The sequence below is a fragment of the Nycticebus coucang genome, chromosome X (genome assembly GCF_027406575.1).
Source record: "Nycticebus coucang isolate mNycCou1 chromosome X, mNycCou1.pri, whole genome shotgun sequence".
Lineage (NCBI taxonomy): Eukaryota > Metazoa > Chordata > Mammalia > Primates > Lorisidae > Nycticebus > Nycticebus coucang.
In genome coordinates this window covers 30,332,945-30,405,033 of record NC_069804.1, presented here as the reverse complement: position 1 = coordinate 30,405,033, position 72,089 = coordinate 30,332,945, and the positions used below count along the sequence as shown (strand labels likewise).

At 39.5% G+C, this 72,089-nt stretch overlaps 1 protein-coding gene and 1 pseudogene across 1 annotated transcript; one reads left to right on the top strand and one right to left on the bottom strand.

The window, feature by feature from the left end:
• Positions 1–40,388: 40,388 nt before the first annotated feature.
• Positions 40,389–40,854, bottom strand: LOC128578060 (ubiquitin-40S ribosomal protein S27a-like; annotated as a pseudogene).
• Positions 40,855–47,435: 6,581 nt separating this feature from the next.
• On the top strand, positions 47,436–53,057 carry NR0B1 (nuclear receptor subfamily 0 group B member 1). Its single transcript, XM_053580479.1, has 2 exons — positions 47,436–48,609; positions 52,735–53,057. Exons 1-2 carry the CDS (start codon positions 47,436–47,438, stop codon positions 52,980–52,982), a joined length of 1,422 nt encoding a protein of 473 aa, XP_053436454.1. The 3' UTR covers positions 52,983–53,057.
• Positions 53,058–72,089: the final 19,032 nt, after the last annotated feature.

Sequence of the window (72,089 nt, the reverse complement as noted above, 5' to 3'; positions counted from 1 at the left end):
AAGTCAAATACTGTATGAGCTCACTTATAACTGGAACTAAAAAATGTGTACATGGAGATAGAGAGTGGAATGATAGACATTGGAGTACTGGAAAGATGGGAAGATGGGAGAGGGTGAGGAATGAGAAATTATTGAATGGGTAACAATGTGTATTAGGTGATGGTTACACTAAAAACTCAAACTTCACCACTGTACACTATATCCATGTAGCAAAACTGCACTTATACCCCCTAAATCTAGAAAAAAATTAAATTTATATTACAGCAATGGGCACAGCCCTTGTAAAACATTTTTTTAGACTTCTTAGTTAATACATCAGCAAATCCGGCTAAACTCACTTAAGAATATATTGTGAAGAAAAAGTACCCAATGTACTCAGCCCTACTGTGAAACTAATTTAGGGTTTTCACATGAAAGCTATAACCCAGTTACAACCTAAGAATAGGGGGAAGGGGGAAAGGGAGGGGAGGGAGGGGCGAGGTGGGTAGAAGGAAGGGGATTGGTGGGATTACATCAGCGGTGCATCTTACACGAGTATATGTGAAACTTGGTAAACGGTCTGTGAAGCTAGTGAATGATGCCCCATGATTATATCAATGTACACAGCTATGATTTAAAAAAAAAAAAAAAGAATATATCGTGAATCTCATTGCTTCTCATAACTCAGTGGTTCTCAACCTTCATAATGCCTCCTAATGCCGCAACCCGTTAACACAGTTCCTCGTGTTGTGGCGACCCCCAACCATAAAATTATTTTCATTGCTACTTCATAACTGTAATTTTGCTATTCTTATAAATCGTAATGTAAATAGCTGATATGCAGGATGTATTTTCACTGTTACAATGAGGTTGCAACCCACAGGTTGAGAACCATTGTACTGCTGTAGCTACCACCCTGGCTTAAGTCAATGTTATTTCCAGCCTGGAATATGGCTATAACTTCCTAACTCCTCCCTACCCCCAACTTTCATGCTTGCCCCCACTGTGCTGCAGAGTGATATTTCGAATCATGAATCAGATGAATATCTTCCCTATTTAGAATTCTCACTGGTCTTCCGATCTATTTAAAATAAAATCTTAACTCCTTGGTCCAACTAGCACTGTTTGACATAATCTAGGCACTGCCTATCTCTCTGAGGATTTATCCTGCGACTCTCCCTTTTTCACTCTCAGCCACACGGGGCTTCTTGCCATTCTGAATACATGAATCTGATCTTGCCCAGATGCTGCACTTGGTGTTTCCTATACTTGTAAAGCACCTTTTCACATAAAGTCACACCATTCCCTTCCTTCTTTCAGTTAGGCCTGAAATGTTAACTTCTTAGAGAGGCCCTCTCTGTCCAACCTATCTCAGACTCCATTGATAAGTTTTACCCCGAAAGAGGCAGCTGATTTGATCAATCTCCATAAGATGGAAGGCTGGACAGCCTTATAGCAAAGCCGAAGCCTTGCATTCAGACATCATAGGTTCAGCCTTTAGCATAATCATATGGTAGTTCTATTTTCAGTTGTTTGAGAAACCTCCATACTATTTTCCATAGTGGTTATACTAACTTAAGTTCCCACCGACAGTGTACAAGGAATCCTTTACCTCCATATCTTCACCGGTATTCATTATTTTCTGTCTTTTTGGAGAAAGCTATTTTTAACTCGGGTGAGATTATATCTCACTGTAGCTTTAATTTTTGTTTCTATGATAATTAGTGATGTTGAGCATTTTTTTCATATACCTGCTAGCCATTTATATCACTTCTTCTGTTATTTTTACATTTGTTTCTCTTCTTTTGAGAAATGTCTATTCAGATCTTTTGTTCATTTTAAGTGGATTATTTGACATTTTTTAAACTACTGGGTTGTTTGAGCTTTTTATAAATTCCCTTTATTAATGCCTTGTCAGACGAGTAGTTTGTAAATATTCCCTCTCATTTTGTGGGTTGTCTCTTCATCTTGTTGACTGTTTCCTTTGTTATTCAGAAACTTTTTAGCTTGATATGATCCTATTTATCTAGTTTTGCTTTGGTTGCCTATGCTTTTGATGTCTTACTGAAGAATCTTCACCCAGTTTAATGTCTTGGAGCATTTTCTAATATTTTCTTCTAGGTTTTTAATCCACTTTAATTTTATTTTTATATATGCTGAAAATTAGGGATCTAGTTTCATTCTTTTGTTTATGGATATCCACTTTCCCCGGCATCATTCATTAAAGAGACCATCCTTTCTCCAGTGTATGCTCTTGGTGACTTGGTTGAAAATGAGTTGACTTAAAATGAATGAATTTATTTGTGTTTTTATGTTTTAAGGCTTGATTTATGACCCAAGAGCTAATCTATGTTAAATGTTCCATGTACATTTTTAAAGAATGCATATTCTGCTGGATTTGGGGTTAGTGCTTGATAAAGGCCAAAGAAATCTTTATAGATTTGTTCAGTTCTTTCATATTTTTGCTGATTTTCTGTCTCCTAGTTCAATCTATTACTGAGTTATGAGTGTCACGGTCTCTGACTATAATGGTGAATTTTCTTTTTTTTGTATTTATTTATTTATTATTTTTTATTTTCTCAAATTAATATGAGGATACAACTTTTAGGTTACATCGTTCTCACTTCCAGAATGGAGTTCCATTTGTAGAAGAGCCCCTCACTCAGGAGGTGTGTTATATACCCTCACAATGTGCACATTAGGTGAGATCCCACCTCATGCCCTCCCTCCTTCTGCCAAACATTCCCCCCTCTCCTGCTTCTCTCTACCCCCAAACTGGATTATACTAATGTTTTGTTGTTCTTATGAGCATATAATTTTTTATATATTGATTTCATATTAGTATGGAGTACACTGGATATTTATTTTTCCATTCTTGTGATACTTTACTAAGAAGAATGTATATTAGCTCCTTCCAAGTAAATGTAAAAGATGTAAAGTCTCCATTTTTTATGGCTGAATAATATTCCATGGTATACATATATCACAATTTGTTGATACATTCGTGGGTTGATGGGCACTTAGGTTGCTTCCATGACTTGGCAATTATGAATTGAGCCACAATAAACATTCTAGTGCAAATGTCTTTGTGGTAAAATGATTTTTATTCTTCTGGCTAGATACCTAGTAATGGGATTACAGGTTCAAATGGAAGGTCTACTTGTAGATCTTTGAGGATTCTCCAAACTTCTCTCCAAAAAGGCTGTATTAGTTTGCTATAATGGTGAATTTTCTTATTTTTCTTTCCTGTTCTGACAGCTGTTGCTTTGTTTGTTTAAATCATTGATATTGTTTATAAACATTTGGAATAATCACATCTTCTTGATAAGTTGACCCTTTTACTAGTATTCAATGTTCATCTTTATCACTGGGAAGTTTCTTTGCTCTGAAATCTATTTCATCCTGATATTAATGTAATCTCTACTGCTTTATTTTGCCTCATGTTTGTATATCATCAAATTTTCTATCCTTTTAGTTTTAACCTATTATATCATTATATTTGAAATGAATTTCTTACAGACAACATAGAGTTAAGATAAGCTCTTTTTGATCTATTCTGACAATCACTTGCTTTTAATGGGTATGTTTAGAACATTTAAATGTAATATAATTACTGATATACATCTACTACTTTCTTATTTTTTTTATTCCTTTGTTGTTGTTTTTTTTTTTTTTTTGGTCTCTTCATTTCTTCTTTCCTCATTTCTTTTGGGTTCTCCGAAACATTTTTAGTATTCTATTTTAATTTATATAGTACAGTTTTAACTGTGTCTCTATGTATCTTTATGTCTAGAGATTACAAAATATACTCTTTGCACAATCTATTTAGAGTGCATATTTACTTCACTTTAATTGGAACATATAAGGTCACACAATTAAGTTCACGAACTCATCCCAGAAAAAGTGCCACATACCTCATTGCTGGATATCACTATGGTCACCTTCAAAGTACTCCCATGGGGAATCTATGCACCAAAGCCAGCACCTAGGCCAACCTTCAAAGTACCTTTTCTAGGATAAGCTCACAAACCACATTGTTCAACCTCACATGATGACAGCTCTGATGGCCATTCCAAATAAAGAGTTCCAAAACTGCTTTGAAGGGTGAACTAGGCACTGGTATCAGTGCATAGCTTCCCAAGGGGAGTACTTTGGAATTGATATTTGTGATGATTCAGCAGTGAGCTGTGTAGGACTTTTTCTAGGATGAGTTCCCAAACTAAATTGTCCAGCCTCATATAGTACCTTATCCCCACCCTCACCTGCATTTTATAATTGCCTTATATACTACCTCCATGTACATTGAAATCCCCTCAGACTTTTTTTTTTTTTTTTGCTTTCAACCAACAAACATATTTTAAAGAATTCAAGAGGAGAGGAAAGGTATATTTCCCAGATATTACAACTTCCTATTCTCTTCCTTTATTCCTGACGTTCTAGGTTTCCTTCTGATATCACATGTCTGTCTTCTGCCTGAGGAACTTCTTTTAGCAATTTTTTCAGAGCAGGTCTTTTGACTTCAAACTCTCTAGTTTTTCTTCATCTGAGGATGTCTTGCCTTTGCTTTTATTCCTGAAGGATATTTTCTGTGGATAAAGAATTGGATTGACAGTTCTTTTCTTACAGCACTTTAAAAATGTTCTACTTCTTTTTTTCTGGCCACTATGGTTTCTGATGAGAAGTCCATTGTCATTTAAATCATTTTTCTCCTATAGGCAATGCATTATTTTTCTCTGGCTGCTTTCACAATATTTCTTTGCCTTCAGTTTTAAGCAGTTTGATTATATGTCAGCGCTTGAATATTTTTGGCTGCTCTTATTTGGGGTTCCTTCAGTTTTTTTGAATTTGTATTTTTTTTTATAGAACTTGGGAAGGTTTCAGCTGTATTTCTTTGAATGTTTTTTCAGCACCACACTTTTTCCATTTTTCTTCTAGCATTACAATGATATGAATGTTAGACATTCTATTGTAGTTTCACAGGTAAAGTTTGGCACTATTCATAGATTTTTTTTCAATCTTTTTTCTTGTCTCTTTCTCAGGTTTGATAATTCCTATTGACATATATTCATATTTACTAATTTGTCACTTTTATTCTACTATTGAGTACGTCCAGTGAGGTTTGTTATTTCAGTTATTATATTTTTAAGTTTTGAGATAGTCATTAGCTCTTCTTTATATTTAAAGAAGATCTATTTCTGTGATGATACTATTTATTTATTATTTATTTATTTTATTTTTTGAGACATACTCTTACTCTGTTGCTCTGGGTAGAGTGCCATGGCGTCATAACTCCCAGCAACCTCAAACTCTTGGGCTCAGGCAATCCTCTTGCCTCAGCCTCCCAAGTAGCTGGGACTATAGGAGTGGGCCACTACTCCCGGCTAGTTTTTTTTTTTTTTTTTTTCTGTTTTATTAGAGACACAGTTTGGCTCTTGCTCAGGCTGGTCCCAGACTCCTCACCTCAGCCTTCCAGAGTGCTGGGATTATAGGTGTGAGCCACCGAGCCCAGCAGATACTGTTTAACTTGTGTTTCAAGAGTGTTCATAATGGCCCTTTTTTGCATTTTCATTATATTTGCTGGAAAGTCTGTGTCAGAAAATTTCAATATTCATGTCATCTTACTGTTGGTATCTACTGATTGTCTTTTTCCACGTGAATTGAGATTTTTTTTGGTTCTTAATATGCTAGGTAATTTTGGATTGCTTCTTGAACATTTTGAATGTTATGAGATTCTGTTTAAATTCTGTAAAGGATTCTAATATTTTTGTTTTAGCAGGTACTTGAATTTGTTAAGACATTTTTGGGATAGCATGTGCTTTAGTTGATTAGAATCAGGTTGCAAGTTTTCAGTTGCAATCTGCCTTTTGTGGCCCCTGGTACTTCAGCTGTTGAAGGCTTCACAGGCTGTTCCTGGCTGTCCTTCGTGTGCACCACCCAGTGGTCAGTTTGGGACCTGAATGGGAGTCTATCTACTCTCCTCTACTTTGAGGTTCAGTCCTCAAAGTTTCTGTTAACACATTAACTGTCAAATGAGTTATAAACTATTTTTCAAGTTTTCACATTACTCTTTACATTACTAACTTTTAAGTTTTATATTACTTTTTATCCATGTAAAAAGATCATTTTGTTTTCAAAGTTTTTATTCTATTTTCATAATAAAACACAAGGAAAATTTTTCTTTTTGTGTGTGTGTGTGTGGGGGGCAATCAATGTGTTAAGATCAGATTTATGTACACACAAGTTGAAGGTGAACCCAGGAGTTTATAAATAGCTTTATTTGGTCTCTTTCCTAATCTCCGTTTTTTCCACTATTACCCTGGTACTTTCTGGCTCCCTCTCTTTAGAAAGGAGGCAGTTCTAATAATTATACTAGGACAACAGGCATAAACTGGGACCATCCCAGTAAATTTGTCTTATAGTTGCTATCTTAATAAAGACCATGGACTGGGAATGAGAAGCAGCAATGCTAATCTATAACTATCAGAGAGAAAAGACATCCAGATGATAAACAGCCAAATTTGGCTTTCCTTCTAAAATACTAGCCCTTGTCTTCAGGGGGCAAAAACATTTGTGCTTTCTCTGGTGAGAGAAGCTTTCTTCTTAGGTAAGTTGTGAGATTCTCACTGGTGGGATGCTGAGCTGAGAGGATGAGTATGGAGCCACCTGCCTCTGTCACTCATCTCAGAGAACCAGCAACACATCTCTTCCCTAAAGTATGAGGTACTGGAGAAGGTAGGAGACAAGAAAGGACTGAGACACATAACCATTTTCCTTGTGTAAGAAAGCGTTACGTTTCCTGGGGATTCTGGAATAATTATAGAAAGATGGAGGTGGAATTCATAGAAATCCCCATCAGGCTCTTTCCTTTTTTTTAAATTAATTAATTCATTTTTCATTGTTAAATCATAGCTGTGTACATTTGTACAATCAAGGGGTACAATGTGCTGGTTTCATATACAATCTGAAATATTCTCATCAAACTGTTCAACGTAGCCTTCATGGCATTTTCTTAGTTATTGTATGCAGACATTTGTATTTTGCATTTAGTAGGTTTCGCCTGTACCCATTCTAAGATGCATCGTAGGTGTGGCCCCACCCATCACCCTCCCTCCACCCTGACTTCCCCCCTCCTTTCCCCTCCCTTGGCCCTTTCCCCATATTCTTGTGCTATAGTTGGGTTATACCCTTCATATGAAAGCTATAAATTAGCTTCATAGTAGGGCTGAGTACATTGGATACTTTTTCTTCCATTCTTGAGATATTTTGCTAAGAAAAATATGTTCCAGCTCCATCCATGTAAGAATGAAAAAGGTAAAGTCTCTATCTTTGTTTAAGGCTGCATAATATTCCATGGTATACGTGTACCACAATTTGCTAGTCCATTCGTGGGTCGATGGGCACTTGGGCTTCTTCCATGACTTAGCAATTATGAATTGGGCTACAATAAACATTCTGGTACAGATGTCTTTGTTATATTGTGATTTTTGGTCTTCTGGGTATATACCTAGTAAAGGAATTATAGGATTGAATGGCAGGTCTATTTTTAGATCTCTAAGTATTCTCCAAATATCCTTCCAGAAGGAACGTATTAGTGTGCATTCCCACCAGCAGTGTAGAAGTGTGCCCTTTTCTCCACATCCATGCCATCATCTCTGGTTTTGGGATTTTGTTATGTGGGCTACTCTTACTGGGGTTAGGTGATATCTCAAAGTAGTTTTGATTTGCATTTCTCTGATGATTAAGGATGATGAGCTTTCTTCATGTGTCTGTAGATCGTGTGTCTGTCTTCTTCAGAGAAGTTTCTCATCAAGTCCTTTGCCCACCCTGAGATGGGATCACTTGTTCTTTTCTTGCTAATACGTTTGAGTTCTCTGTGGATTCTGGTTATTAAATTTTTATCGGAGGTATAACCTGCAAATATTTTCTCCCATTCTGAGAGCTGTCTGCTTGCTTTACTTACTATGTTCTTGGCTGTGCAGAAGCTTTTTAGTTTGATCAGGTCCCAGTAGTGTATTTTTGATACTGCTTCAATTGCCTGGGGAGTCCTCCTCATAAAATATTCACCCAGGCCGATTCCTTCAAGAGTTTTCCCTGCACTTTCTTCAAGTATTTTTATAGTTTCATGTCTTAAGTTTAAATCTTTTATCCAGTGAGAGTCTATCTTAATTAATGGTGAAAGGTGTGGGTCCAGTTTCAGTCTTTTACAGATCGCCAGCTAGTTCACCCAGCACTATTTGTTAAATAGGGAATCTTTTCTCCACTGAATGTTTTTAAATTGGCTTATCAAAGATAAGTAGCTGGATTCATCTCTTGGTTCTGTATTCTGTTCCAGACATCTACTTCTCTGTTTTTGTGCCAGTACCATGCTGTTTTGATCACTATCGATTTATAGTACAGTCTCAGGTCTGGTAGCGTGATTCCTCCTGCTTTGTTTTTATTGTTGAGTAATGTTTTGGCTATTTGAGGTTTTTTTCTGATTCCATATAAAATGAAGTATTATTTTTTCAAGATCTTTAAAATATGACAATGGAGCTTTTATAGGAATTGCATTAAAATTATATATTGCTTTGGGTAGCATAGACATTTTAACGATGTTGATTCTTCCCAGCCATGAGCATGGTATGTTTTTCCATTTGTTAACATCTTCAGCTATTTCTTTTCTTAGAGTTTCTTAGCTCTCTTTATAGAGATCTTTCACGTCCTTTGTTAGGTAAGCTTCCAAATATTTCATCTTCTTTGGCACTACTGTGAAAGGAATAGAGTCCTTGACTGTTTTTTCGGCTTGGCTATTGTTGGTATATATAAAGGCTACAGATTTATGGGTGTTGATTTTGTAGCCTGAGACATTGCTGTATTCCCTGATCACTTCTAAAAGTTTTGTAGTAGAATCCCTAGTGTTTTCCAAATATATGATCACGTCATCTGTGAAGAGGGAAAGTTTGATCTCTTCTGACCCTATGTGGATACCCTTGATTCCGTTTCTTTCCTGAATTGCAATGGCTAAAACTTCCATTACAATGTTAAAGAGCAGTGGACACAATGGACAACCTTTCCTGGTTCCTGATCTAAGTGGAAATTATTTCAATTTAACTCCATTCAATATGATATTGGCTGTGGGTTTGCTGTAGATGGCCTCTATTAGTTTAAAAAATGTCCCTTCTATATCAATTTTCTTAAGTGTTCTGATCATGAAGGGATGCTGGATATTATCAAAAGCTTTTTCTGCATCAATTGAGAGAATCATATGGTCCTTATTTTTTAGTTTGTTTATGTGCTGAATTACATTTATAGATTTACGTGTATTGAACCAGCCTTGAGAGCCTGGGATAAATACCACTTGGTCATGGTGTATAATTTTTTGATGTGTTGTTGGATTCTGTTTGTTAGGATCTTATTGAGTATTTTTGCATCAATATTCATTAGTGATACTGGTCTATAATATTCTTTTCTTGTTGGGTCTGTCCCTGGTGTAGGGATCAAGGTGATGTTTGCTTTGTAGAATGTGTTGGGTAGTATTCCTTCTTTTTCTGTATTTTGGAAGAGGTTTAGTGATATAGGTACTAGTTCTTCTTTAAAGGTTTGGTAGAATTCTGACGTAAAGCCATCTGGTCCCGGGCTTTTCTTTTTAGGGAGATTTTGTATAGTTGATGCTATTTCAGAACTTGATATAGGCCTGTTCAACATTTCCACTTCATCCTGGCTAAGTCTTGGTAGGTGGTGTACTTCCAAGTATTGGTGATGTCTTTCAGATTTTCATATTTCTAAGAATAAAGTTTCTTGTAATATTCTTTAAGGATTTTTTGAACTTCTGAGGGGTCTGTTTTTATTTCATCTTTACCATTTCTGATGGATGAAATTAGAGATTTTACTCTTTTTTTCCTGGTTAGGTTGGCCAAAGGTTTATCTATTTTATTGACCTTTTCAAAAAAACAACTTTTAGATTTATTGATCTGTTGTATAGTTCTTTTGTTTTCAATTTCATTTAATTCTGCTCTGATTTTGGTTATTTCTTTTCTTCTGTTGGGTTTTGGGTTGGAATGTTCTTCCTTCTCCAGTTGCTTGAGATGTCCCATTAAGTTATTAACTTCTTCTCTTTCCGTTTTCTTGAGGAAGGCTTGCAGTGCTATAAATTTCCCTCTTAGGACTGACTTCATAGTATCCCAGAGGTTCTGATAAATCATGTCTTCATTGTTGTTTTGTTCCAAAAATTTGGTGATTTCCTTCTTAATCTTATCTATAACCCATCTATCCTTCAGCATAAGCTTATTTAGCTTCCATCTTTTTGTATGGGTATGCAGATTCCTGCTGTTATTGAGTTCAACTTTTATTCCATGACGGTCTGAGAAGATTCAAGGAATAATTTCTATTTTTTTAAATTTGCTGAGGTTAGATTTGTGGCCTAGGATGTGGTTGATTTTGGAATATGTTCCGTGGGCTGATGAGAGGAATGTGTATTCAGTTTTGTTGGGATTAAATGTTCTGTAGATGTATGTTATGTCCAGATGTTGAATGGTTAAGTTTAAATCTAAAATTTATTTGCTTAGCTTCTTTTTGGAGGATCTATTCAGCACTGCTAAAGGGGTGTTAAAATCTCCAACTACTATGGAACTGGAGGAAATCAAGTTGCTCATGTCTGTTAGAGTTTCTCTTATAAATTGAGGTGCATTCTGGTTGGGTGCATAAATATTAAGTATTGAAATCTCGAAATATTGAGTATTACCTTTAACAAATATGAAGTGTCCATCCTTATCCTTCATTGTTTTGGTTGGTTTAAAGCCTATTGCATTTGTGAATAGGATTGCAATGCCTGCTTTTTTCTGCTTTCCATTTGCCTGTAGTATAGATGACCATCCCTTCACCTTAAGTCTATATTTGTCTTTTAATGTAAGATGAGATTCGTGTATGCAGCAGATATCTGGCTTGAGTTTTTGTATCCAGTCAGCCAACCTGTGCCTCTTTAGAGGACAATTTAAACCATTCACATTGGAGGGCGGAGCAAGATGGCAGCCGAGTAACAGCTTCCTTGCATCTGGGCACCGTGAGTCTGGGGAGATAGGACTCCAGGCATCTCTGGCTGGTGGGATCTGCCTATCATCACACCTTTGAGGATACAGGGAGTCAGCGAGAGACTTCTGGACCCCAAGAGGAGGACTAAAACAGTGGAAAAAAGGCAAGTGGTCGCGTGTATTCAATCCGTCTAAACCCGCCTGCAACTGTAAGTTCAGTAGCAGCGAGACTGCAAACCAGAAAGGCCTTACCTGTGAACTGTTTTGGTGTCTTTGGACTTGGCACTCAGTTGAACTGCCTTGCGGATAGCCTGAGCGGGAGTGCGGAGAACTTTGGCCGTTGTCTAGGGCCCCAGTCTGAGCCACTGAGCCAGACGGAGCTAATAGTGTTTGGCTGTGGGTCGCAGGGAGCCATTGTGAGCGATCTGCCCCGGCAAGTTCCACCCTCAGGGTCGGAGAGCTAGAATCGGGTGGGAGCTGGTAACCCAGTGACCAAGCAGCCTAAGGGTGGGGTCTGAGTCGCCTTGCAGCCCTAACCCTCAGGGGCAGAGTGAGACCAGATTTGGCACACTGGGTAAGTGGATAGCTACTTCAGCAGTGATTCCAGCGACAAGCACTTTCCTGAGAAAGCTTCTGCTCAGCAAGTTTACAAGTTCAAAGTGCCTTTGAAGTGGGCTAAAGAGAGATTTAGGGTGTCTACCTGCTGGGGTTTGAGAAATCAGCAGCCTCCAGTCGTATCAGAACTGTGATTAACATCTCATACCCCAGAAGACCATGTGTTGCCCAGACAATATTCAATAACATATACATACTGCTTGGTTTTTGGTTATGTTTTTTTTTTGTTTTTTTTTTGGTTTGGTTGTTTTTTTTTTGTTTATTTTGATGTTGTTGATGTTGTCTTGTTTTTCAATTTCAACCTTTTCCATACCAACCTCGTACTTTCAAGATTTGGTGAAAATGATTCTGCGTTTTGTATGGATTCTGCGTTTTGTATGGTTTTTTGAAAAAACCCCGTATAGCTAAGGCAGTTCTTAGTAATAAAAATAAAGCTGGGGGCATCAGCATACCAGATCTTAGTCTGTACTACAAAGCAATAGTGGTCAAGACAGCATGGTACTGGCACAAAAACAGAGACATAGACACTTGGAATCGAATTGAAAACCAAGAAATGAAACCAACATCTTACAACCACCTAATCTTCAATAAACCAAACAAGAACATACCTTGGGGGAAAGACTCCCTATTCAAGGTGGTGCCTGTGGCTCAAGGAGTAGGGCGCCAGTCCCACATGCCAGAGGTGGTGGGTTCAAACCCAGCCCCGGCCAAAAAAAACACACACACACACAAAAAAAGACTCCCTATTCAATAAATGGTGTTGGGAGAACTGGATGTCTACATGTAAAAGACTAAAACTGGACCCACACCTTTCCCCACTCACAAAAATTTATTCAAAATGGATAAAGGACTTAAATTTAAGGCATGGAACAATAAAAACCCTCAAAGAAAGCATAGGAAAAACACTGGAAGATATTGGCCTGGGGAAAGACTTCATGAAGAAGACTGCCATGGCAATTGCAACAACAAAAATAAACAAAGGGGACTTCATTAAACTGAAAAGCTTCTGTACAGCTAAGGAGACAATAACCAAAGCAAAGAGACAACCTACACAATGGGAAAGGATATTTGCATATTTTCAATCAGACAAAAGCTTGATAACTAGGATCTATAGAGAACTCAAATTAATCCACATGAAAAAAGCCAACAATCCCTTATATCAATGGGCAAGAGACGTGAATAGAACTTTCTCTAAAGATGACAGACGAATGGCTAACGAACACATGAAAAAATGTTCATCATCTCTATATATTAGAGAAATGCAAATCAAAACAACCCTGAGATATCATCTAACCGCAGTGAGAATGGCCCACATCACAAAATCTCAAAACTGCAGATGCTGGCGTGGATGTGGAGAGAAGGGAACACTTTTACACTGCTGGTGGGACTGCAAACTAGTACAACCTTTCTGGAAGGAAGTATGGAGAAACCTCAAAGCACTCAAGCTAGACCTCCCATTTGATCCTGCAATCCCATTACTGGGCATCTACCCAGAAGGAAAAAATTCCTTTTATCATAAGGACACTTGTACTAGACTGTTTATTGCAGCTCAATTTACAATCGCCAAAATGTGGAAACAGCCTAAATGCCCACCAACCCAGGAATGGATTAACAAGCTGTGGTATATGTATACCATGGAATACTATTCAGCCATTAAAAAAAATGGAGACTTTACATCCTTCGTATTAACCTGGATGGAAGTGGAAGACATTATTCTTAGTAAAGCATCACAAGAATGGAGAAGCATGAATGCTATGTACTCCATTTTGATATTAGGACAATTAATGACAATTAAGGTTACTGGGGGGGGAAGCAGAAAGAGGGACGGAGGGAGGGGGGTTGGGCCTTGGTGTGTGTCACACTTTATGGTGGCAAGACATGATTGCAAGAGGGACTTTACCTAACAATTGCAATCAGTGTAACCTGGCTTATTGTACCCTCAATGAATCCCCAACAATAAAAAAAAAAAAATTCACATTAATTGAGAATATTGATAAGCCTTTTGAGAGACTGGTGGACATTTTTAATCCTTTTGTGACTGTGGAAGTTGGAATTTGTTCAAAATTTTCTGGGTGTGTTTACTTTTGTGGTGGAGGATTATGCTGGTCTTTATGGAGGATGGGTCTGAGAATATCCTGGAGAGCTGGTTTAGTTGTGACAAATTTCTTCAACATGTGAATGTCATTAAAGTATTTAATTTCTCCATCATAAATGAAATTCAGTTTAGCTGGGTACAGCATCCTGGGTTAAAAGTTGTTTTGTTTTAGGAGATTAAAAGTCAATGACCATCCTCTTCTAGCTTGAAAGATTTCAGCAGAGAGATCTGCAGTTATTCTCATATTCTTGCCCTTGTAGGTGATGGTTTTCTTTCTTCTGGCTGCTTTGAGAATTTTCTCCTTCATATTAACTTTAGTGAAATTGATTATGATGTGTCTGGGGGATGTCTTATTCGGGTTGAGTCATGCTGGAGTTCTGAAACTGTCAGCTATCTGAAATTCAGTATCTCTTGGCATGTCTGGAAAGTTCTCTTTCATAATCTCCTGGGGAAGAGACTCTGTGCCTTGTGAAGTCACTTCATCACTTTTGGGGATCCCTATAAGATGAATATTGGTTTTCTTAGAGTTATCCCAGAGCTCTCTGAGAGAGTGATTTGTTTTTGCCCTCCATTTCTCTTCCTCTCTGAGAGTTTGTGAGCGTTCAAAAGCTTTGTCTTCAATGTCAGCAATCCTTTCTTCTGCTTGCTGCATTCTATTATTGAGGGATTCTACTGTGTTTCTCAGATCTTTGAGGGCTGAAACTTCTTGTCTCAATGTGTCAAAATCTTTGGTCATTTGGTCTTTGAATTTGTTGAATTCTTAAGACATCTTTTGGGTTACTGCTTGGAATTCTATTCCGATCTTCTTTGCTATCCAGATTCTGAATTAGATTTCTGACATCTCAGCTATTTGTTTGTGCATGGGATCTTGTGCTGTGTCTGCCCCATTGTTCCTTGGGGCAGTTGATCTACCCTGATTATTCATATTGCCAGAGTTTTTCTTTGATTTTGTCTCATGATTGTTTTTCACCGTTGCCTCTGGCAGTCCTCAGAGTTGGGGTGGTGTCTGTCCGAGATTAGACCCCGGGGGGATCATTCAATTGTTGCTGGATCTTTGTAGGGAGTGACCCTGTGTATCTCTTCTGGGGCTGCTTCAGCCAGGGAGTTCTGGTTGTGGTAGCAGCTCTGGAGTGTGACACCCCCTGATCCTGTAACAGAGCGTGGGGTGGTGCACACAGTTCTTGGAGTGCCTGGCGCCCACTGACTTTGGCACAGAGGGCTCAAGGCTCCAGCAGTTTCTGGCCAGGTGAAGGTCTCCATGCAGAGGCAGGGGGGGCACCGGAGGGCACATGGCTACCAGAGTCCCTGGCCAGACAAGCGGGTGGTGTGGAGGCAGGGAGGGTATAGGATTGAGGACATGGGGTTGCGTGGCTCCTGGAGCTCCTGGTCAGGGTGTGGGGAGGCCCGGCGCAGCTCTTCCGGAGGTCTGGGAGAGTCCCTGCACAGCTCTTCCAAGGTCCGGGAGGATGCCAATGAGGGTCCTGGTGCAGCTCTTCCGGAGGTCCGGGAGGGTGCCGATCATTGGTTGTGGGCGCAGCTCTTCCGGAGCTCTGGGAGGATGTTGATCACGGGTTACCGCGCAGCTCTTCCAGAGGTCTGGGAGGGTCCCCGCACAGGTCTTCCAGATGGCTCTTTTCTTTTTATGTGCTCTTAGGGAAGGTCAATCAGATGAAGGCACAAACTCTTTTCCCCCTGCACTGTAGTGATCTGTAAGGTTATTCAACTCTTCAGTAATATTTTTATTTCTGTGTTCACCTTAATTCTGTGTAAGGAACACCGGAGTGGGGCAAAGGGCTTCTTCCCCTTGGGGAATATGTAGGGTGAATGTTCTTGCATAAATGACATTTAAATACTTCCCAGACCCATCATAATGACAAAAAAGGTCTGTCAAGCTATTGTTTTCCTGTGATGAAAAGCCCAAAAAATATTGAAGATGCTTAATTTAAACATTTATTGCATATATCTAAGGCTGGTGATGTTTGAATTAGTAATAAAATAAATATATATCTTTCATAGGTTATTATATATTTATTCCAAGATCAAATTGTTTGCTTTTATTTTAGTAAACTTACTAAGTAATTAGTATTATAATCTTGTTATTATAATCAAGATTTTCACATAAAGTGTGTCTATTGACAGAATTTTCCAAGAGAAATATAACATGAGCAGCATGTAGGAGTTCAAATGTCCTAGCAGCTATATTTAGAAAAGTAAACAGAAATAGGAGAGATTAATTTTAAAATATATTTTTTAAAAACCCATATGTCAAAATACTATAATTTTAACATGTAACCAAAACAAGTATCAATGAGCTATTTAACATTCTTTTTTCACATTAATTGTTCAAAACCCAATGCGTATTTTACATGTATAGTACATCTCAATTTGAACTGACAACTTATCAAATACTCAATAGCAATTGTGTGGCTGGTGGGCAACGTATTGAGCAGCAAAGTTCTCAAAGATTAACAAATTTATTTTCAAAGTGTACACATTTTAATCAAAATATAAATTTAAATGAATATAAAATCAAAAGTGTAAATTATGTTTCATATATATTTTAAAAGTTTTTTTCAAAATGTTCAAATTCATATATTTTTTGTTTCCATAGATTTAGGGGATACACATATTTATTATTACATAGATGCATGATAGTGGTGAAGTCAGGGCTTTTTGTGTACCCTCTACCCAAATAGAATACATTGTACCTGATAGGTAATTTTTGATTCCTCACCCATGCCTATTCCTCCCTTTTCTTAGTTTCCAATGTCAATTATACCACTTTATATGGTCATATATACTTGTTTTTAGCTCCTACTTACAAGTGAGAACATGCAGTATTTATTTTTATGTTTCTGAGACACTTCATTTTGGATAATGGTCTCCACTTCCATCCAAGTTCTTGCAAAAGACAGTATTTCATTCCTTTTTGTGACTGAGTAGTATTCCATGGGCTATATATATATATATATATATATGTATACCACATTTCTTTATTTGAATTTCCCCAATGATTAGTAATGTTGAACATTTTTCATAAGTTTGGTGGTCACAAATCAGTAGCATTTCCATATACTAAGAATAGCTGAACTTAAAGTCAAATCTAGAACTCAATACCATTTACAATAGCTGAGAATAAAAAATATCTAGGGATATAATTAACCAAGGAGGAGAGAGATCTCTTCAAGAACTACAAAATATTGATGACAGAAGTCATAGATGAAACAAACAAGTGGAAAAACATCCCACACTCTTGGATTGGAAGAATCGACATTGATAGTCCATATTATGTAAGGTGATTTACAGATTCAATACAGTTCCCATCAAAATACTTAAGTCATTTTTCACATAATTAGAAAAAATAATCCTAAATTTTACATGACATAAAAATAGAACCCAAATAGCCAAAGCAATCTTAAGGAAAAAGAACAAATCTGGAGACATCACATTACCTAACTTCAAAGTATAGCACGAGGCTGTAGTAATCAAAACTGCATGGCATTGGTCTGTCTAAAAGCAGACACATAGACCAATGAAACATAATAGAGAACCTAGAAATAAAGCCACATACCGACACCAACTGATCTTTAACAAAGCCAACAAAATCACTGAAAAAGAATGCCCTATTCAAAAACTGGTGCAGGGAAAATTGTGTAGCCACACATAGAAGAATGAAACTGGAGCCCTACCTCTCACTATGTATAAAAATTACCTTAAGATGGACTAATGACTTAAATGTATGACCTGAAATCATAAAAATCTAGAAGAAGTCACAGGAAAATATCTTCCAGACATTGGCCTAGGCAAAGAATTTATGGCTGAGACTCAAAAAGCAAATAAGCAGCAATAAAAGCAAATAAATAGGACTAAATTAAACCAAAAATTTCTGCACAGCAAAGGAAATAATCAACCTTGTAAATAGGTAACCTTCAGAATGGGAGAAAATATTCATGGACTGTATATCTGAAAAAGGACTAATATCCAGAATTTACAAAGAACTCAAGTAAATCAGTAAGAAAAAAGCAAATAACCCCATTAAAAAAGCAAGCAAAAGACATGAACAGATTTTTTTCCAAAGGAAGACATACAAATGGCTTAAATCATATTTTAAGATTAAAAGACAAATATACATTTTAATTAGTGTGAAAATATCAAGTCACACTTGTTCAAGTAAAACTGACATTTATGTAACTTTTTGAAATTTTAATAAAATCCTATGAAATATTATGGTCAAAGTAAAAATTTTTGTATTTCTAACATTCAATGTTCATCTAGTTGTCATTCCCAAAAAATGATGTTATACTTTATGCTAAATCTACATAAATAAAAACTTAAGAATAAAGTGACTTGATTAATATTGAAAAATATTCCCCTGAGGCCATGTGGTAATTTGTGAGTAATTGTAGATTCACAAGTGTAATAAAAATAAAAGGAAGAATAGTGTAATAGGCACTATTGGGAAAAGATATTTTTGCAATGCAAGAATCTATATCATTCAGGCTGAAAGGATAAGTGACTTTAGGTAGGTTACTTTAGTTTTTCTCTTGCCTAAGTGCTTCTGCCACTGAAATATTCCCTGCAGTCTGAAGCAGACAGAATTTCATCCCTAATGATGGCAGTGGTACAATCCATGATGGCATTTAGAGAGCATAAGGCAAGATACGTTGAGAGACATTCTGCAACCTAGATAGTGTTACTCATGAAAACAGAAGTTTACAACACAGGCTGTGGCTGTGCCAGAATTACTGATTGCTATCTCTTCAGTGATAGAGGCACTCATGCATTCTTTAGTGTTGTGGGGGGCGTGTGTAGGCATGGTCGAGGCAAACATTTCCTGTTACTTGGGTCTAAGGGCAGTACTGCTCCCAAGCCACCTGGTAAAATAAAATAGTTAGCTTATGAAGCTACAGCCGACTAGGAAACGTTTCTTTGTACTTGTTTTCACTCCCTGCCTCACCACCCCTTTTCTCTCATTGTTGATTCTTGAGATTGCATGCCTCAATAAAGGATTAGAATAAGCATTCGCCTGAGGATTTATCTTCTGTGGAGCCCCGGGTGAATTAAGTTATTCCTCTAGGATTACTAGAAATAATTTCTTTCTTTTTTTTTTTTTGTAGAGATAGAGTCTCACTTTATGGCCCTCGGTAGAGTGCCGTGGCCTCACACAGCTCACAGCAACCTCCAACTCCTGGGCTTAGGTGATTCTCTTGCCTCAGCCTCCCGAGTAGCTGGGACTACAGGCGCCCGCCACAACGCCCGGCTATTTTTTGGTTGCAGTTTGGCCGGGGCCGGGTTTGAACCCGCCACCCTCGGTATATGGGGCCGGCGCCTTACCGACTGAGCCACAGGCGCCGCCCACTAGAAATAATTTCATGATCACATTGGTAGATTTTTTTTTCAGCACCCTGAAAAGAACTTACTTGTACTCAATGACTAAAATGAATTTAAATAGCTACTCTCACATCTCATTCTCACATTGTCATTGGCCAGTCCCCATTGCCAATGTCTAAATTTTTCAGTTAACATTTACTGAGGGCTTATTATGAGACAGTCATCACGTGCTAAGGATTTTGCTTGCATTATATCATTTAATCCAGACAGCAACCTTATGAGACAGACACTATTATCTCTGCCTTATAGAAGATAGCATTTAAGCTTGCCTAGGTCAAGTATTCTAATTTGCCAAGGTCGCTTGTTTAAGGTCCCACAGCTGATAAACAAGAGAAATGTGAATCAAATTCCACTTGGGAATACAGTGTCTGCACTCTTAATCACTGTGCCATACATACTATCTCTCTGGGATAGAAACTTTTGTCCCTATGTTTAACACTTGGATCACAGTAATCACCCCCACCTCTGTCATCAGTCTTTCACTAACCACTTGATATCATAGATCCTTGTTCTGTGTTGTCTCTGCATAGCTTGAATTGACTGTGAAATAGTCACAAATTGAGGCTTATCACTCAAAACAACTTCCCATCCATGATGGGAAATTCTGAATTTTCCATTTTGACTATAGTCCACTCTCTTTTTACCTTTATCCCACCAGTGCTCCTATCAAATGTATGTTTTCAATCACTGGACCACAATCCATCTTATTAAGAAACATTCCTTTTAGTTCTACTTGGTTTATCTTTAATTGGGCCCATCTTGCAAATTACCAACCATTGGATGTCCCCACCCTATTTCTTTGCTGTTGATTCTGAGCCTATAATCTGTATAAGAGGAAAGGCACAAATACCTCATTAACTGGGCCCTGAAGGCTGTTGAATCATTCGTTTTCAAAACATTTTTAAAGTTTTTGCAATGATCAAATACTCTGCTAGATATTAGAAATTTAGAGATGAAAGAGTAAGTTATGTTTTCAAGTAACTCACAAATAAATAGCAAACTATAAATTTGTTATAAATTATTTGGTTGTTGCTATAGTCTTCTTTTCATAGCTGTGACTCAGTGTGGCTCAGAAAAACCTGAGGATTGGAAACAGTGACTCTGTCATTACACTTGATTCAGAATGTGCTCCCAATTATAACTAAGCTTGAGCAGAGACACTATATTCTTTAACCATGGGTCATGCCAGCACCATTCTCTTACCTTTTAATTAATATCCTGAAATATAATTTTCTTTAAAATACACATGCCTCTCTTCCACCACCATAGGCATGAGGTTCCCCTCAGTAGGTGATATCCAAATGCTACCTGTACCAATGGAATATGGAGAAATAAGTAGACCTAGAAAGCAAGTTAGAAATGAGAAGTATGCAAAAGAGAGAAGAAATGTTAAGAGGAGAAGAACATAATATAGAACGATACAGAAACCTGGAAGTAAAAAGTATTTAATAAGGAAGAGATCTTAATTGCTTTTGCAAGTAGGAGAGCCTTGGAAGGATTTTCCCAAGCAAATTCAGTAGAGTAGTAGAGGTGGCAATAGCCTGGAAATTAATGGGTTGAATTTGAGATGTTTCTAATACATGCAGAGGGAAGTTGAATATACAGGTCTTACATTTAGACAAGAGACTTGTGTTAGATGTAAAGATGTTAGAATCAGTAATATGCAGAATTAACTGATGGAGAATAAGTAAGGTTAAGAAGAGTGTTAACATTTGGATTGTAGTGGAAAATGTCTGTGACAAGAGTTGAAGGAGTTATGACTGGAAAGGAGACTGATACAGAATGGCTAGAGAGGCTGGAGAAAATGTCACTCTATACAGTGGAGAAGAGGCTTCAAATGGAGAGCAAGGGATATTGTTAATGCTGTAGGTAGGACAAGTCAGATAAGTACCAAAGTATTTATTTAGTATTAGCAACTGGAAGTTCAGTGGGGACCACTGCAATAACAGTGATGTGGTTCAAATTTGATTCCGAGTGTTGGAGTCGAGGCCTGGTAGGAGCTATTTGGATTATAGGGGCAGATTCCTCTGGAGTGAGTTCTCCCTTCATTAGTTCACAGAGAGCTGGTTGTTTAAAAAGAGTATGCCACCTCCCCACTACCTTGCTCCTTCTCTTGCATGTGACATGTCTGTTCCACCTTCATCGTCCACCTTAATTGGAAGTTCTCTGAATGCTCTCTCTGGAAGCAGATGCTGGTACCATTCTTCTTGTCCAGCCTGCAGAACTGTGAGCCAAATAAACCTCTTCTTTTTATTTTTATTTTATTTATTTATTTATTTTGAGACAGAGTCTCACTTTGTTGCCCTCTGTAGAGTACTGTAGCATCATAGCTCACAGCAACCTCCAACTCTTGGGCTTACACTATTCTCTTGCCTCAGCCTCCCGAGCTGAGACTACAGGTGCCTGCCACAATACCCAGCTATTTTTTGTTGCAGTTGCCACTGCTGTTTTAGCTGGCTGGGGCCAGGTTCGAGCCCGCCATGCTTGGTATGTGGGGCTGGTGCCCTACCCACTGAGTCATAGGCATTGCCCAAACCTCTTTTTTTTAGAAATTACCCAGCCTCGAGAACTGGATAACCACATGTAAAAGACTGAAGTTGCCCCACACCTTTCACCACTTGCAAAAATTGATTCAAGATGGATAAAAGATTTAAATCTAAGGCATGAAATGACAAAAATCCTAGAAGAAAGTGTGGGAAAAACTCTTGAGGATGTCATCCTGGGGAAAGATTTTATGAAGAAGACTTCACTGGCAATTGCAACAACAAAAATAAACAAATGGGAGTTAATTAAACTTAAAAGCTTTTGCACAGCTAAGAACACAATGATCAAAGCAAATAGACAACCTTCAGAACTGGAAAAGATATTTGCATGTTATGAATCTGACAAAGGCTTGACAACTAGGATCTATAGAGAACTTAATCATAAAAAAAAGCTGAAACAATTCCATCTATCACGGGGCAAGAGACATGAACAGAACCCTCCCTGAGAAAGACACACAAATGGACAGTAAATGTGAAAAAATGTTTATCATCCTTAATCATCAGAGAAATGCAAATCACAACTGCCCAGAGATATCACCTAACCCCAGTAAAATCAGCACACATTACAAAGTCCCAAAATTGCAGATGCTGGTGTGGATGTGGGGAGAGTGGAACACTCTTACACTGTTGGTGGGACTGCAAACTAATACAGCTTGTTTGGAAAGAAGTATAGAGAATCCTCAAAGAACGCAAATTAGACTTCCATTTGACCTTGCAATCCCACTACTAGGCATCTCCCCCACCCCCTGCCAATTAATCATTTTATCATAAAGACATTTGCACTAGATTATTTATTGCAGCTCAATTTACAATCACCAAGATGTGGACACAACCTAAATGCCCATCAACTCAGGAATGGATTAACAAACTGTGGTATATATATATCATGGAATACTATTCAGCCATGAAAAATACGATGACTTCACATCTTTTGTATTAGCCTTGATGGAGTTGAATCACATTCTTCTTAGTAAAGTATCACAAGAACAGAAAAGCAAATATCCAATGTACTAGATACTAATATGAAGCCAGTAGATGATCTAATTCATGACAACATAGGAGAAAAACTCACTTCAATTCAAGTTGGGTGAATTTTTTTTTTTTCATTGTTGGGGATTCATTGAGGGTACAATAAGCCAGGTTACACTGATTGCAATTGTTAGGTAAAGTCCCTCTTGCAATCATGTCTTGCCCCCATAAAGTGTGACACAAACCAAGGCCCCACCCCCCCGTCCCTCTTTCTGCTTTTCCTCCCCCCCCCCATAACCTTAATTGTCATTAATTGTCCTCATATCAAGTTGGGTGAATTTTTAAATTTCTTTAAAAAAAAAAAAAAAGAAATTACCCAGCCTCAAGTATTCCACTCTAGCAGTGCAAAATAAACTAATACAAGCATTCTCAGGAAAGAAGACTTGTCATAAACCAGATTGTAATATGTTGAGAAAGTGAATTAATTTGTCACAGACTATACTCTTTTAACTATTTTTTGCAGAGAATGGAAGGAGAAAGGATAATATTGACTTGAGGGGAAAAAAAAAGAAAAGATTTTTATTTGAATGTCTTTTATTTGTTTTAAATATGGAAGACACAAATAGCCTTTTAGAGATCTAAGTAATTGAAGAGAGAAGTGAATTAATGAAACATGATCACCGAGGAAAATGTATTATGGCTTGGGCTAGATTAGGGAATGGGAGAAATATCACATATACTGAAGCTGAAGGAAAGTTTTACTTTTCAAAAAATCTAAATTAAAGCTTCACAAACTTTTGCAGGAAAGGGAAACATAATGGGTTTTATTCATGATAGAAACATACTAATTCATTAGGAGAAACAAGCCTTGTTTTCCCTGTGAACTTTGGAGGATCTTACCTGCGTTAGCCTTAATTGGAGGCCATTCTTTGCTATAGGTTAAGCATAGGACTGTGATGGAGGCATTCAGGCCAGCAGGCTATTGGCAGTGGAAAGAGCAGGCAACAAGGAATTTTCAACCTTAGGACTAAAGTTCAATTATTGGGCAAGGCTAAAGAAAGTTGGCAAAAATAGAGAGTCTGGGTACTGGGCAAGTTATCAAGGCCACAGGATGCAGTTACCAAAGTGGGTGAATAAGAAAGATAATTGTTTCCAGGAGAGAGCAAAAACCCAATTGCTAAGACAAAACCAGAATTAGAACTTGTGATTTGATGTTGAGCATTAAACTGGAACTTACTAAACACTTTATGAATATAATGCAATGGTTCTAAATCATGGCTGCACATTGGAATTACTGGGGGGAGCTTTAAAAACCACTGAAGCCTGAATGCCACTCCTAGAGTCCGATTCAGAAATTAGACCCATGACTTAAACTAGAATTTGCCCCAAAGATGGAAATGAGACTGAAGGGAATCACAGATTTAATGTCCCTATACTTCTGGATTGCCAGGGTAAAATCTGATTTCATCATTTCTTTGCCATACACTCCCACTGCATTCTCTGGCTTAGATCCAAATCATTTAATCTACTTCTAATAGAAAGTTTCTAACTTCCTGTTACTTCTCAGCCCTCTTCTTACTCCCATGACCTCACAAATTATCATTTGACATGTTTTCTTGAAACTTTTTAAAGAATATTTCTTCTCTCCATTCCCACTGTGACCTACTTATACCAAAAGTAATTCCAAACTTAATTTCACATGTACTTGCTCTGCATTCCAGTAATTATGCTCCAATATCCAGAAAGGTATATTAGAAAGATGATCCTCTATATCATTGGTTCTCAACCTTCCTAATGCTGCGAACCTTTAATACAGTCCAAAGGTGTCATGACCCATAGGTGGAGAACTGCTGCTCTCTATGCAACTTCTTAATACAACTGTCTTCATAAGACTCAGTTTCTCAGTTGGTTTCAAGAGCTCCATCATCAGCTTGACATTCAAGACCTTTGTAACAGACTGTGTTGATAACTCTTACCATGTACTCTTAATCCACCTGAGTTCTCTGAAGTGCATATGGGGACGGCTCCCAGGCTGCTGTCAGATTTTTACCTCAAGCAACCATATTTCTCCTTTTCCATCTGAGGGATTTCGCCAGCAACTTAGGAGCTTGACTAGTTGCCTGCTGTTGCAACCCAGAGGCGTGATGATAGCCCTTATTCCTCAACCCTGGAACAATGGTGAATGAGATTTGACAGATAAATATCCCCAGCTTCCCCAGCTTCCAGTGGAATAATTCTTTTTTTTTTTTTTTTTTTTGAGACAGAGTTCCACCCTATGCCCTGAGCAGAGTGCAATGGCGGCGTAGCTCACCACAACCTTAGACTCAGGCTGTGGGCATCCCGCTGCCTCAGCCTCAGGAAGCCACTAAGATTACAGGTGCTCCCTGGTAGTGCCAGCTGTTTTTTTTTAATGAGTCGGGGTCTCATTCACTCTTGCTCAGGCAAGTCTCGAACTCCTGAACTCAAGCAATTCTCCCTCCCACAGCCTCCCACAGTGCTGGGATTACAGGCGTGAGCCACTGTGCCTCGCCAGTGGAATAATTCTTTACTGTGCTTCACATGGTTTGCCAGGAAGTTCCCTAGAAGGATTGGGCCTCAGTTAGCTACAGAGGTAACTGGTTTATCAATGAATCCTTTTATTTTGCTTTTATCCTTTTACCATCTCACTTCCTCATTTACTGATACTAATTCCCAAATGAACCACCTGCATCCAAGTCTTTGTCTCAGAATCAACTTTGAGGGGAACCTAAATTAAAATTACCTTTTACCATATTTGGCCCAAATTAACCTTAAAATCCACTCCATATCAAACTGAATAACTTTTAAGTATCAGAGGATTTTCTCTTCTCCATCATTATTCATGTCATCTCCTTTATTAGAGAATCTTTTCTGCCCATTAAAAGAATATCCCTTACCTCAATACCGAGCTCACATACAGCCTCCATGAAATCATGTCCAGTGTTTTCGAGACCAAAGAGATCTTTGGATTGACCAAACTCCCATAGCTTTTTGTATATTCCTCTTACTGAACACAGCACTGAGAAAGTGTCTAAATGTACTACCTATATATATGTATGTATGTATATATATTTATACACATATTCATGTCTGTGCATATATATGTATATCATACATCTATGCATATGTATGTGTATATAAATCATAATATAAATGTGCTGTTGAAACTGTAGATATTGGCTGAATTCAAAACCAAGCTTTTTTTCACTGTCTACACAAGCAAGTTTTAAGAAAAATAGATTTTTAAAAATTATACTTAGATACAAACTAATACCTAATATTCTGCAGATCATAGACATAACTTTTCAAGGAGGGAGAAAGTAGCAATGGTTATCATTATTATGAATAGACTATTGTTTTTTAAGGCTCTAGGACAGAAATTTTTATGTTTCTATGTTTCATTACTAATGTATATGTCAGCGGTTCTCAACCTGTGGGTCGCGACCCCCTTTTAACAATGAAAATACCTTGCGGCATTAGGAAGGTTGAGAACCACTGTGTATATGTTGAATATAGTTATAGTAACTATCAGTGTTAATATGCTAAGTCATAAGGATGAATACCATTATTATAATTCTATAGTTTGGTAGATACTTCTAGATTTAATACATTTTTGATAGATTGGTGAGAAGAAACTAGACATAATTTTAAGACATTCAATAAAGGATAGGATATTATTTCACTAATCTCTGTGGAAACTCACCTTTCCTTTGAAGGAAAGAGCATGGTTTTGTCTCTTCAGATTGATTATCCCCTAGCCTTTGGGAAAACATTAAAATGACGTACGCGCTTCAAGGTACAGTTAAGATCAACATTTCTCTCTTTCTTGTCTTATAATATACTTAATCTTTTATATAGTGCTTTCAAAATTCTTTTTCAAATAGGATTCAATCCAGCAAATGTTTATTGAGACTCATATATACAAGGCCTTGTGCTAAGCTGTGAGGGGGTACAAATATGAATAAAACAAGATCCTTGCCCTCAAGGAGTTTGAAGATACCCTGAGACAAATTATTTATGAGCATGCTTTTCATGAAACTAGCTCTTTACTAGTGTGAAGGATTTTTAAAAACATGGCCTAGATGCTGGAGGCAAAGCTTGATCAACCCCAATGGTTTATGTCCTCTAAAAGTCAATGATCAAGACAGAGAAAAGGCGATTCTAGAGACTTTTACTTGCTATTCAGTTTTTAAAAAAGAATTTAAACTCCCAAAGAGTATACGTTACTTTGTCACTTTATTTTTTGTACTGAAGATTTAATGCCATTTAAAGCTAAACAAGCTCTTAACCATGTATAACCATCAACAAAGACAGCTAGAATATATACACTGAAATAGTAAAACCCTTTTTGGGATTGAAAAAAAATGTCTTGGACTAAAACAGAATAAAGCAGCTCTGTTGTTAATCATGCTGGGAGGATACATAATATTAATTGCAAAATCAACAAGAGACACCTGTTCCCCTTAAGCTATGTAGCAGTTTTTAAATGCCACAACAACCATCTTCCCTACCTTCTGCCCTGTTGGAGTATTTACTGCTGTTTTAGTAATGATGCTGCCAGGTGCACTTTGCTATGCCCATCTATTATTGGGGGTACTCAATTGCTAAACTGCCCTTGACTCATGGCAATACATGATTCCTAGCTAATCCCTACTTCTTATGATCCCACCTCAGAAATACTAATTGATTCCCACTCTCCTAAAACCCTTCACAGAATCCTTCAGCAAGAACCCAAATTGTAGAAAAGATGCTTATGCTTGCATCCTTCCTCTTGTTGATTGCAGCAATCCACAGTCCCCATGGGGTGTGGCTCTCTCACTTCATTGAAGCGATAAACATAAATCTGTCAGACTATAGGCTTGTCTCTGATAATCTTTGGCTCATAAGGCTTTAACAGCACATATGCCCATATAGAATAACAAATATTTAAATAATTACACCAACAACACACCTCAACCTGCTCTTCATAGTTGACCGGAGAAGTAAAACACTTAATTATTCCTTCTTTTTCCATTTCCCCCCCTTTTTTTCTTGCTTCCTTCCTGTCGATTTCGGTGATACATACACTGATGTATCTGAAATTTGGAAATAATCAAATATTATTTGGAAACATTCCCTCTTTGTACCCCCACCCCCTCATCCTTGTAGATACTTGTTTAAAACTTTTACTGAATTTCTGTTAGAGATGGAAAACTCTCCACGTGTGGTTTTAAATCTAATAGTTCCATTAGTTCTTCAAATGTAATTGTTGGGGCTGCGCCTGTGGCTCAGTCGGTAAGGCACTAGCCCCATATACCGAGGGTAGCGGGTTCAAACCCGGCCCCGGCAGAACTGCAACAAAAAAAAAAAAAAAAGAAAGAAAAAAAGTGTAATTGTTACCAGTGTTATGGCATAGATATGCAACAAAAAAGTATAGAATTTCTCTTTATGACAAAATATATGTATCCTTGGGCATATATAGTATACTGTCACCCATCTATTTTCCTATCTTTAAACATGTTCTTACTGATGTTCCAACATAGAAACTTCTAACTGTGAAATATTTAATTACTTACACTTCATATACCAACTTTTCTCAAGAAGGAATTTGTGATGACTGTCATTAGCTTAAATCATTTGGATTGTTCAGTCACCTGTGACTGAGGTCAGAAGCATATTTTAAAAGGCCTCTGTTAATCTGCCTACCTGTGCTATAGTGATCTCTTGTTTTCCCTTCAAATCATCCTTCCTTGAATTTTCAAGTCACTGATAGAATCATTTGGTTTAACATGACATTTCAGGGCGGCGCCTGTGGCTCAAGGAGTAGGGCGCCGGTCCCATATGCCAGAGGTGGCGGGTTCAAACCCAGCCCCAGCCAAAAAAAAAAAAAAAAAATGACATTTCACCAGTCTGTTGGGCACTGTTTTAGATTGACCACTTCATACCACTCCATGCTTTTTCTGAGTTTGCCTTTATTGGAAAAATAGTCTTAATCTGTTCCATATATATTTATATATATGGAAAAATAATATGTAATGATAATAGAATATATGTAATATATAACATTTTATTTATCCGTCATTTGTGAATAATCTCATTGTATGAGGCCAGTCTTACAAAGACAGGTAATGACATCCCAAGAAAAGAAAATTACAGACCAATACTCTTTATGAATGTTGATGCAAAAATCCTTAACAAAGAACTAGCAAAATGAATCCAGCAGCATATTGCGAGTATAGTGCCCCTTGTCGAAATGGGATTTATCTCAGCAATGTAAAGATAGTTTAGCATATGAAAATAAATGTTATAAACCATATTAATGGAATGAAGGAAAGAAGACACATGATCACCTTAATAGATGTGGAAACAGCATTTGACAAAATCCAGCACCCTTTCATGATAAAATGCCCAACAATATAGGAATAGAGGGCACCTACCTTAATCTGATAAAGGACATTTACAGAAAACTTACAGCTAGCATCACGGTGAAAGATTGAAAGATTTTACTGTAATATCAAAGAAAAGACAAAGGCGTCTGTTCTCAACACTTCTATTTAATAGTGTATTGAAAGTCCTACCCAGAGCAATTAGATAATAAAAGGAAAGAAATAAAAGTTACCCAAATTGGAAAGGAAGATGAAACCACTCTCTTCATAATTTTTGATCTTATATATTAAAAATCCTAAAGAATCAAATAAGATCTAAATTTGTGCTAATTCAACAAAGTTTCAAAGTTCAACAAAGTTTCAGGATATGAGATCAATATCCAATACTCAGTTGTATTTTTATATATTAGGAATGAACAATACAAAAATGAAATTGGGAAAGTAATTCCACTTATAATATCAAAAGGAGTCAAATATATAGGAATATATTTAACCAAAAAAATGCAAGTCTTGTTCACTAAAATCTAGAAAACTTTGTTAAAGGAACTAGAAATAAAAGGAGAACTAACTAAATAAAAAGACACCCTGTTCATAGTTCAGAAGGCTAACTGTTGTTAAAATGGCAATATTTCCAAAATTGCTCATTCAATGACATCCCTATCAAAATTCCAATGCTTTATTTTTGCAGAAAAGAAAAATCTCATTCTGAAATTCACATGGAATTACAAGGAACCCCACATAGTCAAAACAATTTTTGAAACAGAAGAACAAAGTTGGATGACTTTATACTTCCTAATTTTAAAACTTCGAGAAAGTTACTGTAAGTCAAAGCAGTGTGGTACTGGCATAAAATATACGTATAGATCAATGGAATAGAATTAGGAACTTCTATATCTATGGTGAATTGATTTTTGATAAGTATGTCAAGATCATTCAGTGGGGATAGAAAAATCTTTTCGACAAATGACATTGGGACAATTGTATATCCACATGTGCAAAAGAATGAATTTGTACCCCTACCTTACACCAAATACAAAAATTAATTCAGAGTGGACCAAATATCTACATATAAAAGCTAAAACTATAAAACTTTAAAAAAAATCGATGTATGCTTTCATGACCTTTGATTAAGCAGTGTTTTCTCAAATGTGACAACAAAATCACAAGAAACAACAGCAACAAAAATGGATAAATTGAAATTCTCCCAAATTAAAAACTTTTGTCCATGAATGAACATATCAAGGAAGTGAAAAAACACACACTGTGGCTCAAAGGAGTAGGGCGCTGGCCCCATATACCAGAGGTGGCGGGTTCAAACCCAGCCCCTGCCATAAACTGCAAAAATGAAAAATAAAAAAATAACCACAATGGTAGAAGATATTTGCAAATCATATAACTGATAAAAGACTGACATCCAGAATATATACAGAACTTTTACTGCTTAACAATAACAAAGTGGGCAAAGGACTCAAATAGACATCCTTCCATAGAAGATATACAAATGGCCAAAACCACATGAAAGATGCTCAACAGCATCGTTCATTGACACAATGTAAATCAAAAGCAGAATAAGATACCACTTCACACTCACTAGGATGCTATAATTAAAAAAACAAAACAAAAAAGAAAAAATAACAAATGTTGGTGAGAATGTGGAGAAGTTGTAACACACATAAAATGTTTCAGGCACTGTGGAAAAAAGTTAAACATAGAATTATCACATGACCCAACAATTCCACTGCCAAGTAAATACCCAAGAGAAATGAAAACATATGTCTGTACAAAAGGTTGTGCACAGATGTTTATAGCAGCATTATTCATAATAACCAAAAAGTGGAAATAATCCAAGTTCTCATCAACTGATGAATGGATAAACAAAATGTAATATATTCATACAATGGAATATTACTTGGTCATGAAAAGGAATGAAATGCTGATATATCTTACAATATAGATGGGCCTTGTAAACGGTATGCTAATTGAAATAAGCTAGACACTGAAAGTTACGCATTCTGTGATTACATTTATGTGAAATATACCAAACGGGTACATCCACTGAGACAAAAATGCAGATTAGTGGTTTCCAGGGGTTGGTGGGAGAGAAATGTATGGAGTGACTCCTTAATAGGTATGAGGTTTCTTTTTGGAATGATGATACTCTGGAATTAGGCAGTCATGATGATTATACAGCATTGTAAATGTACCAAAACCCACTGAATTGTACATAAAAATGGTTTAAATGATAATTTTTTGTGTTGTGAATTTTACTTTAATAAGAAGAATCTCTTAGAATAATATTTTTGATAAATTATGACTTTATATACTCAAATGAGAATTACTCTAATACTCTGGTCCCTAGAATGGGAAGCTCTCGGTAACAACCACTTATTTCAAAATGTAGTAAACACAAATTATAATTCTCTGGTTGAGCCGCACATCATGAATCATAGACTAGCTCGAGCATTTGGAATGAGGACTACAGAATGAGTGGTGGGTGAAAGGGCAGGGAAGAGGAGAATAGGCAAGACTTAGAAAAGGCATATATCACTCCCTGTAATGGATACAATTATTTATTTGTTTTTACATTTTGGAACGTATTCTACATCAGAGATGTCTGTCTATGCCAAAATCCATTTTTTCCTTTTTTTATAGTACTAGAACCCTGGAGTTCAGCACATGGCTGTGTGGAATAAATATTACTTTTCTCAGTTCTTCCTTCAGTCAGGTATATCTGTGACCAGATTCTATTCAATGATAGGTAAAGAAAATGGTGGCATGTTAGCTTTTCAGTAACCATGTTCAGAGATATTTTTACCATTTATCCCTGTCTCATCCATCTTCTTGCTGGCTGGAATGTGGATTTGATGGCTAGAGGTAACGCTGTCCTCTTGATTACAAGGTGGTAGACTAGTAGTGATGATGGAGAAGGAATATGGAAGGATATTCATGATGGGTCCTTCATGAACATGGAGATGCCTTAATTTTCCATCTGGACTAATTATAGATGAAATATGATAGAAATTAACTTTTATGTTGTTCAAGATATTATTATTTTGGGTTGAATGATTGATTACCACAGACAAACCTAATTTTATTCAACTAGGGCTTTAATATGAGACATGGGGGATAGACTGAAATCACTTGAAAGTTCTGAAAGTTTTTAACAAAAATTTAAAAGGGAGTATGTATTTTGGTGGAGATATAACCAAGGAAGTAATAATACTTAAGGGGCTGATAGATATATTCAGTAATTACCATGAGAAGGAAGGGGAAAGTATCAAATGCTGTATTTAAACATAAGATAGTCTTCGACTATTTAGTTAAGTACACATTCTCTCTAAAGTTAATGAGAAGTCTAAATTGCGTCAAACAACAATTTGATGATAGAGTATTCCATTAGATAGAAATCTACTTTACTGTGATTGGATTTATTGCCTTTCAAATGTGTGTGGGACCATTGTCAACATATAGAGACTTTCAAGCTGTCATGATGCCAGTATTGAGATAAAGCACATCAAGAATTACTTAAAAACTTCATAAGTCTAAAGAATATGTTCCTCAGTCTGATTGGTAGAAATGTGAAAATTGTAACCCATTCCATAATTCTGTTCGTCAGATTGTCACAGAATAGCTATTACAGGGTGGCGCCTGTGGCTCAGTGAGTAGGGCGCCGGCCCCATATGCCGAGGGTGGCGGGTTCAAACCCAGCCCCGGCCAAATTGCAACAACAACAAAAAAAAATAGCCGGGCATTGTGGCAGGCGCCTGTAGTCCCAGCTGCTCGGGAGGCTGAGGCAAGAGAATCATGTAAGCCCAAGAGTTAGAGGTTGCTGTGAGCTGTGTGATGCCACGGCACTCTACCTGAGGGCGGTATGTGAGACTCTGTCTCTACAAAAAAAAAAAAAAAAAGAAAGAATAAGATTAATAGGATGGGTATATCGGGCAAAAAAAAAGAATAGCTATTACAAAATTTTCCTCTGTGTCTGTAAACATAGGAAAAGGGGGATTTGGGTTTATTTAAAAATAAATACCAACTGACAGTTGTGAATTAGACCCAGAAAATGAGAATGAGCTCAATGCCTCCATAAATGGTGATGGCGTTTTTGATTTACACTGCTTGCTCCTTCTCACACTGTCCTGTGATATTTATCTCATTTCAGTTCCTTGAATATGTCCAGAGTTCCTCCCATTAAAAGAGGAGTAGACATACAACTTGTTCTAGATAATGACATATTCCTAGAAATGATATGTATCAATTTTAAGCATAAAATTACAATCTCCTGAATCACTTTATCACTTTTTCCTCTGTCACAAAAGCAATCATGTTCCATATGAAATTTGCTTTATCATCCTAGGTCTTGGGGTGAAGATAGCATGAAACGGAGCTACAAAATCCCCATAATATCATAAGCAAGAAACACACCTTTGCTGTTGTAGTCCACTGAGATTTGACAGATTAGTTTTTAGATAGTATAATTTAGGCTAAGCCAATGGATATAGATGCCAAGGTGAAGAATATGCTTATTATAAAAATGAGTAAGACATTATTTGCATCCTCAAGAGCCTCAGTTCATAATAGGGAAAATACATCAGAGTAATTACAAAGCAATGTGTTGAAAGCTAATAGGGAAGATGGAAAGTACTATGATTACACCAAAGAAAGAGACAAACCCTATTTGGGAAATGTTTTATGTGTTAGATAACATGGAATTTGATTTTGAAATGCTATGTAAAAGTTCAAAGTTTTTTTTTTTTTTTTTGTGGTTTTTTTTTTTTTTTTTGGCCGGGGCTGGGTTTGAACCCACCACCTCTGGCATATGGGACCGGCGCCCTACCTGCTGAGCCACAGGCGCCGCCCAGTTTTTTTTTTTTTTGAGACAGAGTCTCACTCCATCTCCTGGGGCAGAGTGCCAGCTGTGACACCACCATAGCTCACAGCAACCTCAAACTCTTGGGCTCAAGTCATCCTCTTGCCCAACCTCCCTGGTAGGTGGGACTATAGGCGTCCATCATGACACTTGGTTAGTTTTTCTATTTTTAGTAGACATGGGGTCTCACTCTGGTGAGGCTGGTCAGGCTGGTCTCAAATTCCTGAGCACAAGCAATCTACCCACCTCAGCCTCCTAGAGCGCTAGGATAACAGGTTTGAACCACCATGCCTGGCCAAAGTTCAAAGATTCTTTTAAAGAGGGACATTTTAGAACCAAGAAACACCATGTTCAGAGGTATAAGAGACATAAAAGAAGATTAATTTTTAAAGCAATAGTACTAAGCATGACATGTTTGGTGTATGTTTAATATCTATACCTATAGGGACATCTATAATATGGGGAGAAGGTTGGGAGGTAAATCTAGAAAGGTTGTTAGATAAAAGGGTCTTATATCCCGTGCTAGAGAGGTAGTGAAGATACATGTAAATCAGGTTCCAACTTTGTCTCCTGCCACTGAATATTCTCCTCCTGAAAAAGAACTTTCAGTTTCTTCACCTTTGGAATCGATAGTAAGGACTTATTCACAGATTTGGTCTGAAGAATAAAAGAAGTATTTGATATTCAATAAATCTTAGGCCCCTTCATATTTAATATACTAAAGAGCTGATGTTTCATGTGATAGGGTATGTTTGGAGTTTTTTTCAAGCAAAGGAATGATGGGATCAGAATCATATTTTTTTTTTCAGAATCGTATTTTAGGAAGCTCACTTAGCAGCAAGTAGAAGAAGGATGGGGAAAAAGAAAAAAAAATAAAGAAAAAAATAAAGAGGCCCAGCATTGTGGGAGGCTGAGGTGGGCAGATACCCTGAGCTCATGAGTTTGAGAGTAGCCCCAGCTACAGAAAGACCCCGCCTCTAAAAATAGCTGGGCGTTGTGGTGGGCATCTATAATTCCAGCTACTTGGCAGGCTGAGGCAAGAGTATTGCTTGAGCCCAGGAGTCTGAGGTTGCTGTGAGCTATGACACCATAGCACTCTACCTGGGCGATAAAGTGAGACTCTGTCTCAAAAAAAAAAAGAAGGATGGGGTAGTGGGATGATAAGAAGTAGTAAGTCCAGTTAGGAGTTCAGTGTTACAGAACAATCAACAGATGCAGATTCAGGTTAAGGTGATGATAGGATCTGGTCTTTTCCCCTTCTCATGACTTGTTTAGGTGACATGCATACAGCAATGCACTCAACAGGGAAGGAGAATTCAAGGGAACCACTTACAGCTTTCTGGAGTCTCAATTTTCCAAAGATAAATTTGAAGTTTGCTAACCACGCTAGTTATATGCTGAACCCATGCTATTGAAGACCCCATATTTTGGTACTTCCCAGGATCTATCTAGCTAACTAGGCCTCATATCATGTTTCAAGTCTTACTTGTCCTATTTATCACTTCTGTTCCATCCCCTCATCATTCTACTAATCAGATAAACTGATTAATACAATGATTAATTCATATGATCATGGGAGAAAAAACTTCCATTAATTATAGTCTTCATGTTTGCGTTCTCATCTGCGCTTTTGAAGACTTCATTACCCCCAAATATAACTTCTTCATATGATTATTATTACTATTATTTCACAATGAAGTTGATGTCAAGTTTTATTTTTAAGAGCAATGATTTTCAAACATGGCTGCTCATTAGAATTATTTGGGAAGTTTTTCAAAGTCTTTATACTCAGCTCACATCTATACTAATTAAATCAAAATCTCAGTAATTTTTTTAAACTCCTGAGATGATAGGAAAGTGAAACCAAATTTGAGAAGCAAAGATTTACAGAGTGATTCTCAAGATTCCATGTGCATACAAAACATCTGGGGATCTCGCTTGAGTGCAGATTCTGATTCCATATGTCCTAGACAAGGCCTGGGATTCTGTATTCCCAGAAAGCTCCCAAGGGATGCTGATGCTGCTGATCTGAGGACCACACTGAGGCAAGGACTTAGTGTACCATTAATGTCTCTGTTATAAAGTCATTTAAGGCAATTTTAAATGAATATTACTACTTGCAATTGTCAAAGAATATTTCTCATCTCCCACCTTGCTCCCAGGATTACATTTGGAATTTTGATTAAGTATGTATCCTTTATTTGGCCATCCTTTTTACATGATAAGTAATTAATTGCTAATGAAAAGCTGAATGTGCTTTACCTTAACCAAATATAGCTCAGATTTGCACATAGAGGAACATGCATTATACAATTTACACTTTTACTTGGATTTAACAGCCTTGATATGTGCAAAGCTATGATGCAGTGATGCTTAATCAAAGAATTTTCAAAGGATACCTGGGGGATGAACGGATAATCAATCAAGAATGTTAACTGAACTTTTAACACATGCCAAATAAGGTAAACCCATTTAGAATGACCTTTTCTGTCAAAAAAGGAAGTACTTATTATGAGATTAAAGTTCATCTGCAGAATTAAGGGATATCAATAACTCCTCACACATGGTTCTAGATACAAGAGAAATACCAAACCATATTTTATTTACACTGCTTCTAGTTTTGGTGGATTTTAATAGAATTGTCATGGAAAGTTTCATTCCTTGTTTCTGGCATTTTTTACATGTGGAATGCTGTCTTTAAAGGCTGCTGAATGGTTAGAGAATCAGTCTTTAGTGCCTAGTCCCTAATGGTATATATTTTTTATTTTTATCCATCAGAATTCCATCTGGAAGGAGTTCATAGAGTTTTACTGAACAGTTTTCCTTTACTGGCTTGTAAATCAAATTCCATAACCTGAACCTTGTGGACTCTGGACCACTTTTAGATAAGCCCCTGTAATGCTTCCTTATATTGAACAATTTCTAAAGAAACACACATATGCACGCACACGCGTATACAGTCCCAACAGTTTCATGCTTGATAAAGTGCTCACCAGGAGCTTGCAGCTCAAGGTAGCAGGTGGTTCACATACATTTACCTATTCTCACAGAATCCTATTGGGAGGATAAAGTGAATATACAGATAGGATAAATCTATTAGAGCTTTGAGAAGGAAAACAATCTATGGGACAGAGATTTGATGATTGCATGATGGAATGGAGACAATGTCATGTTGGTAGCTAAACCAGGGAAGAAGAACACACTGCCCTGAAAACACACAATAAAACCACACACACTTTTTCTTTCAGGTAAAATCTCCTGAGAACATTGGCATTTTCTACCTGGCACAGCCTTAGAGCAGAGAGGGCACACATGGAGAGAGAGCAAGAGTAGGTTGCTGGATAGTTGTTCAGATGATTAAAGAACTGTTTATGGCACACTTTACTCAGTCAACAAGAGAATGAAATAAACATTCTGGGAAGGCAACCAGTTACTGCAGACCTAGAGAATAACCAGTTCACATGATTCATCACCTCCCAAGTTCGAGGCACTGCTCCCAGTGCTAGGGACATAGCAGTGATTTCTTTAGTCTCTACTTTCATAGAACATATCTTCTCATGGGAGAGGCCAACAGTAAACAAATAGTCTAATAAAATTATGTGTATAATGATTAGGGCCAAGAAGAATAATAAATCAGGTAGCAAGGATGAAGCATGGAGAGGTGCTGTTTTAGACAGGGAAGTCATGGAGGACGTCTCTGAGCAAAGTGAAAAGAATGAGTCATGTGTTGATCTGCAATTGACTCAACAGTCCAGAAAAGGTAGGTTGCAGGTTTAAGGAAAATCAAGGAGGCCACATTGCTAGGTCATAGTAAATGAAGGATGGAGTTGGAGAGACAGAAGGCCAGATCCTATAAGATTTTAAAGTCTAGGGGCTAAAAGTCTATACTTTCCTAAGTGTGATAGAAAGGTATCAGAGGCATTAAGCAGTGGATATGCACAGTCTCACTTACCTTATTAGGCATCACTATTTGGGAAACTAGCTATAGGCATAAAATGAATGAAAGCAAGAGATCATTGAGGAACTTATTGCAGAAGTTGAGGCCAGACAAGTTGGTGGCCAGGCCATGATAGTAGTGGCAATGGCGATGGGAAAGTGTTGAATCTGAGATATATTTTGAAGCTAGAATTGATAAAATCTGTTGCTAGGTTAGTTGGATGGATTGCAGGATATGAATCAAGGATAATTCACCTTAAAATAAGAGGTCAGATGGCTTTAAGAAACATATCCTCGTAATGTAGTTCAATTACCTCAATCCAGCCATGCCTCAAGCTTCAAGATGAAGCCCATATAAAGATTCGGTTTTCAAACAAAAGCATGCACTGGGGAAAAGAATCCCTATTTAATATATGGTGCTGGGAGAACTGGTTAGCCACATGTAGAAGACTGAAATTGGACCCATATCTCTCACCATTGACAAAAATTGACTCTTGCTGGATAAAAGATTTAAATTTAAAACATGAAACAATAAAATTCTAGAAGAGAATGTGGGGAAAACTCTTAATAAAATTGGCCTCGGAAAAGATTTTATGAAGAAGACCCCCTTGACAACTGCAGCTACACCAGAAATATATAACTGGAATTTGATCAAGCTAAAAACCTTCTGCACAGCCATGGGTACCATAACTAAAGCAAACAAATAACCTTCAAAATTGAAGAAGATATTTGCATAGTATGAATCTGACAAAGGCCTGATAACTAGAATCTACAGAGAACTCTAATCAACAAGAAAAGAGCAAACAACCCCATGTCTAAGTGGGCAAGAGACTTGAATAGAAACGTCTGTGAAGATGACAGGTGAATAGCCAACAAACACATGAAAAAGTGCTTATCGTCCCTAATCATCAGAGAAATGCAAATCAAAACCACCCTGAGATAACATCTAACTCCAGTAAGATTAGCTCACATCACAAAATCCTGAATCTGCAGATGCTGGTGTGGATGTGGAGACAAAGGAACACTTTTGCATTGCTGGTAAGATTACAAACTAGTACAGCCTCTATGGAAAGAAGTGTGGAGAATTCTCAAAGAACTAAAAGTCAATCTTTCATTTGATTGTGAAATACCATTACTAGGTATTTACCCCAAAGAAAAAAATAATACCTAATAACCACAAGGACATTTGTACTAGAATGTTTATTGCAGTTCAATTCACAATCGCCAAGACATGGGAGCAATCCAAGTGCCCATCAACCCAGTAATGGATTAACAAACTGTGGCATATGTATACCATGGAATACTATTCAGCCATAAGAAAAGATGGAGACTTTACATCTTTTGTGTTTACCTGGATGGAGTTGAAACACATTCTTCTTAGTAAAGTATCTCAAGAATGAAAAATAAGCGTCCAATATACTTGATACTAATATGAAACCATTATATAAACAACTATACACCCACACTAAAGAAAAACACAAGTATAGTCTAGCTAGGGGGAGGGGAGAAGAGAGAGAGGGAAGGGGGAAGGAGGGCTAATGGCAGGATCTCACCTAATGTGCACAATGTGAGGGTGTTCAGCACTTCCCTGGGTGAAGGGCTCAACTACACTTTGAACTTTACCTTAGCAATGAAAACAATGTAACCTAAACATTTGTACCCTCATATTAATCTGAAATAAAAAAAGAAGAGAAATTCCTCCAAAATAAAAAAAGATTCTAGTTTTGCTTAAACCCCTTTGAATGGATTGAAAAATCTTAATAAAAGTATGTAGAAAACACTCATGATACAAGTAATGCCACAACCCCAAATTTTGCAAAAGCTGTGGCTATATGGTGAAATTTTGTTGTTTCACTGGAAAGCAGTGTGTTTTTTTTTCATTGCCTATCTGTAGGAGAGTGGCTGTTAACACTGTTGAATAAAGGCTCAATCAGGATAAATTATTATCTAGTGCTGGGCAAATATTCTTGCCTGCTTCCCCCACCCAAACTTTACTTATCTAAAGAATTGGACATTTGGGAATATAATGGTAACATACTTTTCAAAGATGAATAAGCTCAGCAGAGGAGTCCTTGGTGTAGTTAATGTATCACGTCTATCAATTATCCCTATCAAGTGGGATTGACTGCATGGCCTCGACTTAAGGGTGATTGGCCATGAGCTTCTTAGATGTCTGATTTCTGCCTTCTATTTTCTTGCCAATACCTCTGATTCCAAGTTCAGATGGATGGACAGTTCCATGAAAACTGTGGCTTTTTTCATGCTGACTGTATTTTGCAACACCACGAATGCTGGAGGAACCTTGGTGACAACCTTCATACTTGAGAGGTGGAAACTAATGGACAAACGTTGTTGCCACCTCCTTTGGGTAGAAAATTCTGAGAAGCATTCTGTACATTTCTCTAATGGAATTAATCCTCTTGCTCACAGCAGTAGTCATAGTACTGTACCATAATATTGGCTTTCCTCCTTCCTAGTTTCACTTTTCCTGTACCCTTGCCACTGCTTCCTGGAACAATTTTCTTTTCTTTTTCTTTCCTTTGCTCTTTTCTTTTCTTTTCCTTTCCTTTCCTTTGTTCTTATTTTTTATTAACTCGTATATAATTACTTGTGTTCTGGTTTGTTGAAGCAGGAAGTTAGAGAACATTTGCCACAATAATGTCCACTAAAGTGGCTGTCCATAAAAACTCCAGCACCACACTCATCTGAAGGAGACTTTCGACAAAGGTGACTAATTTTGCCTTTTTCATCACCTTGTAATATTTTAGGACACCTATCTTAACCTTCTTTCTCTTATGCTTACTCTTCTTGGGGGAAGTATAAGACTTCTTCCTTTTCTTAGCACCACCACGAAGTCTTTACACAAGATGAAGAGTAGACTCCTTTCAAATGTTGTAGTCAGACAAAGTTCATCCATCTTCCAGTTGCTTGCCAGCAAAAATGAGTCTTTGCTGATCAGGAGAAATTCCTTCTTATCCTGGATCTTGGCCTTTATGCTTTCTAGTGTATCTGAGGGTTCAACCTCGAGAGTGATGGTTTTCCCTGTAAGGGTTTTTACAAAAATCTGCATCTTGGTGGACTTCCACCACAGATGGCAGATTGGAAGGCCTGAAACAATTTCTTAAGGAAATGCATACAGTCTCATGCTCTGCTTCAGAGAACTAAAACAGCTTGTTTTCATTAACTCAGCCACACCCATCCTGGCAAAAACATCAATTTGGAAATAAAGATGCTGATTATCTTCATTACCAGCATTTCTGTTTGCTGCAAAGAAATTCACTTACTTCTATTCACAAGATTTTTTGTTGTTTATATATTTGTCATCGTGGGCTCAGAGAAAACAATTAGGTTTATGATGCTAATAGTAAATACATTTAACTCCAGACCTGAATTATTTATTATTGACTGTAGTGATACCTTATTTCAAATGTAATTGGCATATATATTTACAGAGAATTTCAAATGCGTAAATTTGTTTTAAGCGGGAAATACATCACTTCACAAAGTCTGCTGCTGTTGACTTTACTTAAAGAAATTAAGATCTCGTGGAGGTAGAGAGCAGAATGATAGACAGCAGAGGCCAGGTAGGGTATGTAAGTGGTATTAGGGATGAAGAGAGGTTAGTTACTATGTAATAGATGCAAACATTCAGTTAGATTGAAGGAATAAGTTCCAATGTTTGATAACAGAGTAGGATGACTATAGTTAACAGGAAGGTATTGTATATTTCAAAATAGCTAGAAAAAAGGATTTGAAATGTACCCAACATATAAACATAATAAATACTCAAGGTGAAGGATACACTAGTTACCCTGATCTGATCATTACACCTTCTGTGTGTGTAACAAAATATCACCTGCATCCTGTACATATGCACAAATATTATGCATTAATAAAAAAGAAATTAAAATCTACTTCTAAGAATTCATCTTTGTGAGGTAGTGCTTATGTTTTTAAAAAATATATAAAACATTTCATACATTCAACAACTTTGTGACATAAATATGGGACATATCTTTACTCTCATTTTAAAGATCATTAAATTAGAAGTCAGAGTGGTTAAGAGAGGTGGCTGGTATTTGGCAGAAGGGACTTGAAGTCTTTCCACCAGGGCTGGCAAATTGTTAAAACCCACACAATCAGGGGAAGGAAGTAAAGGTTGGGCAATCTAGTAAAGGGGAAAAAGTATGTAAATGTGGAAGAAATTTTTTACTCACTATTTCATTCAGCAGGTGTTTGTTAAGTGCATTCAGTATGCTAGGCAATGTACCAGGGGCTCTAGATCCAGTGATTGTGAAGAGTAAGATGCTAAGAAAAGTCAGAGGGGAAAAGAAAGCAGTTCCCTAGGAAAGAAATTTTACCCCTGTTCCAGACTCAACACAGGGGAAGTCTGTAACAAAAATTACCATTGCCGTTAGGAGACAACCTTTGTGGACCAATAGAGTAAGGATTTTCAAACTGATGAATCAAATAAATAGGGCAATAATATTTAAACCTGCCGATCATTTGAATTTATTAATAATACAAGTTGATCTACATCTGGTAGGGAGGAAGATTCAAAATTGGTAGATTCACGTGAAGGCTATAACCCAACTATAGCACAAGACTATGGGGAAGGGGCCAAGGAAGGGGAAGGGAGGGGGGAGGTTAGGGTGGAGGGAGGGTAATGGGTGGGGCCACACCTACAGTGCATCTTAGAATGGGTACAGGCAAAACTTACTAAAGGCACAATACAAATGTCTACATACAATAACTAAGAAAATGCCATGAAGGCTACGTTGAACAGTTTGATGAGAATATTTCAGATTGTATATGAAACCAGCACATTGTACCCCTTGATTGCACTAATGTACACAGCTATGATTTAACAATAAAAATAAATAAATAAATAAATAAATAAACAAAATTGGTAGATTCAGTTAAATAAATCGATCTGATGAATGTTTTTCCTTGGAAGAAGTGATTGACAAGTTTGGAAAGGTAATTTTACAATATTTCAGGATTACAGTGAGAATGAGTCCTAATTCCAGATAAGCAACTATTGGACCCCTAAGGCAGCTGATTCATTGTAGCTCATTAGAAGGACATAAATAATGACAATTCGATTTTCTTTAGGTGTTTCATGAATCAGCAGCTAAAGCTTATCAGTTCTTCCAGAACTATAGTTTTAACATTCTGAGTCTTGGAATGGGAAGGGAAGGAGGCTGTATCTCGGGTTTTATCAGTTACTATCCGTCTATGATAGTGTTTAATTGAGATTTACTTTGAAAAATAAGGAAGACACTATTGTTACTCTCTGTCACCTGTTTCCAGAAGGAACTGAATTCTAAGGCATTTTGGCTTTTTAAAGCCCAGTTTGCAAATTCATATCATGTTTCAGATCACCATGCCTTTCCAGGTCAAGAGCAGCTTGCTATGCAAAGGTCAGTTTTACAGTTTTTTCTAGCTTCATCCCACCTGTACTTCACTCCTACATCCTTTAGTAAAAACTGCATTACTTTGATGTTGAAGGCTGCATTTAGACAAGCAGGCAGCTTTACTCCCACCCTGAGTTGGAACAGATAACGGATTCTGCAGACCAGGTGTCCAATTGGTCAAGGTCATCTCACAATGAGTCAGTATAAATATCCAAATTGAGTTGTAGACAAACTCAGCACATGACAGGTGCAGCTGATAAGTATCCTTTTGTCTAGCTGTCACGGTGGTCTGAGGTACAGAACAAATCAAATGAAAAAGCCTGCGCCTGCCTTAGAAGGTTATGTCTTCACTAATCCTGTAGCAACCAGCAAGCTGGCATTACTTTGTACAAAATCTGTACTGGTATGTTTGGAAGATTTTGTTTCTCTATTTGTTTAGGGAAAAAATGGAAAGTGGAAAGATGAAGTCAGTTTTCTCCTGACATTTCCAAAGATGAATACTTGTGAAGCAGGCAATCTCTCCTTAGAAATGGCCAATCCAAAGAACCCAGAAAGTCCTTCAGAGTTGCAAGTAGAAAATGGCAACTTGAAGGAAAACACAAGTAAGAAAATGAGAAGACTCAGCTCCTGGGAAAGAACAAGAACTATAACCAATATTTTAGAAATTCGTGGTTCTTGGCATTGCAATTAAGTTTCAATTTCAGACAATGCCTGAATTTCAAAATCAAAGGCATTAAAGATGTATGAGGTGTGAATGTTTAGTCACAGAAAATGGGTTTAAGTTTCTAAGATTTTAAAAACTACAGTTGATGAGATGAAGAAAGTTTAGAAAAACCTTTGAAGATGTACGACCAAGGTACATATATTAAAGTGCTAGTTTATAGCACTTTTTAAACTTTCATAGATGAAAAGTCTAATGTAATGTGAAATATTTTGCTCAATGTACTTAAGTTACTTTATTTGTATTTCAATGTAGTGGAGAGGTCAGCAAACATCTTTGTCAATGGCCATATTGAGATAAAAATTAAAAAAACTTTTAAAGACTTAGAACAGAGTGTACATGAGAATATTAGTTTATAGAATTTTGTCCCTATTTCACAAAGGAGAAGGGTCAAATTAAATAAATTACTTATTCAGTGTTGTATCTTTAGAGTAGAAGAGCCCAAATTCAAGGTCAGGTCTTTTGACTGTTAACCCAACTCTCTTGTTACTTTACCACACTATTTGTAGCCCTCTTGAGTATCAAAATAGGCCTCCAGAAAAGTCTTAGTCTAACAAGTTTGTCTCAGTTGTCTTCCCTCCAGGGTCAGGGCAGTGATAGCTGTATGGGAACGCTTAGCCTCTGAGTTGAGAGTAGCGGCTATGGCCTTTTTCTCTCTCTAAAGGGATAGTTGGCCAACATACATATTTTTTGAGGGCCTACTATGTTTCAGACATTGTTCTAGCTGCCGAGAGACAGAGTGACAGATTCTTTGCCCTCAATGGACTTTTATACTAGTAGAGGGAATCAATCAACAAGCATCAAATAACTAACTAAATAAATCATATCAGATGTTGGGAAGAAAATAAACTTGTGACTAGCTCTGGCATCTGAAGGTAGGGATTGAGGTAGGCTAGGCTAGTTGATGGGTTCATTCTTCCTGATGGGTTCAGGAAGAACGCTAAAGCACCAATAACGAAACCCAAAATAGTAGCTTGCATATTGGGAATGGTAAATAATGAAATGGACAATAAGGTAAAATTGTCAATATTTAATATTATGTGGACCAAGTGACCTATCCAGTCTGGTCCAAGAAATGTGGACCTGAAGAAAAAGTGGGATAAAAGCTTCTGGATGGAGGGTTAGAGTGAGCTGCCCTAGAAGAGAGAGAATTATGGTAGTGTTAGTACAGTATCACCTCCTAACCCTGAAGTTATCTCATGTTACCTTAAAAAAAAAAAAAGGTTGATCCATCTAATGCTTACCATGTACCATTCTTTTAAATACTCTGTGCAGGCTCAGCACCTGTAACTCAAGCGGCTAAGGCACCAGCCACATACACCAGACCTGGCAGGTTCAAATCCAGCCCGGGCCTGCCAAACAACAATGACAACTACAACCAAAAAATAGCTGGGCGTTGTGGCGGGCGCCTGTAGTCCCAGCTCCTTGGGAGGCTGAGCCAAGAGAATTGCTTAAGCCCAGGAGTTGGAGGTTGCTGTGAGCTGTGACTCCATGGCACTCTACCCAGGGTGACAGCTTGAGGCTCTGTCTCAAAGTAAATAAATAAATAAATAAACACTGTACAAATTAACTCATGCTTTAGAATTACCTTACAGAGACTATTTAATACATTTTACTTACGAAGAAACTGAGGCACAGATAGCTCAAGTATCTTTCCTGTGATAGACTGCATAATGCCCCTTCCCTCCTCCTACCCAAAGATGTCCATGTCTTAATCCTCAGAACCTGGGAAGTTATCTTACAGGATAAAAGGGCCTTTGCAAATGTGATAAAGTTAAGGATTTTGAGATGGAGATATTATCCTGGATTATCTGGGTAGGCTCAATATAATCACAAAGTTCTTAAAAGGAGTTAGAAGCAGGGGTCAGACTGATGTGGCCAGAAGCCAACAAATGTAGGCAGCTTCTAGAAGACAGAAAAGGTAAAAAAAAAAAAAAAAAAAAGATTTCCCCCAGAGCTTCCAGAAGGAATGGCACCTTGACTTTAGCTTAATGAACCTAATTTCAGACATCTGGCCTCCAAAACTATTATCATAATAAATTTGTGCTATTTGTACTGTCTTAGCCACTACATTTGTGAGATATATATATGTTTGTGTGTGTGTGTGTGTGTGTGTGTATAAAATCAGCAGCAACAGGAAACAAATACATTGTCCTGGTGGCAGATCCAGGATTAAAACTGAGGCAAGCTAGTACTGGTGCCAGAGATTTAACCACTGTGCCAGAATAAAAGTTCAGGTTGGACCCCTAGGTTTTCCTCTCATGCTCAGCATTCCAGGTCCTGGAAAATGTACAAGAAAGGAAGGAAGGAAGGAGAGAGAGAGAGAGAGAAAAAAAGAGGCAGCGCCTGTGGCTCAAAGGAGTAGGGCGCTGGCCCCATATGCTGGAGGTGGTGAGTTCAAACCCAGCCCGGGCCAAAAACTGCAAAAAAAAAAAAAAAGAGAGAGAGAGAAAGAAAGGGTGAAGGGAATCCTGTATCAGCTGGTGTATATCAGTTCCCTTCCCTTGCTCCACATTTTTAGTCCTAGACCCAGCACACCACTAACATAAACCTCCTATTATAGAGATGAGAAATTCGAAGACCAAAGAATTGTGATTTTTAGGTTACTGGGCTGGTTGGTGAAACAACCAGCTAGTTACACAAAGGGCAGATAGTGGTGTGGGGAGACTCACTTATCTTTGTGCCTGGGTGGAACTTGAGGGAGGTGGCTGTGGGGCAAGTGAAGTCCAAAGGATATAGGCTTTTTGTCACTTGCATTTTTTCGTTATTCCCTCAGGAAGTGTGGGAGAAGAAATGCTAATTACAAACTTACCAACATAATACCTCTACAAGAATGTGATGTTCTCACTGTGACAATTTGTTAGCCGTCATGATTATTACATTCCCAAGTTTTTGCCACTTTTACATCCCGGTCGCTGCCCCCAGCTTTCTAACACAGTATCTAGGACACAGGAGGTTGATGGAATTCAACTGAACGCTTATGAGAGGCTACTCAGACAAGTGCTTTTCAAACATTAACTTGCATGCATGGTCTTGAAAATGAGACATCGCTATCCATATGCAGAATATAAGTGACACAAGATAATGAATTATAAATTATCATTTAATGAAAGTTTACAAAGACAACATAGAAATAGATTTTTCCTCTTTTAGGCACTCCTGCCCTCCCAATAAAGGGAACAAATTAGATGCTAGAGTTCAGTGAAAAGAGGAGAAACAGCTTCCCAACCCTGCTCCAGGAGCTCTGCTCCTGTCCTCCAGAGGCAGGGGAAGGAAGGAAGTTTCCAGGAACTCCCATACTTTCGTTCCTCTAGGATTTCCAGCTTTTAAGGAGCAGCTGCCCCACTGAACTACCCAGGCAGGTCCAGGGCTCACACACCAGAGCGCAGCGCCGCGCCCCCTACCGCGCCCGTGTCCAGGCGGAGGCGGCGGATGCGCGTGCGTGTGCGCTAGGTATAAATAGGTCCCAGGCGGCGGCCACTGGACAGACCCTGGTTGCGGCCGCTGCGGGCCATGGCGCGCGAGGGCAACCAGTGGCAGGGCAGTATCCTCTATAACATGCTTATGAGCGCAAAGCAAATGCAAGAGGCTCCTCAGGCGGCCGATGGGCGGCCCGGGGGTCCGTGCTGGGGCTGCTCTTGTGGTATTGAGACCGGGGAAGGCAGAGAAGGGCTGTCGGGCGGCAGTGCCGTGACGCTCTTGTACCGCTGCTGCTTGTGCGGTGAAGAACACCCGCGGCGGGGCAGCATCCTCTACAACATGCTCGCGAGCTCCAAGCAAAAGTATATAGCTCCGAAGACGCCGGAGGCACGGCCAGGGGTTCCGTGCTGGGGCTGCTCGTGCGGCAGCGCTGAGCCCGTGGTGGGCAGAGAGGGGCTGTCCGACGGGCGTGCCGTGGCGCTCCTGTACCGCTGCTGCTTTTGCGGTGAAGACCACCCTCGGCAGGGCAGCATCCTGTACAGCTTGCTCACGAGTGCAAAGCAAGCGCACGTGGCTCCAGAAGCGCCCAAGGGCCGGCAGGCGGCCGCGTGGTCGGAATGCGCCTACGGCCTGGAGAGGCTGCGGGCCCGAGAGGGACTACCCGGCGGACGTGCCGTGGAGTTTCTGAACCGCTGCTGCCTTTGCGGTGAAGACCACTCGCCTCAGAGCAGCATCCTCTACAGCATGCCGACGAGCGCAAATCAAACGCGCGCGGCTCTGGAATCGCAGCCGAGGGCCCCCTGGTGGGACGCCTCGAGTGGTGCGCGGCGCCTGGTGGCTCTCAAGAGTCCACAGGTGGTCTGCGAGGCAGCTGCTGGAGGCCTGTTGAAGACGCTGCGCTTCGTCAAATACTTGCCTTGCTTCCAGGTGCTGCCCTTGGACCAGCAGCTGGTGCTGGTGCGCAGCTGCTGGGCGTCCCTGCTGCTGCTGGAGCTGGCCCAGGACCGGCTACACTTCGAGACCGTGGAGACCGCCGAGCCGAGCGTGCTGCGGGCAATCCTCACCACCAGGCGGCAGGAGATGGCGAACGACAGGCCACGGTCCCTGCCCCAGCTGCAGTCACAGTTGGCATTCCCGCCGGAGACCGGACGGTTGCCCTCTGCTGCTGAGGTCCAAGTCATCAAGGGCTTCCTCGCTAAGTGCTGGAGTCTGAACATCAGTAGCAAAGAGTATGCCTATCTCAAGGGGACCGTGCTTTTTAACCCGGGTAAGGCGTGGGCTTGGGCACAGGCATTTCCTAGCTCAAAAAACCATTAGGCAGTGCCTACTCCAGGGCGCAGGCACTAAGGAGTTACCGGTGGTCAGAGGGGGGTCGGGAACAGATGGAGAATCTCTACTAACTCAGCAGAGTTGGAGTGGGAGGCTTTAGGAACCACTTCTGGGTGGGCTGCTAGTAACTCAGCGGGTGGTGGTGGTGGTGGTGGTTGGTGAGGTTTATGCTTGGCTGTCTACACATTTCTCCTGCTAAAGAAAAGTTTGTACTTTCATGGGACGTGGCTCTTCCTCCTTTAGTTTTCTTTAAAATCCAGTAACGTAGCCTTTCTAAAAAAATAAAGTTCTTGCTCACTGCAAATTCTACAGCGTTTTTTGCAACCTTGTTCTGAAATTTACTAAACCTTTTTTTTTGTTTGTTTGTTTGGAGGTAATCTATAAAGGCTGACAAGAAGGGAAACGTTTGTTAAGGACCCCAAGAGAGACCATTCCCGGAGGACACTGTCAGACAAGACACTGGACTTAAGTGTTTCACTAGTCTACCTCTGAAAGGTCATTCACATGCTCCTAAGCATCTGGCCTGTCTCATCCTCCAAGTGTCTATGAATATCAGGTTGGCAAAAGGGCAGGGAAAAAGACACAGGGACTGAGAGTAGGTGCATTGCATTTTAGAACTTGAAGAGAGGTTAGAAACCTCATAATCCACGGCAGTAGATCCGCATTCCTTCCTCACCCCGTTGTACAGAATAGGTAGATGCCTCCCAAGTGACCTTACTCCAAACTAAACAGCTGGTGTATGGTGGCACCTGGGAGCTTTGTCTCCTGGGGCCCATAAGATGTCTGCCGCACCACACTTTCAGGTTGCCTGTTGGGTGTTGGACACGCTGCTTTACAGAGCGCAAAGAAATCATGGGAGAATATCTTCTTGGACAGCTTGGTACCTTGTCTCCAGGATGTCCTCCTGCTAGAATCATCTCAGCGTCCTTCCAAAATGGCCACTAAGGGGAGGGAAGTTTGGGGGCAACTTGAGTTGGGATAGTTTTTATAGTGCTCCATTTATATCCTTTTTCCCTGCTGTGAGGAGTCTCTGGTTATTATGTCCTTGCCCCCTGCCTAACATTTTTTGAAGGCATATAGATAAGTATTTGGTGGGATAATAATTCATTCGGATCTCACATTTCATGACCTAGAGACCTCAGTTCATCCCAATGACTGTTATTGGACACTTTTGTTTATACCATGGTTTTCCGGACTCGCCTGTGAGTGAGTCTTTCCAGGCTCCCATTCCTAATGATTTTGATTCAGTATAACTCTGGCCCAGGGTCTGCAAATCTGCCTTCAAAATAAGTGTCCCAAGTAATTCTTAAAGTAATTTGGAAAACAATTTTCTCATACTTTCTGCCACTGCTATTAATGATCTACTATTTGCTTTCTTCTGTTGGTAGTTTAAAGGTGAGAGGGGCTCAGCTTCCGGAAGTTTACATCCCAATAGTTTTTTGTCTTTTACTTGATCCTCTTTTGCATACTTTTGTCACCCCCTATTCTTATTCTGTCTTTCCTAATCCTCTCTCAATGTGAGTTTAATGAGCTAAGCTGAGTGTGCTTGAAACACAAAAGCAAATGCACCTACGTTTGAGAGAAAAGTATATGTATGTGTATATGTATATTTAAATCATATATATATATTGTATTTTATATATAAGGATTTAATCAAAGAAAAGGAGATATATAAAACTGTGGGGTCCATTGCCTTTTTTTCTCTTTGTTTTTATTTCGAAGACATGTCCTTTTTGGGGACAAAGCCACTTTAGGGGGAGGGGAGCAGTGTGAAAGCAAAGAAAAGTAATGTGGGGTTTACAAGCCACGAGACCTATAGAAGCTTCATATTTCTTTTGGAGTTTCACACAAGCCTCTTCCTACTTTCATTAGTGGAATTCAAGCACAACAAAATTGGGTCTCAAGTTTGGATATTGAACTGCAGATCTTTAGGGATGTTAGTGTGAGGACTAGGGTATTCAGAATTTTGAATATGGATTCAAAATGTTGCTATTTATCAGATTTGATATTTGCCTATAAGGAGGCACTTATGCCCATTGCCATTATTATTTAAAATATTTTTCTCTTGAATTTTGTAGAAAAAGGGAGGAAAATGACTGTATTGCATCTTTTTTTTTTTTTGCAGTTTTGTCCAGGGCTGGATTTGAACTCGCCACCTCTGGCATATGGGGCCAGCGCCCGACTCCTTTGAGCCACAGGCGCTGCCCACTGTATTGCATCATTAACATTCTTTAAACCAAGTGGTAAACTGCTAATTACTTGGATACATGTTAAAGCGGTGTTTTTTTCAACCTTTTTTTATCTCCCAGCACACTTGAACCTATAGTTAAACTTCTATGGCACACTTCAATATGTTGATCATAAAAAGGATACACAGAGAATATATACATACTGTATTTTGAACATCTTTCAAAAATAATTTAATTTGATCTTTAAAAATTTTCATGGCACACTGGTTGAAAATCACCACGATAAAGAATTTAGCAACAATATTACTATCATAGAGGATCCAAGGACTCGTAATAGCAGCTTCCTCTTAACCACCTTCTTCATAAAACTTACATTGCACTTAATCTTTCCTGCGTTGTATTTCATACACTTAGGTATCACAAGGTACTGCAAAAGGTCTTGTATTTTCTATTAGAAAAGTTGCTTTTGTACCATGTTTCAATCTGTGATGTTTTCATGTTTACCTTTTAACCTTTTAATGACTGTAAGAGAATGCTTTCAAAAATTTCTTAGATACTGGGCGGCTCCTGTGGCTCAGTCGGTAGGGCGCCGGCCCCATATACCGAGGGTGGCGGGTTCAAACCCGGCCCCGGCCAAACTGCAACCAAAAAAATAGCCGGGCGTTGTGGCGGGCGCCTGTAGTCCCAGCTGCTCGGGAGGCTGAGGCAAGAGAATCGCTTAAGCCCAGGAGTTGGAGGTTGCTGTGAGCTGTGTGACGCCACGGCACTCTACTGAGGGCCATAAAGTTAGACTCTGTCTCTACAAAAAAGAAAAAAAATTTCTTAGATACTTTTTAAAAGAGCCTTTTGAGATACTCATTAAAATCACTCTCTTCTGGGCAGCGCCTAGGGCGCCAGCCCCATATACTGGACGTGGTGGGTTCAAACCTGGCCCTGGCCAAAAACTGCAAAAAAAAAAAAAGAAAATCACTCTCTTCTTTTTAACATTTTCCCAATACAGAAATCATGGTACAATGAGCTAAGTGGCCAGCTATAGCTTTCAAATTATTATCGGCCTGTAGACTAATATTGTAAGTAAGTAAAGTGAAACCCGTGAGTCATAGTTCTGTGGCTGTAAAGTTTTCCGTCATTGGCCAGTCAGTGTAACAGTGGGAAATTGGAGAAAGAATGGTGTAGTAGTTGTCATCTGGCAAAACGTCTTGTTTCCAATAGCACTGTTTTCTGTAAATAAAAGGTAAAGTGCTCACTTATTGAAATAATAATTTCTTCATATCTGCATAGAAAATGAACAGGGGTGATGATTCATTAAACTATATTCTAATGTCAAATGAAGTATACATTTGTTGATTCATAACCAGTGTTTTTAAATGGGTGCATATAAACATAGTGATCATTACATAGAATGATTATATGATGTTTCATTCTTAGACGTGTTCCTTCTGAAAACTTAGAACTGGTTCGGCATTTTTATCCTTGCTTTACAAAACCCTTTTTACCAGGAAGCTTGAGATCTTGTTTAATTGGGAAGAGACTGAAATGGATTTTTTTTTTTTGAGACAGAGTCTCACTTTATCACCCTTGGTAGAGTGCTGTGGCATCACAGCTCACAGCAACCTCCAGCTCTTGGGCTTAGGTGATTCTCTTGCCTCAGCCTCCCAAGTAGCTGGGATTACAGGTGCCCACCACAACCGGCTATTTTTGTTGTTGTTGTTGCAGTTTGGCCGGGGCCGGGTTTGAACTTGCCACCCTTGGTATATGGGGCTGGCACCCTACTCACTGAACCACAGGTGCTGCCCTGAAATGGATATATTTTAAAAGATAGCAAAGAACTCTGTGGTGAGCTGTTTATAACAAAGAGATTGTTCTCTCGACAGACATACCAGGCCTGCAGTGTGTGAAGTACATTCAGGGACTTCAGTGGGGAACTCAACAGATCCTCGGTGAACACGTCAGGATGACGCGTAGAGATTACCAAGCCAGATTCGCTGAACTAAACAGTGCCCTCTTCCTGCTGAGATTCATCAATGCCAATGTCATCGCTGAGCTGTTCTTCAGACCCATCATTGGCACAGTCAGTATGGATGATATGATGCTAGAAATGCTCTGTGCAAAGTCATGCTGAAGGCATGTGCCACATGAGCACAGTTCACCATGAAAGAAAAATAAAGAGCTCTGGGTAGAAAAGTATAAAGTAGTATAAAATAAACTTTCTTATTATTTTTACATGCATAGTATTTTTGTATTTAATTAAATACCTCGTTCCGACAATAAAAAAAATCCTCTGTCTCATACTGTTTTTTTTTTTTTTTTTGTAGAGACAGAGTCTCACTTTATGGCCCTCGGTAGAGTGCCGTGGCCTCACACGGCTCACAGCAACCTCCAACTCCTGGGCTTAAGCCATTCTCCTGCCTCAGCCTCCTGAGTAGCTGGGACTATAGGCGCCCACCACAATGCCCAGCTATTTTTTGGTTGCAGTTTGGCCGGGGCCGGGTTTGAACCCGCCACCCTTGGTATACGGGGTCGGTGCCTTACTGACCAAGCCATGGGCGCCGCCCTCTCATACTGCTTCATTGGGAAGGGAAACATTTGTTAAGAGATAACATACCTCTACATCTTGAAGGAAAGAGCAGGGTACTGAACTAAGCTATTTTCACAAATTGAAGGACATTCTCTATGGAATCTGTTCAAATCAAATTTATAATATTAACTTATAATCAATTTGAAGATGTTAACTATTAACTTTTAAAAGTTTCTTTTTTTTTTTGTAGAGACAGAGTCTCACTTTATGGCCCTCGGTAGAGTGCCGTGGCCTCACACAGCTCACAGCAACCTCCAACTCCTGGGCTTAAGTGATTCTCTTGCCTCAGCCTCCCAAGTAGCTGGGACTACAGGCGCCCGCCACAACGCCCGGCTATTTTTTGGTTGCAGTTCAGCTGGGGCTGGGTTTGAACCCACCACCCTCGGTATATGGGGCCGGCACCTTACCGACTGAGCCACAGGTGCCGCCCAACTTTTAAAAGTTTCATCAGGGTTTAAGTGAGGCTTCAAAAATTATTAAAACCTAGCCAACATAGGTAAAAGTATCTTTGTAGGTAATGTCATGACATTTAATGTTATATAAATGCTGGTGTCAGTGGACGATGACTTCGTTCTACTTTTATTTCCACTCAAGCCAGCTGCATGAAAGACTTGACTTTGTACTCCATCGGAGATAAGATGCAATCTGTGATCATAAAGACACCTGAAAGTGAAATAGATTTTCAGAGTTTTGTTTTGGAATTTTTCTGTACACAGTTAGGGACTTAAAATTCCCTGAGAAACTTACATTTTAAAAGGAAGGATTATAGAGTTCTAGAAAGCTCAACACCATTACAAGCCCCTAATTATACCTCATCTTTTAGGTATATTGTCTTTGTAACTGTCACATCGAACAACCATTGCATAAAATCATAAAGCAAGTTAATTGTTGGCTCCTGCTACATCTTTAATTATGATCCATTATTAGGTTTTTGAGCCATAAAAACTAGGTTTTCCTTGCCCCCAGATGAAATTTAGGGTACTACATATCTATTAATTATAGGTAATAAATTGCCTGTTAGCAGTTAAGATACTAGTCCAAGGTAATAACCCATTGCGGAGATTCTTAACTTTTGTGCAGACCCCTTTGGCAGTCTGATGAATCCTATGGACATCTCAGAATCTCAGAATCAGACTCTTAGTAATGTAGCAAATAAAATCCTTAAGATTACAAAGGAATTCAGGGTGGCAACTGTGGCTCAAGGAGTAGGGCGCTGGTCCCATATGCTGGAGGTGCTGGGTTCAAACCCAGCCCCAGACAAAAACTACAAAAAAAAAAAAAAATTACAAAGGAATTCAATTATGTCAAAGTGAAATATTTAAAATACTTTAATATGTTTATCAGCACATTAAATAAACTAGTGACAGGTCTCATATTCACCTTAATTTCAAAGCAGTGATAAATGTTATTAAAATTTCAAAATATCTGCAGCATCTATAAAATGATAAGAAAACATCTAAGATTTTTATTGGTGACTGGTGGGGGGATCCCAAGATTACCACCCTAGTTGGACATTTTCCAGGTCCCATGGGACTCAGTATATAGTTGTGTTCAGAGCTAAGATTTATTGTAGTGATGTAGTAAGGATATATGGCCAGATCATAAAGGAAAAGGCCAAATGGAATCTAGAAGAATCTGTTTGCAAACCTTCTATTCCTCCCTCCCATGAGGGGTCGCAAGTGGTGAACTCCTCCCCCAGAGATCAGGACTCAGCAACACGTGTGTGATACTTGTGCTCAGGAAAACCCTTTGCCATTCAGAGTTTAGGGTTTTTATTGAGGCTGCTCAGATAGGCATCATCTACTTAGCATGTCCCCAAATTCCAAACTCACAGCAGGTGGTCAATGTGAACCACATTGTTTGCACAGTCTAGGCATAGTGAGTCACCCTTACAAGTTAGGAAAGGGTGAAATTCCACAAGAGACTTGCAAAATCAAAGTTCCCAGATGTCAGCCAAGAGCCACCCTTGAAATCCGGTTATTCTAAAGACAGCTGTTTTGGGCTTACTATGTTTATTCTCTTATGCACAATCCACTCCTTTGACCCTTGGCCAAGATGTCCTTACAGAAGAATTAGCAGTAGGCCCCTGCACAGCAAAGTGAGACCACTCTGTAGGATTGATCTCAGTCATGTCTGTTAGAGATCCCAGACTTAGCCAGTTGAAACAAATCCCATTAACCATAAAGATCTACCTGAGGCAGCCAGGTGACTTTCTCTGTCAATTCCTGTATGAACCATTTTACCTGGCCCAAGGCATCAACTCAGTCCCAGCACAGCTCTGGCCAATAATTGAAGCTGACCCAAATGCCATCCAGGGCCGAGGCGGTGTCATGATAGTCATAGCACATGCACACACACACACACACGAAGTACAATCCCCAAGGGCTCATGTGGTACCCTGGAAACAAATAGGTGACCATGTTAGGTCACCCAAGCAGAATGTATTCGTCAGGAAACCCCCAATGTGGCCTCCCACGTGGTGCTTCCCAGCCCAGGGTGCTCAGTCCAGTGCAAGTGATTCAGTTCAATCCCCGGTTTCGGGGGTTGGAGGGGGGAGGTTGGCTGAGGCCCTCAGTCCCCAATAGTTCTGTCAATGACACTAGTTCACCTGCCTGGCAAGTGGACAGAATGTAGAGACATTCCGCAGGAATGATACAGGAGCTGTCCCACCCCTGCCAGCTTATAGTCACGCTGCCACGTGCCATTTAGGCCCAGCAGTCATTCTGAGCCCAAAGTGCTTGCAGCCGCTAGCAAAGGCAGCACAAACGTTTTCTTCAGAAAGAGAGGGAAGCTTCGAGAAACAGTTCCAAAATACAAAAATTATTAATTTCCTACACCCTCCCCTGTGCTTCGCCAGATGTCTTTTTTTTTTTTGGCCTGGGCAGGGCTTGAACCTTCCACCCCCAGTATATGGGGTCAGCGCCCTACTCCTTGAGCCACAGGCACCGCCCATGTTTTTTTTTTTCCCCCTTGGTTAGTACAAGTGTGTCCCATTCAATAATCCTAAATTTACTTTTTTTCCTAATCATTTCTTTTTTCACCCAGACCTTTTGTCTGGAAGGATCGTGTATAAGAGAGGCAAAACCATTTTCTTTCTTTCTTCTTCGTTTTTTCTTTGAGACAGAGTCTCACTTTGTCACCCTCGGTAGAGTGCTCTGGCATCACAGCTTACAGCAACTTCAAACTCTTGGGTGCAAGCGATCCTCTTGCCTCAGCTTCCTGAGTAGGTGGGACTACAGGTGCCAGCCACATGCCTGGCTATTTTTAGAGCCGGGGTCTTGGTCTGGCTCAGTCTTGTCTCATCGAACCTGTGAGCTCAGGCACTTCATCAGCTTTGGCCTCCCAGAGTGCTAGGATTACAAGTGTGAGCCACTACACCCAGCCCAAAAGCATTTTCACAGATTAACATTTTAATACAATTTAACTAGAAAGACACATCCTTTTCAGGAACTGGTCAGGGCAAAAATCCTGATTTTTTCAATATTTTCTCAAAAGAGGTTTACAGAGTCCTTCTGCACACCGTTTGTCTTGATCATTTATCCCGCGAACAACCTAGAAAAGATCAATCTCTTTCTGGGGACAGCTGCATTGAATATCAAACTGCTTTACTGAGGTGCGTGCAGCAGGAGGAAGGCAAAGGAAGTAGGGTCAGGCTATCAGCCCATTGTTGCAAACTGCAACTAATACCGAAAGCAAAACACAAGTCAACAGCAGTGAGACATCCTTGAGAGTCCAATCCGTCAGGGGTGAGCAGAGGGGTCATATTCCCTGTGGTGTGCCCTGCCCCCAATTATAGCTTTCCGCAGGAATCACAAGTTAGGAATGCAATTAGGCTCTTGGATCAGAAATAGAGATTCAGTCTGCAGCTCCTTTTCAAACGGTCCATTAGAGAACAAGCCTTTTCCTTAGAGCATCTGCGAGTGACCCAGATGGTCTTGCCAGCATCCATAATGTTTCATAGCTTAAGATTCCCCAGAGTCTTAAATTTGTGGCAGTCCCAGAGATTGAGTTCTGTTCATCCAGCCTGTGCCTGCCTTCAGTCCAGTACAGCTCAGTGGTGAATTAAAACAGCCCATAGTATCAGGTATCAGGTTTCAGCTTGCAGTCAGGTTCAGGAAATTAGGATCAGTGGATTCAGTATTCAAAAAAAAAAATCCAGAGGCTTGTCTTCAGCAGCAAAGCTGACTGAGATGCTGTCAGGCCAGACACCTGTGTTTCAAGTCCAAGTACAATTGCAAGGCTTTCTTTCGTAAGCACTTTTTACCCTGTCATGCCAGACTGTCCAAACCGACTCATACAAAAAATACACATCAGGCCAGAATATCATCAGTCCCTAGGGGTCAGATATCTGATTTCACAGGAGCTCCAAAACAAATGAAAATCCCCATTTAGCCATACAAAAACATACTTTTTAGAATTTAAAAGTGTATCTTCATTTGGAGATTGGCTCCCTTTTCCAGAGGCTCCAATAGGCAAAATTATAGCAAAAACCCATCTGTTAGAGAGCCTTGTTTTCAATACCAAGAGTTTAATTTCCAAACCACTTGTGGCAAAAATGCCAGGAGTTGTGTCCCATTAACATGTTTTATTTTCTTTGCAGCTTTTCCTGATTGAGATGACCCCTCTGGTATTTATGAAATTATAAGCTATAACATTTACATAATTTTTTACCATACATCCATATGCAGTAGCCACAAATGCAATGCTGTGAATTAAAATTCCCTTTCTTTTCTCATTACAAATTTACTCAAATCCCTAGCAGTAAATTTGCCATTTACAGGGTTCACATCACAGCTGCCAGAAGAATCCAGCTGGAATGGAACAGAATGGGAGGGGGGGCAGCGGCAGCTAGGCTGAAGAAATGATCAGAGTGTTCCTTTTCCCTTTTCTTCTTTTCCTCTGCTTTATCTAAGGCTTTGCTCAAGATCTGATAACAGATTTATCCTTTTTTTCTTCCAACTTAAAGATGAGAACAAGTACAAACTAAATTTTAGGGTATTTGGCCCAGCCAAAGCCCATTATGCAGAATGCTTATGACCTTTCTCCTCCTGCAGAGTGATTGCACTGGGGAGAGACAACAGAAAATGATCTCATCACTTAGGCTGTGCTATTTCTGCCTTTATTTTATTTATTTATTTATTTTGAGGCAGTGTCACTATGTCACCCTTGGTAGAGTGCTGTGGCATCACAGCTCACAGCAACCTCAAACTCTTGGGCTTAAGCGATTCTCTTGCCTCAGCCTCCCTAGTAGCTGGGACTACAGGCGCCTGCCACAACACCCAGCTATTTTGTTGTTGCAGTTGTCACTGTTGTTTAGCAGGTCTGGGCCAGGCTTGAACCCACCAGCCTCAGTGTATGTGGCCGGCACCCTACTCACTGAGCTACAGGCACCAAGCCTTCTCCCTTCCTTTAGCAGAACTAAGTTTGTATGGCTACAAGCACCTAGGCCCAGGGGATCCAGAAATGCAACTCTTCTGGAGGTGGATCTAACATGTTCAAATTCCATAGGTAATCTTTTTACCTCTGATCACAGGCAGCAACTCAGCTGCTGTTCATAATATAGTTAACCCCATAGCCACCCAGTTATCAGGGTTTCATCACTCTGTGTTCCTCTCTCTTTCTTTTCCCCAAATAATACTGCAGCTATATTTCAGGGAGATGGAATCATTCTAGCAAATTCTACTGCTGCCACTACTGTGTTGGTTGTTCCTAAGACCACTCTCACATTCAGATATTTGCCAAAAAATCTCACAATATTTACAGCTAAGATTTATTATAGCAATGTGGTAAGGATATATGGCTGGATCATAGTGGGAAAAGACACAGGTAGAGTCTAGAAGAATTGATGTGCAGGCTTCCTTATGTTCCATTCTTCCCTTTTGTGAGGGGTCTCACATGGTACATTCTTTCCCCAGTAATGAAAACTCAGCAACATGGGTGTGATTATTTCTGCTCATGGAAATCCTTTGAGAGTCAGAGTTTAAGGTTTTTACTGAGGGCCAATCACATAGGTACCCTCTTCAGGGGTCCTCAATCTTTTTTTTTTTTTTTTTTTTTGTAGAGACAGAGTCTCACTTTATGGCCCTTGGTAGAGTGCCGTGGCATCACACAGCTCACAGCAACCTCCAGCTCCTGGGCTTAAGCGATTCTCTTGCCTCAGCCTCCCGAGCAGCTGGGACTACAGGCACCCGCCACAACGCCCGGCTATTTTTTTTTTGGTTGCAGTTTGGCCGGGGCTGGGTTTGAACCCGCCACCCTAGGCATATGGGGCCAGCGCCCTACTCACTGAGCCACAGGAGCCGCCCGGGTCCTCAATCTTTTTAAACAGGGAGCCAGTTCACTGTCCCTCAGACTGTTGGAGGGACAGACTATAGTTCAAAAAAAATACTATGAACAAATTCCTATGCACCCTGCACATATCTTATTTTGAAGTTAAAAAACAAAACGGGAACAAATACAATCACACTGCCTCATGTGGCCCGCGGGCTGTAGTTTGAGGACCCCTGCGAGTCTAGCTAGTATGCACCCAAATTCTAACCACACAAAGAAAGTGGGTGGTTGGTGTGAACTCCATTGTTTGCATAAACAATTTAGGTAAGGTGAGTCACCCTTATAAGTTAGGAAGGTTGAGAACACTCTCAAAGTTGAAATTCCTAGATGTCAACAAAGGGCAAATTTTGTAAGCAGGCCGTTCTAAGAATAGCCGAGTCAGACCTGCTATGTTAACTCTTTCCTGCACAGGTACTGCTAAGACAATGGTGTTGTGTTATCTACAGTCATAATTCAAGCAGAGGCTAAATTTCAGTTAGAGGCTCCTGAAATTAATATGCAACTACTTTTTTTTTTTTTTTTATTCAAGTTCAGCAACTCCCTGATTTCTATCCACTGGCTTCTCGAAGACGGGAGAAGTCTATTGATTATCGATTGGATTGATTCAGAACCTCTGAAAGTTAATAGTTAAATTTTCCCTCCCATCTTGAAATTTTCCCAAGTTAACTGCCTGCATCGGGACAGCAGGGGCTTCTAATCTTCCCTCCCCACTTTACATCTCTCGTCCTCCTTCTATATTTTGCTACTTCCATTTGCAGATACCCACAGGGCTGGAAGACCATCAGGGAGGAAGAAATAAGATCGGAGGAATTCTTACCTCATTGATGCCGATTTTGTAGTTTTCTCTGGTCATAACAGATGCTTAAAGTTCACTCTTCTTCTTGTGGGTATTTTCACAGATAACTTGGAGAATTGGCTCCACATCTCCCTTACCCTGTTCTCTTGGGATCTCCCTCCTGGAGCTCCTTTTACATCCCTTCTTACTTTTACATCTCCTTCCTCAGTCCCCAGATATCTGCCTTTCTTTTTAGTTCATTCTTCTAAGTCTTTTCACTCCTCTAGGCAAGTCTTTTGGACAGGGGTATAAGATAAACTACAGCACTATCTGCATATTTTGTTTCTCTCTTTCCCCCTCTTGAAAGCAAGTGCTTGTTTTTGCTTTGGCAAACACTGAGAATGTAGGCTGCCCGACCCAGCCGTCTAAATAGAGGACACTATTTAGTGTCCTCCCATTTTGTGTGCTACCTAGCCTGTCTGTTGCTCTTTAGGTTCCCACATGAACAGTCAGAAACTAATCCATGACGTCTCCTAAAATGCAGAGGGCACGGCGGCGCCTGTGGCTCAGTCGGTAAGGTGCCGGCCCCATATAACGAGGGTGGCGGGTTCAAACCCAGCCCCGGCTGAACTGCAACCAAAAAATAGCCGGGCGTTGTGGCGGGCGCCTGTAGTCCCAGCTGCTCCGGAGGCTGAGGCAAGAGAATTATTAAGCCCAGAAGTTAGAGGTTGTTGTGAGCTGTGTGACGCCACGGCACCCCACCCGAGGGTGGTACAGTGAGACTCTGTCTCTACAAAAAAAAAGAGAGAGAGAGAGAGAGAGACAGATAGCAAATTTCCAGGCTTTGAGACTTAAAACACGAGCCAGAGCCTAATGTTTTGGCAAGTAGGAAAAATACAACAACAACAATAATAAAATTAATTCCTTAGGGATTTCTAGACACTTTCTATGAAGAAAAGAAATAAAGGAAAACATAATTCTGCCCTCTAGGGGTTTGCAGCTCATTCAGTGAGATAACATGTGCTCATAAAAACCACAGCCATCAGGCGGTGCCTGTGGCTCAAGGAAAAGAGCGCTGGCCCCAGATACCGGAGGTGGCGGGTTCAAACCGGACCATAAGCCAAAAACCTACCCCCCACCCCCCCAAAAAGGACAAAAAACCATAACCATCTAAGGCAGTTCACCACAGGTGTGAAATGAGTCAAGAAGAAGCTTTTTGCTTTTTTCGCCCTTAATGTTTATTTTGTGATTTGGGAGCACATAAGAAATTTTTTTTCTGGACCAGGCACAGTGGTGCACGCCTGTAATCCCAGCACTCTGGGAGGCCGAGGTGCGCAGGTCGCCTAAGCTCACGAGACCAGCCTGAGCTAGAGCCAGACCTTGTCTCTAAAACTAGGCTCGGGGCCTGTGGCTCAAGCAGCTAAGGCACCAGCCACATACACCTGAGCTGGCGGGTTCAAATCCAGCCCCGGCCGCCAAACAACAATGACGGCTGCAACCAAAAAATAGCCGGTCCTTGTGGCAGGCACCTGTAGTCCCAGCTACTTGGGAGGCCGAGGCAGGAGAATCACTTGATCTCAGGAGTTGGAGGTTATTGTGAGCTGTGATGCCACAGCACTCTACCCAGGGTGACAGCTTGAGGCTCTGTCTCAAAATACATACATATATATATATATATATATATATATATATATATATATATATATATAAAACTAGCCGGTAGTTGTGTTGGACACCTGTAGTCCTGGCTACTCAGGAGGCTGAGGCAAGAGGATCGCTTGAGCCCGAGAGTCTGAGGTTGCTGTGAGCTATGACGCCACCACATCTACTGAGGGTGACAAAGTGAGACTCTGTCTCAAAAAAAAAAGAAAAAAAAATGCAGAGGGCACAGATTAGGTCTTTAAAATCCTTCTATTGACTTAAGTTGGAAGAGAGAGTACTTCTTTCTACCTCTTCACCTGGGGGTGCCCTTAGCACACAAACAGCTTTCTCAAATGTTCCTGTCCCTTTCCAATTTCCAATCCTTTTATATATATTTAAAAAATGTTTTTTTTTTTCCTGAGACAGAGTGTCACTATGTTTCCCTCAGTAGAGTGCCGTAGCGTCACAGCTCACAGCAACCTCAAACTCTTGGGCTTAAGCAATTCTCTTGCCTCAGCCTCCCAAGTAGCTGGGACTACAGGTGCCTGCCACGACGCCCGGCAATTTCTTTTGTTGTTGCAGTTGTCATTGTTGTTCAGCTGGCCTGGGCTGGGTTCGAACCCGCCAGCCTCGGTGTATGGGGCTGGTGCTGTAACCACTGTGTTACAGGCACCGAGCCCCTTTTATATTCTTGATGAAGGATTAAGAATTTTGTAAACTTTACCATTCTTGTACCATGAGACTTCAAATCTCACTTGGCATCTTGTTGTGGTTTTCTTTTGTTTGTTTTTGGTGCTTCAGCAGAAACTTACAACAGAATTTTATTTTAATATACAGCTACTAAAATGCATTCATTGATGTTCTTTTCTTTAATAGTTGAACCCAGGATCAACACACAAATTCAATGACAGTGTTGTACTGGCATTCATGATGGTTTCAGTCTTTGCGATTGTGTTACATTTGATCCTCATTTTCTGTTTCATTTGTTTATTTTTAAAAATTTTTTTCTGATAAAATAATAAGGGCAAAGTGTATGAAACTGTTTAAATATTTCACAAACACTGCTATATGCAAATTAGGATGGTTTAGAAATGCAACTGTTGGCTGGCAGGCAGCAAGGTCATGAGTGATAGAATCAGGTACTTGCCCAAATAAACTTGCCCCCTCCAGAAAAGGTCACACTCATGTCCCTCTCAGGAAATAGGAATGCCCCACCCTTGCCCTAACTCTTTGTGTATTTTTTTTTTGCCATTTTTTGGCCGGGGCTGGGTTTGAACCCACCACCTCTGGCATATGAGCCACAGGCGCCGCCCCATAATAATTCTTTTTCTTTCTTTTTTTTTTTTTTTTTTTGCAGTTTTTGGCTGGGTTTGAACCTGCCACCTCAGGCATATGGGGGTGGCACCCTACTCCTTTGAGCCACAGGCGCCGCCCAGGCCCTAACCCTTTAAATCCCTGTCCGCCATAGCCCACGTGTGGATTTCTCCCTTATCAGGAATCTCATCCCACCTGCACTCCAGGTGGAATAAAAGCCACTTTAATTGCATGAATTGGATCTCCGTTTTCCTTTCGTCTCACGTCTGGGAATGATTTATCCTTGGGTCCGGAACCTTTTCAATGAGAAAATCCCAAATGTCTCTAATCACAGGATGGACAAAAGTCCATATACAGCATAAAGAATGGCAGTTCTGGGCTTCCAGTGTATAATTCCTAGAGGTGAGCATACTATCCATAAAGATTGGTTTGATTTACAACATTCTTCTTTTAAATTGCTAATACAGGGGGCGGGGCCTGTTGTTCAGTGAGTAGGGCGCCGGCCCCATATACCGAGGGTGGCGGGTTTGTACCCGGCCCTGGCCAAACTGCAACAACAACAAAAAATAGCCTGGCGTGGTGGGCGCCTGCAGTCCCAGCTACTCCAGCTGCTGAGGCAAGAGAATCGCCTAAGCCCAGGAATTTGAGGTTGCTGTGAGCTGTGACGGCACAGCACTCTACCAAGAGTGACAAAGTGAGACTGTGTCTCAAAAAATAAAAAATTTGCTAATACCAACAGAGGTTTACATCTTTTTTTGTAGAGACAGAGTTTCACTTTATGGCCCTCGGTAGAGTGCCATGGCATCACACAGCTCACAGCAACCTCCAACTCCTGGGCTTAAGCGATTCTCTTGCCTCAGCCAGAATTAATTCCTAAGTTAGATTTCCTTCCTTCTTTCCTTTCCCATAATTAATACTAGTTGCCAAGAAGAAGTGAACTGAAAACAAACTGAGGGTTTGTCTCTCAAGAGGGGGAAGAGAACTTTTGGACTATCCTTGTCGGGGAATTTCTATCTGGATATATGAGGCTGGTGGAAAGATGGAAGAATGGTAGGTAAGAGGGCCCAAAAATAGGCAGGAGAAGGTCTTCAGCGAGAAACCACCAGAACTTTCAAATTCCCTCGGGTGGCTGCAGTGGTCCCATGCTCCTGCTGCCCTTTTTCTGTCACTGGTTGATAGTACTTCCTGTACCACTATAATTTCTTTTCCTTTGAGTCATTTTCATCTTGCAGTTAGATGATATAGGTTGAAATACAGCCACTAAAATGAAGGTAAGGGAGATAATGCTCTGAAAAGAATATATATGTAACAAGAAATTACACTGTCTAAAAAATTCCTTACAATTGTATACTTAGGCATTGTCAAGCCAGTTAGTAAGTTATGTATATGAACTAAAGAAGTTACCATTTAGTATTTTAAAGTAATAATATCTGAGAATTGGGAGTATATTTGTTTAGTTTGTTTTTTTTTTTTTTAATAAGAGAAAGGTTTATTTCCAAATACCATGTGCACAGGGAGAACCACAAGAAAGATTACCCAATGTTTCAGATATGGTCTGAGACCTTTATAGATGCTTTTTAGAAGGGAAGGGGGAGAATGTGGGAAGTATAGGTGTAGCAAGTCATTGCTAGAGGGGTTGTGTAGATTGGGGAAACAGATTTGTAAATTAACCTGACAGACAGGTATTGTGTTTTAAATGATTTGGGGCCAGGTCTATTAGCAAGTAAAAAAGGAAGTCAGCAGCCCCCTTTTATTCCCAATCAGGTTACAGGTTTTATGTAGTTGGAAGAAAGGCCTTTTCCAATGCTTTCTGGCTTGAATGGCCTTTAATTCAAAATATTCTATATACCAAGGAGTCATATTTTGGGGTGAAATTTCCTTAGCGCCTTCATTCCCCTCATCTGTAACTTCCCTAGAAGTTTCACACATTCAGAGCAGAGTTGGTAACTATGGAGAGAGAGAAAGCAGGTTAGTAATTTAGCAATGACATGCTTGAAAGAGATAGAAGAACATAAGCCGAAAAGAATAGATCTAAGCATATTTCCTCACATCCTATTAAACCAGTCTTCCATTCCTGGGAATAGGTCAGCCCCAATAGAACGGTTTCATTCTATCGTTAATTTGAGGAAGAATATTTGTTTTGTCTTTTAAGAGACATAGATCAGTCTCTACTTGCCCTGACTGATTTATGGAAACATAATATTTTTCTCCAATAATAGCACAAGCTCCTCCTTGTTGAGCTGTCAAAGTGTCCAGGATGCGGCAATTTTGAATTATAACAGATGCTAGGCTATTAACTTCTGCTTAAAGTATTCCCAGTGCCTGCATGGTGATGTTGAGTTCTTGTTCTATTTCCATGGAGAGATTTATGATTGCTCTTTCTGTCTTTTTTTTTCAGTTTTTTTTTTTTTTTGGACAGGGCCAGGTTTGAACCCACCACCTCCGGTATATGGGACCGGCGCCCTACTCCTTTGAGCCACAGGCGCTGCCCATGATTGCTCTTTCAATCTCATAAGTTCCAAATGTTGGGAAAAGGATCCTGAGCATTGAAAAGAACTTTGCATTATGATATACAAGGGAATTGCTTATAATGTCACATTCATATGTTTATAAGGTACCACCTTATGAACAAAAGAGTTTAAATTTGTAATTTGACTGGCATTTAAAGTGAAGTATTTGGTAACAGAGGGCGTCAGATAACTAAGTCTACAGCATCCTGACCATTTGGGTGGAAACCATTTTTATACCTTATTACCATACAAGATAAAAAGACCAGTGTTATTTATAGAGAGTCAAGTTAGAACCTGTGACCTTCCAGCCTGGAATTTGCTGTGTCTTCTCTTCCTCACTGGCATGTTCACATACCCAGTTGTCATGTGTCTCTGTCAATTTGTAGGAACAGAACAGGTTGAGGAATATTTGATATAAAAGGCCTTTCATCTGGTTTTGGCAGTTACATGGCTTAATGCTATCTCCTAACCAAGTCAGTTCAGAGTTATGGTCTATCCAAATGTAATCGTTAGTGCCTGGCAGTTTAACTAGGAGAGAGGGTGAACTATCCCAAGTTGCACAGGCCTGGCCTGTGGGCTCTTTATAACATATGGTGATTTGACAAGTATTGTCAATATGAAGGTTAGTGTCAGCACCATCTATGACCTTTGTGAGAAGTGCAAGAATGCCCTTTGTGGAATCAAACTGTAGGATTTAATCACAATATTGTTCCAGGATATCACCTAGAAAAGATCCAGTATCATTCTGATTTTCAATGCAGAGGGGAAAATCCTTTTCTAGTGACTTTACCTGAGCAAAAGATAATTCTTGAGTTTCTAGTTTTTCTATGTCCAGTTGTTTCACCGTCAAGGGAAGCTGTATGTTGTTTCTTCTCTGGTTGTGGATGTCACATCTTATCATACGTCTGATTTCCAGATTGGTTCCACCAGGCACTCATATTAGCAAAGATAAAAATGAATTCAGGTTCCTTTGCATGATCTAGATGTTGGAATAACCAACAATTGGACTGATTAGCATAGCCAGGGAAGCCAAGAACACAGTACCTAAAGCAAGCAGACAGCCCGCAGAATGGGAGAAGATATTTGCAGGTTATGTCTCTGACAAAGGTTTAATAACCAGAATCCACAGAGAACTCAAACATATTAGCAAGAAAAGAACAAGTGATCCCATCTCAGGGTGGGCAAGGGACTTGAATAGAAACTTTTCTGAAGAAGACAGGCACACGGCCTACACACACATGAAAAAATGCTCATCATCCGTAATCATCAGAGAAATGCAAATCAAAACCACTTTGAGATATCATCTAACTCCAGTAAGATTAGCCCACATCACAGAATCCTATAACATAGATGCTGGCGTGGATGTGGAAGGGAACACTTCTGCACTGCTGGTGGGAATGCAAGCTAATATGTTCCTTTTGGAAAGAAGTTTGGAGATCTAAAAATAGACCTGCCATTTGATCCTGCAATTCCTTTACTAGGTATATATTCAGGAGACCACAAATCACTTTATAACAAAGATATTTGCACCAGAATGTTTGTTGCCACCCAATTCATAATTGGTAAGTCGTGGAAGAAGCCCAAGTGCCCCTCAACCCACGAATGGATTAATAAATTATGGTATATGTACACCATGGAATATTATGCAGCCTTAAAAAAGATGGAGACTTTACCTCTTTTTAATTTTTATTTATTTTTAGAGACAGAGTCTCACTTTATCACCCTTGGTAGAGTGCCATGGCATCACAGTCACAGCAACCTCCAACTCCTGGGTTTAGGTGATTCTCTTGCCTCAGCCTCCCAAGTAGCTGGGATTACAGGCGTCTACCACAATGCCCTATTTTTTTTGTTGTTGTTCTTGCAGTTTGGCCATGGCTGGGTTTGAACCCACCACCCTAGGTATATGGGACCGGCGCCCTACTCACTGAGCCACAGGCGCCGCCTGACTTTACCTCTTTTATGTTTACATGGATGGAGCTGGAACATATTCTTTTTAGTAAAGTACCTCAAGAATGTAAGAAAAAGTGTCCAATGTACTCAGCCCTACTATGAAACCAATTTATAAACACCTACGTTTCCATATGAAAGCTATAACCCAACTATAGCCTAAGATGAAGGGGAAAGAGGAGGGGAAGGGGGGGAGGGTGAATAGGTGGAGGGAAGGTAATTGGTAGGACGACACCTATAGTGCATTTTGCAAGGGTACATGTTAAATCTCCTAAGTATAGAATATAAATGTCTTTTTTTTTTTTTTGTGGTTTTTGGCCGGGGCTGGGTTTGAACCCGCCACCTCTGGCATATGGGACCGGTGCCCTACTCCTTGAGCCACAGGCGCCGCCCAGAATAGAAATGTCTTAACACAATAACTAAGAAAATGAGGTGAAGGCTATGTTAACCAGCTTGATGAAAGTATTTCAAATTGTATATAAAACCTGCACATTGTATCCCATAATTGCATTAATGTACACAGCTATGATTTAATAAAAAAAAAAGATAAACATATGGCAAATAAACATTTGAAAAGATAAAAAAAAGTAAAACTGGAATAAAACGATGCCAGGTCTGTGTCTGATCTGCTGGAAAAAATAGTCAGTGTTAGTGAGAGCAAAGAATAGTTTGAAAGAAGAGCTATCATGGAATATAAAAAGAAGAATGAAGGGTGGTGCCTGTGGCTCAAAGGAGTAGGGTGCCAAGCCCATATACCAGAGGTGGCAGGTTCAAACCCGGCCTGGCCAAAAACTGCAAAAAAAAAAGGCGGGGGAGAATGAAGCAGGTTGAGGCAGTCTCCACTCAGCTTTTAATGTGCTATTTTTGAAAGTGAGGAGTGCTTAAAGGAAGACATGTTTAAAAGTGACCATTGAGGGGTTTAAAAGGCAAGGAATATAGATTTGAATGAGGTTTCTTGATCCATGATCTTGCTAAAAGCTGTCTACTTCATGAAGTCGTCTGCTTCAGGGGCCTGGGAACTGGCCCTGGCAATCCTTACTTTCAGGTCAGCTGTAGGGGTCATCCTTTAAATGTTGTATAGTTTGGCATGGCTCACACGAATCCAGGATTTCATTTTTCATGACAGCATTGGTGGTTAACAGTACTTTGTAAGGATGTTCCTAGCAAGGTGACAGCACATGTCTTCTTCTAAAAACTTTGATATACATGTGATCTCTCAGTCAAACAGGATGACAAGGCCTGTCAGCTGGTGGAGGCCATGTTCTAGTCACCTGTTGATAACATGCTTCAAGCATAGAGTTAGCATTTCTATGTAGTTAGTCATGGTATAGAATTGTTCATTTAAATTTTTTGGGTGGTGCCTGTGGCTCAGGGAGTAGGGCACCAGTCCCATATACCAAGGGTGGTAGGTTCAAACCTGACCCTGGCCAAAACTGCAACAAAAAAAATTAATTAAATTTTTATGGTGTTCAGTCAGTATAAAAATAGGTTTATAGGTGTCAATAGGCATGGGATGATAGAACACTGTTTAAAGGGGTTAAACCATGTCTTCTAATTGGAGTATTCCACATTTTTGTTTTGTTTTTTGCAGTTTTTGCCTGGGACTTGGTTGGAACCCGCCACCTCCGGTATATGGTGCCAGTGCCCTACTCCTTTGAGCCATAGGTGCCACCCTGGAGTATTCCACATTTTATAAGAGCCAAAGCTAATGCTTCTGGCTATTTAAGTCCAGTATCATAACAGACTTTCAAAATCTTTTTTATTTTTAGATTTTTACATTTTGATTGCCCTGAGGATTGGGGATGACATGGGGTATGAAATTTAAACAAGTATCCTAGAATCATTGTAAGCAAGTCATTTAAAATGAGTCCCCTGATTTGATTCAATCCATAAAGGAATATTAAAATATGAGATAATCTTAGTTACTAATTTGTTTTAACCTCTCTTGTAGTATCAACATTTCTAGATAAACAACATTTAGTCTCTCCATTAGACAATAAACAACAGTGAGGGAAGCTTAAATCTGGAGGTAAATCTGTAAAATCAATTTGGAGCATAAACATGGATAGTTTGAGTTTTAGGGGGGCAATTTCCTCCAGGGATTTGATGAGATTTATACAAATAGTGCACTGGGAAATGATTTGGTCAGAGATATTTAGATCCTAGGGCAATATCAACTACATATATTTTTTCTTTCTTTTTTTTTATTAAATCATAACTGTATACATTGATATGATCATGGGGCATCATACACTCGCTTCATAAACCATTTGACAGATTTTTATCACAGTGGTTAACATAGCCTTTCCGGCGTTATCTCAGTTACTGTGCCAAAACATTTACATTCTACATTTACCAAGTTTCGCAAATACCCCTGTAATATGCACCACAGGTGTGATCCCACCGATCCCCCTCCCTCTACCCACCACCACCCCTTTCCCACTTCCCCCTATTGTTAAGTTGTAGCTGGGTTATAGCTTTCATGTGAGAGTCCCAAATTAGTTTCATAGTAGGGCTATCTTTTTTTTTCTTTCTTTTTTTTTTTTTAGATGCAGAGTCTCACTGTGTCACCCTCAGTAGAGTGCTGTGGCATCACAGCTCACAGCAACCTTCAGCTCCTGGGCTTAGGCGATTCTCTTGCCTCGGCCTCCTGAGTAGCTGGGACTACAGGCACACGCCACAACGCCCGGCTATTTTATTTTGTTACATTTTGGCCAGGGCTGGTTTCTACCCTGCCACCCTCAGTATATGGGTCCGGTGCCCTACTCACGGAGCCACAGATGCTGCCCTATATTTTTTTATTTCTTAATCATCCCATTTGCACATTATCTCCATATGTTGGGAGATAAGTGCAAGTCAAAAAGTTAAAAGGGGACCAGGGAGTCCACTTAGTTTAATATGTAATTTATCTCACATTATAGATTTATGGGCACTAGCAGTTTTAGTAGAAATTAAGAAATAAGATTTTGGGGGCAGCGCCTGTGGCTCAAAGGAGTAGGGTGCCAGCCCCATATACTGGAGGTGGTGGGTTCAAACCCAGCTCCGATCAAAAACTGCAAAAAAAAAAAACAAAAAAGATTTTTGAATTGGGCGGCGCCTGTGGCTCAAAGGAGTAGGGCACCGGCCCTATATACAGGAGGTGGCGAGTTCAAACCCAGCCCCAGCCAAAAACTGCAAAAAAAAAAAAGGTTTTGAATTGTGTCAACTATATGGCACACTTTAAAGGCATATTTGGAGTCTGTGTAAATAGTGGCAGCTTTTCCTTTTATTAATGTGTAAGTTCTAGCAAGGGCTAAGTTCAGCAACTTTTGCTGATTTTATAGTAGGCAGGGAGGATGCCTTTAGGGTTTTATGTGGAGAAATTATAGTATAGTCAGTTATTATACTATTTTTGAAATTAGATTTAAATTAACTAATAATTAAATATAAATTATGAATTAGAGGGTAACAGAATTAAAAAGAAAGTTGAATAGAAGTCAATTATTGTATTCTTAAAGTTATTTGGACTAAATTCATGAGTTAGCTTTTTTTTTTTTATTTTTGAGATAGAGTCTCACTATGTTCCTTTGGTAGAGTGCCGTGAGATCACAGCAACCTCAAACTCTTGGGCTTGGTGATTCTCTTGTCTCAGCCTCCCAAGTAGCTGAGACTACAGGTGCCCGCCACAACACCCAGCTAAGTTTTTAGCTTCTTGATAAAAGATTAGATTTAAGCATTTATTACTTAATGTCCATTGATTAGAGCCTTTTAAATATTATTTGGTAGTAAAATATTATATATAAATGACATACATAGATATAGATATATAGATTTAATTTTTTTTTTTTTTTTTTTTTTGAGACAGAGGCTCACTATGTTGCCCTGGGTAGAGTGCTGTAGTGTCACAGCTCACAGCAATCTCAAACTCTTGGGCTTAAGTGATTCTCTTGCTTCAGCCTCCCAAGTGGCTGGGACTACAGGCGCCCACCATAGTGCCCGGCTATTTTTCTGTTGCAGGTGTCATTATTGTTGCTTTAGCTGGCCTGGGCTGGATTGGAATCCACCAGCCTCGGTGTATGTGGCTGTAGCCCTACCCACTGAGCATAGGCGCCACCAGATTTAATAGTTTTTCCAAAGAATTTTTACTCATTGGCT

Excerpts from the sequence above, each read along its gene's own strand:
- NR0B1 (XM_053580479.1), top strand. The coding sequence starts at position 47,436 with ATGGCGCGCGAGGGCAACCAGTGGCAGGGCAGTATCCTCTATAACATG. Across the intron at positions 48,610-52,734 it reads GACCGTGCTTTTTAACCCGG|ACATACCAGGCCTGCAGTGT; the intron begins GTAAGGCGTGGG and ends TTCTCTCGACAG.